The sequence below is a fragment of the Schistocerca gregaria genome, chromosome 10 (assembly GCF_023897955.1).
Source record: "Schistocerca gregaria isolate iqSchGreg1 chromosome 10, iqSchGreg1.2, whole genome shotgun sequence".
Lineage (NCBI taxonomy): Eukaryota > Metazoa > Arthropoda > Insecta > Orthoptera > Acrididae > Schistocerca > Schistocerca gregaria.
Window position 1 is genome coordinate 1195601 of NC_064929.1, and position 72089 is coordinate 1267689.

The following is a 72089-nucleotide window of genomic DNA, read 5'->3' on the forward strand; positions in this document are numbered from 1 at the left end:
TCTGTATTCTGTGGATCTTCAAAGTGTTGATGAAACACAGAAATTGCATCGGTATGCAATACAACAGTCACCATGCGCACTTTCCTCCATGGGAGTAATGTCGCAAACAGTCTACGATTTGATCGTTCCCTGGAAGACCAGTAGTAGTTTCCGATGCACATCTGGAGGCATTCTGTAATCTGTGGACTATCAGAGTCTTGATGAAACACAGAAATTGCATCGGGATTGAATACAACAGTCACCATGCGCACTTTCCTCCATGGGAGTAATGTCTCAACAGTTTACGCTTTGATCCTTCCCTGGAAGACCAGTATTAGTTTCCGATGCTCATATGGGGGCATTCTGTAATGTGTGGACTATCAGAGTGCTGATGAAACACAGAAATTGCTTCGGGATTGAATACAACAGACACCATGCGCACTTTCCTCCATGGGAGTAATGTCTCAAACAGTCTACGCTTTGATCGTTCCCTGCTTGATCAGTAGTAGTTTCCGATGCACATCTGGAGCCGTTCTGTAATGTGTGGACTTTCAAAGTGTTGATGAAACACAAAAATTGCCTCGGGATTAAATACAACAGTCACATGAGCACTTTCCGCCATGGGAGTAATGTGTCTAACAGTCTACGCTTTGATCGTTCCCTCGAAGACCTGTAGGTGTTTCCGATGCACATCTGGAGGCATTTGTAATCTGTGGACTATCAGAGTGTTGATGAAACACAGAAATTGCTTCGGGATTGAATACAACAGTCACCATGCGCAATTTCCTCCATGAGAGTAATCTGTCAAACAGTCTACGCTTTATCGTTCCCTGGAAGTTAATGTAATAGTTTCCGATGCACATCTGGAGGCATTTTGTAATCAGTGGACTATCAGAGTGTTGATGCAACACAGAAATTTCATGGGGATTGAATACAACAGTTACCATGTGCACTTTTCTCCATGGGAGTAATGTCTCAATCAGTTTACGCTTTGATCGTTACCTGGAAGACCAGTAGTAGTTTCTGATGCACATCTTTGGGCATTCTATAATGTGTGGACTATCAGAGTGTTGATGAAACACAGAAATCGCATCAGGATTGAATACAACAGTCACCATGCGCACTTTCCTCCATGGGAGTAATGTCTCAAACTGTTTACGCTTTGATCGTTCCCTGGAAGACCAGTAGTAGTTTCCGATGCACATCTGGAGGCATTCGGTAATCTGTGGACTATCAGAGTCTTGATGAGACACAGATATTGCATCGGGATTGAATACAACAGTCACCATGCGCACATTCCTCCATGGGTGTAATGTCTCAAACAGTCTACGGTTTGATCGTTCCCTGCAAGACCAGTAGTAGTTTCCGATGCACATCTGGAGGCATTCTGTAATCTGTGGACTATCAGAGTCTTGATGAAACACAGAAATTGCATCGGGATTGAATACAACAGTCACCATGCGCACTTTCCTCCATGGGAGTAATGTCTCAACAGTTTACGCTTTGATCCTTCCCTGGAAGACCAGTATTAGTTTCCGATGCTCATATGGGGGCATTCTGTAATGTGTGGACTATCAGAGTGCTGATGAAACACAGAAATTGCTTCGGGATTGAATACAACAGACACCATGCGCACTTTCCTCCATGGGAGTAATGTCTCAAACAGTCTACGCTTTGATCGTTCCCTGCTTGATCAGTAGTAGTTTCCGATGCACATCTGGAGCCGTTCTGTAATGTGTGGACTTTCAAAGTGTTGATGAAACACAAAAATTGCCTCGGGATTAAATACAACAGTCACATGAGCACTTTCCGCCATGGGAGTAATGTGTCTAACAGTCTACGCTTTGATCGTTCCCTCGAAGACCTGTAGGTGTTTCCGATGCACATCTGGAGGCATTTGTAATCTGTGGACTATCAGAGTGTTGATGAAACACAGAATTTGCATCGGGATTGAATACAACAGTCACCATGCGCACTTTCCTCCATGGGAGTAATATCTCAAACAGTCTACGATTTGATCGTTCCCTGGAAGACCAGCAGTAGTTTCCGATGCACATCTGGAGGCATTCTGTAATCTGTGGACTATCAGAGTCTTGATGAGACACAGAAATTGCATCGCGATTGAATACAACAGTCACCATTCGCACTTTCCTCCATGGGTGTAATGTCTCAAACAGTTTACGCTTTGATCGTTCCCTGAAAGACCAATAGTACTTTCCGATGCACATCTGGAGGCATTCTGTAATCTGTGGACTATCAGAGTGTTGATGAAACACAGAAATTGCATCGGGATTGAATCCTACAGACACCATGCCCACTCTCCTCCATCGGAGTTATGTCGCAAACAGTCGACGCTTTGATCGTTCCCTGGAAGACCAGTAGTAGTTTCCGATGCACATCTGGAGTCATTCTGTAATCTGTGGACCTTCAAAGTGTTGATGAAACACAGAAATTGCATCGGGATTGAATACAACAGTCACCATGCGCACTATCCTCCATATGAGTAATGTCACAAACAGTCTACGTTTTGATCGTTCCCTGGAAGACCAGTAGTAGCTTCCGATGCACATCTGGAGGCATTCTGTAATCTTTGGATTATCAGAGTGTTGATGAAACACAGAAATAGCATCGGGATTGAATACAACAGTCACCATGCGCACTTTCCTCCATGGGAGTAATGTCTCAAACAGTTTACGCTTTGATCGTTCCCTGGAAGACCAGTAGTGGTTTCCGATGCACATCTTCTGACATTCTGTATTGTGTGGACTATCAGAGTGTTGATGAAACACAGAAACTGCATCGAGATTGAATACAACAGTCACCATGAGCACGTTCCTCCATAGGAGTAATGTCTCAAACAGTCTTCGCTTTGATCGTTCCCTGGAAGACCAGAAGTAGTTTCCGATGCACTTCTGGAGGCATTCTGTAATCTGTGGATCTTCAAAGTGTTGATGAAACACAGAAATTATATCGGTATAGAATACAACAGTTACCATGTGCCCTTTCCTCCATGGGAGTGATGTCTCAAACTGTCTACGTTTTGATCGTTCCCTGGAAGACCAGTAGTAGTTTCCGATTCACATCTGAAGGCATTCTGAAACCTGTCGACCTTCAAAGTGTTGATGAAACACAGAAATTGCATCGGGATTGAATACAACAGCCACCTTGCGCACTTTCCTCCATGTGAGTAATGTCTCAAACAGTCTACGCTCTGATCGTTCCCTGGAAGACCAGTAATAGTTTCCGATGCAGATCTGGAGGCATTCTGTAATCTGTGGACCTTCAAAGTGTTGATGAAACGCAGGAATTGCATCGGTATGCAATACAACAGTCACCATGCGCACTTTCCTCCATGGGAGTAATGTCGCAAACAGTCTACGATTTGATCGTTCCCTCGAAGACCTGTAGGAGTTTCCGATGCACATTTGGAGGCATTTTGTAATCTGTGGACTATCAGAGTGTTGATGAAACACAGAATTTGCATCGGGATTGAATACAACTGTCACCATGCGCACTTTCCGCCATGGGAGTAATATCTCAAATAGTCTACGGTTTGATCGTTCCCTGGAAGACCAGTAGTAGTTTCCGATGCACATCTGGAGGCATTCTGTAATCTGTGGACCTTCAAAGTGTTGATGAAAAACAGAAAATGCCTCGGGATTGGATACAACAGTCATCATTCGGATTTTCCTCCATGGGAGTAATGTATCAAACTGTCTAAGTTTTGATCGTACCCTGGAACACCAGTAGTAGTTTCTGATGCACATCTGGAGGCATTCTGTAATCTGTGGACCTTCAAAGTGTTGATGAAACACAGAAAGTGCATCGGGATTGATTACAACAGTCACCATGAGCACTTTCCCCCACAGGAGTAATGTCTCAAACAGTCTACGCTTTGATCGTTCCCTGGAAGATCAGTAGTAGTTTCCGATGCACATCTGGAGGCTTTCTGTATTCTGTGGATCTTCAAAGTGTTGATGAAACACAGAAATTGCATCGGTATGCAATACAACAGTCACCATGCGCACTTTCCTCCATGGGAGTAATGTCGCAAACAGTCTACGATTTGATCGTTCCCTGGAAGACCAGTAGTAGTTTCCGATGCACATCTGGAGCCATTCTGCAATCTGTGAATAATCTGAGTGTTGATGAAACACAGAAATTGCATCGGGATTGAATACAACAGTCTCCATGCCCACTTTCCTCCATGGGAGTAATGTCTCAAACAGTCTACTCTTTGATCGTTCCCTGGAAGTCAATGTAATAGTTTCCGATGCACATCTGGAGGCATTCTGTAATCTGTGGACTATCAGAGTGTTGTTGAAACACAGAAACTGCAGCGAGATTGAATACAACAGTCACCATGAGGACTTTCCTCCATAGGAGTAATGTCTCGAACAGTCTTCGCTTTGATCGTTCCCTGGAAGACCAGAAGTAGTTTCCGATGCACTTCTGGAGGCATTCTGTAATCTGTGGATCTTCAAAGTGTTGATGAAAAACAGAAAATGCCTCGGGATTGGATACAACAGTCATCATTCGGATTTTCCTAGATGGGAGTAATGTATCAAACTGTCTAAGTTTTGATCATACCCTGGAACACCAGTAAAAGTTTCTGATGCACATCTGGAGGCATTCTGTAATCTGTGGATTTTCAAAGTGTTGATGAAACACAGAAAGTGCATCGGGATTGATTACAACAGTCACCATGCCCACTTTCCTCCATGGGGGTAATGTCGCAAACAGTCTACGATTTGATCGTTCCCTGGAAGACCAGTAGTAGTTTCCGATGCACATCTGGAGCCATTCTGTAATCTGTGGACTATCTGAGTGTTGATGAAACACAGAAATTGCATCGGGATTGAATACAACATTCTCCATGCCCACTTTCCTCCATGGGAGTGATGTCTCAAAGTGTCTACGTTTTGATCGTTCCCTGGAAGACCAGTAGTAGTTTCCGATTCACATCTGGAGGCATTCTGTAACCTGTCGACCTTCAAAGTGTTGATGAAACACAGAAATTGCATCGGGATTGAAAACAACAGCCACCTTGCGCACTTTCCTCCATGTGAGTAATGTCTCAAACGGTCTACGCTCTGATCGTTCCCTGGAATACCAGTAATAGTTTCCGATGCACATCTGGAGGCATTCTGTAATCTGTGGACCTTCAAAGTGTTGATGAAACACAGGAATTGCATCGCGATTGAATACAACAGTCACCATGCCCACTTTCCTACATGGGAGTAAAGTCTCAAACAGTCTATGCTTTGATCGTTCCCTCGAAGACCTGTAGGAGTTTCCGATGCACATCGGGAGGCATTTTGTAATCTATGGACTATCAGAGTGTTGATGAAACACAGAAATTGCATCGGGATTGAATACAACAGTCACCAGGCGCACTTTCCTTCATGGGAGTAATACCTGAAACAGTCTACGGTTTGATCGTTCCCTGGAAGACCAGTAGTAGTTTCCGATGCACATCTGGAGGCATTCTGTAATCTGTGGACCTTCAAAGTGTTGATGAAAAACAGAAAATGCCTCGGGATTGGATACAACAGTCATCATTCGGATTTTCCTCCATGGGAGTAATGTATCAAACTGTCTAAGTTTTGATCGTACCCTGGAACTCCAGTAGTAGTTTCTGATGCACATCTGGAAGCATTCTGTAATCTGTGGACTTTCAAAGTGTTGATGAATCACAGAAATTGCATCGGGGTGGAATACAACAGTCACCGTGCGCACTTTCCTCCGTGGGGTAATGTCTCAAACTGTCTACGCTTTGATCGTTCCCTGGAAGACCAGTAGTAGTTTCCGATGCACATCAGGAGGCATTCTGTAATCTGTGTACCTTCAAAGTGTTGATGAAACACAGAAATTGCATCGTGATTGAATACAACAGTCACCATGCGCACTTTCCTCCACGGTTGTAATGTCTCAAACAGTTTACGCTTTGATCGTTCCCTGGAAGACCAGTAGTAGATTCCGATGCACATCTGGAGGCATTCGGTTATCTGAGGACTATCAGAGTCTTGATGAGACACAGAAATTGCATCGGGATTGAATACAACAGTCACCACGCGCACATTCCTCCTAGGGTGTAATGTCTCAAACAGTCTACGCTTTGATCGTTCATTGCAAGACCAGTAGTAGTTTTCGATGCACATCTAGAGGCATTCTGTAATCTGTGGAGGTTCAAAGTGTTGATGAAACACAGGAATTGCATCGGGATTGAATACAACAGTCACCATGCGCACTTTCCTCCATGGGAGTAATGTCTCAATCAGTATACGCTTTGATCGTTTCCTGGAAGACCTGTAGTAGTTTCCGATGCACATATGGGGGCATTCTGTAATGTGTGGACAATCAGAGTGTTGATGAAACACAGAAATTGCCTCGGGATTGAATACAACAGTCACCATGCGCACTTTCCTCCAAGGGAGTAATGTCTCAAACTGTCTACGCTTTGATCGTTCCCTGGAAGACCAGTAGTAGTTTCCGATGCACATCTGGAGGCATTCTGTAATCTGTGGACTATCAGAGTGTTGATGAAACACAGAAACTGTATCGAGATTGAATACAACAGTCCCCATGAGCACTTTCCTCCATAGGAGTAATGTCTCAAACTGTCTACGCTTTGATCGTTCCCTGGAAGACCAGTAGTAGTTTCCGATGCACATCTGGAGGCATTCTGTAATCTGTGGATTTTCAAAGTGCTGATGAAACACAGAAATTATATCGGTATAGAATACAACAGTTACCATGCGCACTTTCCTCCATGGGAGTGATGTCTCAAAGTGTCTACGTTTTGATCGTTCCCTGGAAGACCAGTAGTAGTTTCCGATTCACATCTGGAGGCATTCTGTAACCTGTCGACCTTCAAAGTGTTGATGAAACACAGAAATTGCATCGGGATTGAAAACAACAGCCACCTTGCGCACTTTCCTCCATGTGAGTAATGTCTCAAACAGTCTACGCTCTGATCGTTCCCTGGAAGACCAGTAATAGATTCCGATGCACATCTGGAGGCATTCTGTAATCTGTGGACCTTCAAAGTGTTGATGAAACACAGGAATTGCATCGCGATTGAATACAACAGTCACCATGCCCACTTTCCTACATGGGAGTAATGTCTCAAACAGTCTACGCTTTGATCGTTCCCTCGAAGACCTGTAGGAGTTTCCGATGCACATCGGGAGGCATTTTGTAATCTGTGGACTATCAGAGTGTTGATGAAACACAGAAATTGCATCGGGATTGAATACAACAGTCACCAGGCGCACTTTCCTTCATGGGAGTAATACCTCAAACATTCTACGGTTTGATCGTTCCCTGGAAGACCAGTAGTAGTTTCCGATGCACATCTGGAGGCATTCTGTAATCTGTGGACCTTCAAAGTGTTGATGAAAAACAGAAAATGCCTCGGGTTTGGATACAACAGTCATCATTCGGATTTTCCTCCATGGGAGTAATGTATCAAACTGTCTAAGTTTTGATCGTACCCTGGAACACCAGTAGTAGTTTCTGATGCACATCAGGAGGCATTCTGTAATCTGTGGACTTTCAAAGTGTTGATGAATCACAGAAATTGCATCGGGGTGGAATACAACAGTCACCGTGCGCACTTTCCTCCGTGGGGTAATGTCTCAAACTGTCTACGCTTTGATCGTTCCCTGGAAGACCAGTAGTAGTTTCCGATGCACATCAGGAGGCATTCTGTAATCTGTGTACCTTCAAAGTGTTGATGAAACACAGAAATTGCATCGTGATTGAATACAACAGTCACCATGCGCACTTTCCTCCACGGTTGTAATGTCTCAAACAGTTTACGCTTTGATCGTTCCCTGGAAGACCAGTAGTAGATTCCGATGCACATCTGGAGGCATTCGGTTATCTGTGGACTATCAGAGTCTTGATGAGACACAGAAATTGCATCGGGATTGAATACAACTGTCACCACGCGCACATTCCTCCTGGGGTGTAATGTCTCAAACAGTCTACGCTTTGATCGTTCATTGCAAGACCAGTAGTAGTTTTCGATGCACATCTAGAGGCATTCTGTAATCTGTGGAGGTTCAAAGTGTTGATGAAACACAGGAATTGCATCGGGATTGAATACAACAGTCACCATGCGCACTTTCCTCCATGGGAGTAATGTCTCAATCAGTATACGCTTTGATCGTCTCCTGGAAGACCAGTAGTAGTTTCCGATGCACATATGGGGGCATTCTGTAATGTGTGGACAATCAGAGTGTTGATGAAACACAGATATTGCATTGGGATTGATTACAACAGTCACCATGCGCACTTTCCTCCATGGGAGTAATGTCTCAAACAGTCTCGCTTTGATCGTTCCCTGCTTGACCAGTAGTAGTTTCCGATGCACATCTGGAGGCGTTCTGTAATGTGTGGACTTTCAAAGTGTTGATGAAACACAGAAATTGCCTCGGGATTGAATACAACAGTCACCATGCGCTCTTTCCTCCAAGGGAGTAATGGCCCAAACTGTCTACGCTTTGATCGTTCCCTGGAAGACCAGTAGTAGTTTCCGATGCACACCTGGAGGCATTCTGTAATCTGTGGACTATCAGAGTGTTGATGAAAAACAGATATTGCATTGGGATTGAATACAACTGTCACCATGTGCACTTTCCTCCATGGTTGTAATGTCCAAACAGTTTACGCTTTGATCGTTCCCAGGAAGACCAGTAGTAGTTTCCGATGCACATCTGGAGGAATTCTGTAATCTGTGGACTATCAGAGTCTTGATGAGACACAGAAATTGCATCGGGATTGAATACAACAGACACCATGCGCACTTTCCTCCATGGGTGTAATGTTTAAAACAGTTTACGCTTTGATCGTTCCCTGGAAGACCAGTAGTAGTTTCCGATGCACATCTGGAGGCATTCTGTAATCTGTGGACTATCAGAGTGTTGATGAAACACAGAAATTACATCGGGATTGAATACTACAGTCACCATGCCCACTCTCCTCCATGGCAGTAATGTCGCAAACAATCGACGCTTTGATCGTTCCCTGGAATACCAGTAGTAGTTTCCGTTGCACATCTGGAGGCATTCGGTAATCTGTGGACCATCAGAGTCTTGATGAGACACAGAAACTGCATCGGGATTGAATACAACAGTCACCATGCGCACATTCCTCCATGGGTGTAATGTCTCAAACAGTTTACGCTTTGATCGTTCCCTGGAAGACCAGTAGTAGTCTCCGATGCACATCTGGAGGCATTCTGTAATCTGTGGACTATCAGAGTGTTGATGAAACACAGAAATTGCATCGCGATTGAATACAACTGTCACCATGCCCACTTTCCTCCACGGGAGTAATGTCGCAAACAGTCTAAACTTTCATCGTTCCCTGGAAGACCAGTAGTAGTTTCCGATGCACATTTGGAGGCATTCTGTAATCTGTGGACTATCAGAGTGTTGATGAAACACAGAAATTGCATCGGGATTGAATACAACAGTCACCATGCCCACTCTCCTCCATGGGAGTAATGTCGCAAACAATCGACGCTTTGATCGTTCCCTGGAATACCAGTAGTAGTTTCCGTTGCACATCAGGAGGCATTCGGTAATCTGTGGACCATCAGAGTCTTGATGAGACACAGAAACTGCATCGGGATTGAATACAACAGTCACCATGCGCACATTCCTCCATGGGTGTAATGTCTCAAACAGTTTACGCTTTGATCGTTCCCTGGAAGACCAGTAGTAGTCTCCGATGCACATCTGGAGGCATTCTGTAATCTGTGGACTATCAGAGTGTTGATGAAACACAGAAATTGCATCGCGATTGAATACAACAGTCACCATGCCCACTTTCCTCCACGGGAGTAATGTCGCAAACAGTCTAAACTTTCATCGTTCCCTGGAAGACCAGTAGTAGTTTCCGATGCACATCTAGAGGCATTCTGTAATCTGTGGACTATCAGAGTGTTGATGAAACACAGAAATTTCATCGGGATTGAATACAACTGTCTCCATGCCCACTTTCCTCCATGGGAGTAATGTGTCAAACAGTCTACTCTTTGTTCGTTCCCTGGAAGTCAATGTAATAGTTTCCGATGCACATCTGGAGGCATTCTGTAATCTGTGAATTATCTGAGTGTTGATGAAACACAGAAACAGCATCGGAATTGAATACAACAGTCACCATGCCAACTTTCCTCCATGGGAGTAATGTCGCAAACAGTCTACGATTTGATCTTTCCCTGGAAGACCAGTAGTAGTGTCCGATGCACATCTGGAGCCATTCTGTAATCTGTGGACTATCTGAGTGTTGATGAAACACAGAAATTGCATCGGGATTGAATACAACAGTCTCCATGCCCACTTTCCTCCATGGGAGTAATGTCTCAAACAGTCTACTCTTTGATCGTTCCTTGGAAGTCAATGTAATAGTTTCCGGTGCACATCTGGAGGCATTCTGTAATCTGTGAATTATCTGAGTGTTGATGAAACACAGAAACTGCATCGGGATTGAAAACAACAGTCACCATGAGCACTTTCCTCCACAGGAGTAATGTCTCAAACAGTTTACGCTTTGATCGTTCCCTGGAAGACCAGTAGTGGTTTCCGATGCACATCTTCTGACATTCTGTATTGTATGGACTATCAGAGTGTTGATGAAACACAGAAATTGCTTCGGGATTGAATACAACAGTCACCATGCGCAATTTCCTCCATGAGAGTAATCTCTCAAACAGTCTACGCTTTATCGTTCACTGGAAGTTAATGTAATAGTTTCCGATGCACATCTGGAGGCATTTTGTAATCTGTGGACTATCAGAGTGTTGATGAAACACAGAATTTGCATCGCGATTGAATACAACAGTCACCATGCGCACTTTCCACCATGGGAGTAATATCTCAAACAGTCTACGGTTTGATCGTTCCCTGGAAGACCAGTAGTAGTTTCCGATGCACATCTGGAGGCATTCTGTAATCTGTGGACCTTCAAAGTGTTGATGAAAAAAAGAAAATGCCTCGGGATTGGATACAACAGTCATCATTCGGATATTCCTCCATGGGAGTAATGTATCAAACTGTCTAAGTTTTGATCATACCCTGGAACACCAGTAGTAGTTTCTGATGCACATCTGGAGGCATTCTGTAATCTGTGGACCTTCAAAGTGTTGATGAAACACAGAAAGTGCATCGGGATTGATTACAACAGTCACCATGCCCACTTTCCTCCATGGGAGTAATGTCGCAAACAGTCTTCGCTTTGATCGTTCCCATGAAGACCAGAAGTAGTTTCCGATGCACTTCTGGAGGCATTCTGTAATCAGTGGATCTTCAAAGTGCTGATGAAACACAGAAATTATATCGGTATAGAATACAACAGTTACCATGCGCACTTTCCTCCATGGGAGTGATGTCTCAAAGTGTCTACGTTTTGATCGTTCCCTGGAAGACCAGTAGTAGTTTCCGATTCACATCTGGAGGTATTCTGTAACCTGTCGACCTTCAAAGTGTTGATGAAACACTGAAATTGCATCGGGAATGAATACAACAGCCACCTTGCGCACTTTCCTCCATGTGAGTAATGTCTCAAACAGTCTACGCTCTGAGCGTTCCCTGGAAGACCAGTAGTAGTTTCCGATGCACATCTGGAGGCATTCTGTAATCTGTGGACCTTCAAAGTGTTGATGAAACACAGGAATTGCATCGCGATTGAATACAACAGTTACCATGCCCACTTTCCTCCACAGGAGTAATGTCGCAAACAGTCTAAATTTTGATCGTTCCCTGGAAGACCAGTAGTAGTTTCCGATGCACATCTGGAGGCATTCTGTAATCTGTGGACTATCGGAGTGTTGATGAAACACAGAAATTGCATCGGGATTGAATACAACAGTCACCATGCGCACTTTCCTCCATTGGTGTAGTGTCTCAAACAGTTTACGCTTTGATCGTTCCCTGGAAGACCAGTAGTAGTTTCCGATGCACATCTGGAGGCATTCTGTAATCTGTGGATTATCAGAGTGTTGATGAAACACAGAAATTGCATCGGGATTGAATACAACAGTCTCCATTCCCACTTTCCTCCTTGGGAGTAATGTCTCAAACAGTCTACTCTTTGTTCGTTCCCTGGAAGTCAATGTAATAGTTTCCGATGCACATCTGGAGGCATTCTGTAATCTGTGAATTATCTGAGTGTTGATGAAACACAGAAACTGCATCGGGATTGAATACAACAGTCACCATGCCCACTTTCCTCCATGGGAGTAATGTCGCAAACAGTCTACGATTTGATCGTTACCTGGAAGACCAGTAGTAGTTTCCGATGCACATCTGGAGCCATTCTGTAATCTGTGGACTATCTGAGTGTTGATGAAACACAGAAATTGCATCGGGATTGAATACAAATGTCTCCATGCCCACTTTCCTCCATGGGAGTAATGTCTCAAACAGTCTACTCTTTGATCGTTCCCTGGAAGTCAATGTAATAGTATCCGATGCACATCTGGAGGCATTCTGTAATCTGTGAATTATCTGAGTGTTGATGAAACACAGAAACTGCATCGGGATTGAATACAACAGTCACCATGCCCACTTTCCTCCATGGGAGTAATGTCGCAAACAGTCTACGATTTGATCGTTCCCTGGAAGACCAGTAGTAGTTTCCGATGCACATCTGGAGGCATTCGATAATCTGTGGACTATCAGAGTCTTGATGAGACACAGAAATTACATCGGGATTGAATACAACAGTCACCATGCGCACATTATTCCATGGGTGTAATGTCTCAAACAGTTTACGCTTTGATCGTTCCCTGGAAGACCAGTAGTAGTTTCCGATGCACAACTGGAGGCATTCTGTAATCTGTGGACCTTCAAAGTGTTGATGAAAAAAAGAAAATGCCTCGGGATTGGATACAACAGTCGTCATTCGGATTATCATCCATGGGAGTAATGTATCAAACTGTCTAAGTTTTGATCATACCCTGGAACACCAGTAGTAGTTTCTGATGCACATCTGGAGGCATTCTGTAATCTGTGGACCTTCAAAGTGTTGATGAAACACAGAAAGTGCATCGGGATTGATTGCAACAGTCACCATGCGCACTTTCCTCCATTTGTGTAATGTCTCAAACAGTTTACGCTTTGATCGTTCCCTGGAAGACCAGTAGTAGCTTCCGATGCACATCTGGATGCATTCTGTAATCTGTGGACTATCAGAGTGTTGATGAAACACAGAAATTGCATCGGGATTGAATACAACAGTCTCCATGCCCACTTTCCTCCATGGGAGTAATGTCTCAAACAGTCTACTCTTTGTTCGTTCCCTGGAAGTCAATGTAATAGTTTCCGATGCACATCTGGATGCATTCTGTAATCTGTGGACTATCAGAGTGTTTATGAAACACAGAAATTGCATCGGGATTGAATACAACAGTCACCATGCTCACTTTCCTCCATTGGTGTAATGTCTCAAACAGTTTACGCTTTGATCGTTCCCTGGAAGACCAGTAGTAGTTTCCGATGCACATCTGGAGGCATTCTGTAATCTGTGGACTATCAGAGTGTTGATGAAACACAGAAACTGCATCGGGATTGAATACAACAGTCACCATGAGCACTTTCCTCCACAGGAGTAATGTCTCAAACAGTTTACGCTTTGATCGTTCCCTGGAAGACCAGTAGTGGTTTCCGATGCACATCTTCTGACACTCTGTATTGTATGGACTATCAGAGTGTTGATGAAACACAGATATTGCATCGGGATTGAATACAACAGTCACCATGCGCACTTTCCTCCATTGGTGTAATGTCTCAAACAGTTTACGCTTTGATCGTTCCCTGGAAGACCAGTAGTAGTTTCCGATGCACATCTGGAGGCATTCTGTAATCTGTGGACTATCAGAGTGTTGATGAAACACAGAAACTGCATCGGGATTGAATACAACAGTCACCATGAGCACTTTCCTCCATAGGAGTATTGTCTCAAACAGTTTACGCTTTGATCGTTCCCTGGAAGACCAGTAGTGGTTTCCGATGCACATCTTCTGACATTCTGTATTGTGTGGACTATCAGAGTGTTGATGAAACACAGAAATTGCTTCGGGATTGAATACAACAGTCACCATGCGCAATTTCCTCCATGAGAGTAATCTCTCAAAGAGTCTACGCTTTATCGTTCCCTGGAAGTTAATGTAATAGTTTCCGATGCACATCTGGAGGCATTCTGTAATCTGTGGACTATCAGAGTGTTGATGGAACACAGAAACTGCATCGAGATTGAATACAACAGTCACCATGAGCACTTTCCTCCATAGGAGTAATGTCTCAAACAGTCTTCGCTTTGATCGTTCCCTGGAAGACCAGAAGTAGTTTACGATGCACTTCTGGAGGCATTCTGTAATCTGTGGATCTTCAAAGTGCTGATGAAACACAGAAATTATATCGGTATAGAATACAACAGTTACCATGCGCACTTTCCTCCATGGGAGAGATGTCTCAAAGTGTCTACGTTTTGATCGTTCCCTGGAAGACCAGTAGTAGTTTCCGATTCACATCTGGTGGCATTCTGTAACCTGTCGACCTTCAAAGTGTTGATGAAACACAGAAAATGCATCGGGATTGAATTCAACAGCCACCTTGCGCACTTTCCTCCATGTGAGTAATGTCTCAAACAGTCTACGCTCTGAGCGTTCCCTGGAAGACCAGTAGTAGTTTCCGATGCACATCTGGAGGCATTCTGTAATCTGTGGACCTTCAAAGTGTTGATGAAACACAGGAATTGCATCGCGATTGAATACAACAGTCACCATACGCACTTTCCTACATGGGAGTAATGTCTCAAACAGTCTACGCTTTGATCGTTCCCTCGAAGACCTGTAGGAGTTTCCGATGCACATCTGGAGGCATTTTGTAATCTATGGACTATCAGAGTGTTGATGAAACACAGAAATTGCATCGGGATTGAATACAACAGTCACCATGCGCACTTTCCTCCATGGGAGTAATACCTCAAACAGTCTACGGTTTGATCGTTCCCTGGAAGACCAGTAGTAGTTTCCGTTGCACATCTGGAGGCATTCTGTAATCTGTGGACCTTCAAGGTGTCGATGAAAAACAGAAAATGCCTCGGGATTGGATACAACAGTCATCATTCGGATTTTCCTCCATGGGAGTAAAGTATCAAACTGTCTAAGTTTTGATCGTACCCTGGAGCACCAGTAGTAGTTTCTGATGCACATCTGGAGGCATTCTGTAATCTGTGGACTTTCAAAGTGTTGATGAATCACAGAAATTGCATCGGGGTGGAATACAACAGTCACCGTGCGCACTTTCCTCCATGGGAGTAATGTCTCAAACTGTCTACGCTTTGATCGTTCCCTGGAAGACCAATAGTAGTTTCCGATGCACATCAGGAGGCATTCTGTAATCTGTGTACCTTCAAAGTGTTGATGAAACACAGAAATTGCATCGTGGTTGAATACAACAGTCACCATGCGCACTTTCCTCCATTGTTGTAATGTCTCAAACAGTTTACGCTTTGATCGTTCCCTGGAAGACCAGTAGTAGTTTCCGATGCACATCTGGAGGCATTCGGTAATCTGTGGACTATCAGAGTCTTGATGAGACACAGAAATTGCATCGGGATTGAATACAACAGTCACCACGCGCACATTCCTCCTAGGTTGTAATGTCCCAAACAGTCTACTCTTTGATCGTTCATTGCAAGACCAGTAGTAGTTTCCGATGCACATACAGAGGCATTCTGTAATCTGTGGAGCTTCAAAGTGTTGATGAAACACAGAAATTGCATCGGGATTGAATACAACAGTCACCATGCGCACTTTCCTCCATGGGAGTAATGTCTCAATCAGTATACGCTTTGATCGTTTCCTGGAAGACCTGTAGTAGTTTCCGATGCACATATGGGGGCATTCTGTAATGTGTGGACAATCAGAGTGTTGATGAAACACAGATATTGCATTGGGATTGAATACAACAGTCACCATGCGCACTTTCCTCCATGGGAGTAATGTCTCAAACAGTCTACGCTTTGATCGTTCCCTGCTTGACCAGTAGTAGTTTCCGATGCACATCTGGAGGCGTTATGTAATGTGTGGACTTTCAAAGTGTTGATAAAACACAGAAATTGACTCGGGATTGAATACAACAGTCACCATGCGCACTTTCCTCCATGGGAGTAATGTCTCAAACTGTCTACGCTTTGATCGTTCCCTGGAAGACCAGTAGTAGTTTCCGATGCACATCTGGAGGCATTCTGTAATCTGTGGACTATCCGAGTGTTGATGAAACACAGATATTGCATTGGGATTGAATACAACAGTCACCATGCGCACTTTCCTCCATGGTTGTAATGTCCAAACAGTTTACGCTTTGATCGTACCCAGGAAGACCAGTAGTAGTTTCCGATGCACATCTGGAGGCATTCTGTAATCTGTGGACTATCAGAGTCTTGATGAGACACAGAAATTGCATCGGGATTGAATTCAACAAACACCATGCGCACTTTCCTCCATGGGTGTAATGTCTAAAACAGTTTACGCTTTGATCGTTCCCTGGAAGACCAGTAGTAGTTTCCGATGCACATCTGGAGGCATTCTGTAATCTGTGGACTATCAGAGTGTTGATGAAACACAGATATTACATCGGGATTGAATACTACAGTCACCATACCCACTCTCCTCCATGGGAGTAATGTCGCAAACAGTTGACGGTTTGATCGTTCCCTGGAAGACCAGTAGTAGTTTCCGATGCACATCTGGAGGCATTCTGTAATCTGTGGACCTTCAAAGTGTTGATGAAACACAGAAATTGCATCGGGATTGAATACAACAGTCACCATGCGCACTTTCCTCCATATGAGTAATGTCACAAACAGTCTACGTTTTGATCGTTCCCTGGAAGACCAGTAGTAGTTTCCGATGCACATCTGGTGGCATTCTGTAATCTTTGGACTATCAGAGTGTTGATGAAACACAGAAATAGCATCGGGATTGAATACAACAGTCACCATGCGCACTTTCCTCCATGACAGTAATGTCTCAATCAGTTTACGCTTTGGTCGTTCCCTGGAAGACCAGTAGTGGTTTTCGATGCACATCTTCTGACATTCTGTATTGTGTGGACTATCAGAGAGTTGATGAAACACAGAAATAGCATCGGGATTGAATACAACAGTCACCATGCGCACTTTCCTCCATGGGAGGAATGTCTCTACAGTTTACGCATTGATCATTCCCTGGAAGACCAGTAGTAGTTTCCGATGCACATCTGGAGGCATTCTGTAATCTGTGGACTATCAGAGTGTTGATGAAAGACAGATATAGCATTGGGATTGAATACAACAGTCACCATGCGCACTTTCCTCCATGGTTGTAGTGTCTCAAACAGTTTACGCTTTGATCGTTCCCTGGAAGACCAGTAGTAGTTTCCGATGCACATCTGGAGGCATTCGGTAACCTGTGGACTATCAGAGTCTTGATGAGACACAGAAATTGCATCGGGATTGAATACAACAGTCACCATGCGCACATTCCTCCATGGGTGTAATGTCTCAAACAGTTTACGCTTTGATCGTTCCCTGGAAGACCAGTAGTAGTTTCCGATGCACATCTGGAGGCATTCTGTAATCTGTGGACTATCAGAGAGTTGATGAAACACAGAAATTGCATCGGGATTGAATACAACAGTCACCATGCGCACATTCCTCCATTGGTGTAATGTCTCAAACAGTTTACGCTTTGATCGTTCCCTGGAAGACCAGTAGTAGTTTCCGATGCACATCTGGAGGCATTCTGTAATCTGTGGACTATCAGAGTGTTGATGAAACACAGATAAGGCATTGGGATTGAATACAACAGTCACCTTGCGCACTTTGATCCATGGTTGTAATGTCTCAAACAGTTTACGCTTTGATCTTTCCCTGGAAGACCAGAAGTAGTTTCCGATGCACATCTGGAGGCATTCTGTCATGTGTGGACTATCAGAGTCTTGATGAGACACAGAAATTGCATCGGGATTGAATACAACAGTCACCATGCGCACTTTCCTCCATGGGAGGAATGTCTCAACAGTTTACGCTTTGATCCTTCCCTGGAAGACCAGTAGTAGATTCCGATGCACATCTGGAGGCATTAGGTAATCTGTGGACTATCAGAGTCTTGATGAGACACAGAAATGGCATTGGGATTGAATACAACAGTCACCATGCGCACTTTCCTCCGTGGGAGTAATGTCTCAAACTGTCTACGCTTTGATCGTTCCCTGGAAGACCAGTAGTAGTTTCCGATGCACATCAGGAGGCATTCGGTAATCTGTGTACCTTCAAAGTGTTGATGAAACACAGAAATTGCATCGTGATTGAATACAACAGTCACCATGCGCACTTTCCTCCACGGTTGTAATGTCTCAAACAGTTTACGCTTTGATCGTTCCCTGGAAGACCAGTAGTAGTTTCCGATGCACATCTGGAGGCATTCGGTAATCTGTGGACTATCAGAGTCTTGATGAGACACAGAAATGGCATCGGGATTGAATACAACAGTCACCATGCGCACTTTCCTCCGTGGGAGTAATGTCTCAAACTGTCTACGCTTTGATCGTTCCCTGGAAGACCAGTAGTAGTTTCCGATGCACATCAGGAGGCATTCTGTAATCTGTGTACCTTCAAAGTGTTGATGAAACACAGAAATTGCATCGTGATTGAATACAACAGTCACTATGCGCACTTTCCTCCACGGCTGTAATGTCTCAAACAGTTTACGCTTTGATCGTTCCCTGGAAGACCAGTAGTAGTTTCCGATGCACATCTGGAGGCATTCGGTAATCTGTGGACTATCAGAGTCTTGATGAGACACAGAAATTGCATCGGGATTGAATACAACAGTCACCACGCGCACATTCCTCCTAGGGTGTAATGTCTCAAACAGTCTACGCTTTGATCGTTCATTGCAAGACCAGTAGTAGTTTCCGATGCACATCTAGAGGCATTCTGTAATCTGTGGAGCTTCAAAGTGTTGATGAAACACAGAGATTGCATCGGGATTGAATACAACAGTCACCATGCGTACTTTCCTCCATGGGAGTAATGTCTCAATCAGTATACGCTTTGATCGTTTCCTGGAAGACCTGTAGTAGTTTCCGATGCACATATGGGGGCATTCTGTAATGTGTGGACAATCAGAGTGTTGATGAAACTCAGATATTGCATTGGGATTGAATACAACAGTCACCATGCGCACTTTCCTCCATGGGAGTAATGTCTCAAACAGTCTACGCTTTGATCGTTCCCTGCTTGACCAGTAGTAGTTTCCGATGCACATCTGGAGGCGTTCTGTAATGTGTGGACTTTCAAAGTGTTGATGAAACACAGAAATTGCCTCGGGATTGAATACAACAGTCACCATGCGCACTTTCCTCCGTGGGAGTAATTTCTCAAACTGTCTACGCTTTGATCGTTCCCTGGAAGAACAGTAGTAGTTTCCGATGCACATCTGGAGGCATTCTGTAATCTGTGGACTATCAGAGTGTTGATGAAACACAGATATTGCATTGGGATTAAATACAACAGTCACCATGCGCAATTTCCTCCATGGTTGTAATGTCCAAACAGTTTACGCTATGATCGTTCCCAGGAAGACCAGTAGTAGTTTCCGATGCACATCTGGAGGCATTCTGCAATCTGTGGACTATCAGAGTCTTGATGAGACACAGAAATTGCATCGGGATTGAATACAACAGACACCATGCGCACTTTCCTCCATGGGTGTAATGTCTAACACAGTTTACGCTTTGATCGTTCCCTGGAAGACCAGTAGTAGTTTCCGATGCACATCTGGAGGCATTCTGTAATCTGTGGACTATCAGAGTGTTGATGAAACACAGAAATTACATCGGGATTGAATACTACAGTTATCATGCCCACTCTCCTCCATGGGAGTAATGTCGCCAACAGTCGACGCTTTGATCGTTCCCTGGAAGACCAGTAGTAGTTTCCGATGCACATCTGGAGGCATTCTGTAATCTGTGGACCTTCAAAGTGTTGATGAAACACAGAAATTGCATCGGGATTGAATACAACAGTCACCATGCGCACTTTCCTCCATATGAGTAATGTCACAAACAGTCTACGTTTTAATCGTTCACTGGAAGACAAGTAGTAGTTTCCGATGCACATCGGAGGCATTCTGTAATCTTTGGACTATCAGAGTGTTGATGAAACACAGAAATAGCATCGGGATTGAATACAACAGTCACCATGCGCACTTTCCTCCATGAGAGTAATGTCTCAATCAGTTTACGCTTTGGTCGTTCCCTGGAAGACCAGTAGTGGTTTCCGATGCACATCTTCTGACATTCTGTATTGTGTGGACTATCAGAGAGTTGATGAAACACAGAAATAGCATCGGGATTGAATACAACAGTCACCTTGCGCACTTTCCTCCATGGGAGGAATGTCTCAACAGTTTACGCTTTGATCCTTCCCTGGAAGACCAGTAGTAGTTTCCGATGCACATCTGGAGGCATTCTGTAATCTGTGGACTATCAGAGTGTTGATGAAACACAGATATTGCATTGGGATTGAATACAACAGTCACCATGCGCACTTTCCTCCATGGTTGTAGTGTCTCAAACAGTTTACGCTTTGATCGTTCCCTGGAAGACCAGTAGTAGTTTCCGATGCACATCTGGAGGCATTCGGTAATCTGTGGACTATCAGAGTCTTGATGAGACACAGAAATTGCATCGGGATTGAATACAACAGTCACCATGCGCACATTCCTCCATGGGTGTAATGTCTCAAACAGTTTACGCTTTGATCGTTCCCTGGAAGACCAGTAGTAGTCTCCGATGCACATCTGGAGGCATTCTGTAATCTGTGGACTATCAGAGTGTTGATGAAACACGGAAATTGCATCGCGATTAAATACAACGGTCACCATGCCCACTTTCCTCCACGGGAGTAATGTCGCAAACAGTCTAAACTTTGATCGTTCCCTGGAAGACCAGTAGTAGTTTCCGATGCACATCTGGAGGCATTCTGTAATCGGTGGTCTATCAGAGTGTTGATGAAAGACAGAAATTGCATCGGGATTGAATACAACAGTCACCATGCGCACTTTCCTCCATTGGTTTAATGTCTCAAACAGTTTACGCTTTGATCGTTCCCTGGAAGACCAGTAGTAGTTTCCGATGCACATCTGGAGGCATTCTGTAATCTGTGTACCTTCAAAGTGTTGATGAAACACAGAAATTGCATCGTGATTGAATACAACAGTCACCATGCGCACTTTCCTCCACGGTTGTAATCTCTCAAACAGTTTACGCTTTGATCGTTCCCTGGAAGACCAGTAGTAGTTTCCGATGCACATCTGGAGGCATTCGGTAATCTGTGGACTATCAGAGTCTTGATGAGACACAGAAATGGCATCGGGATTGAATACAACAGTCACCATGCGCACTTTCCTCCGTGGGAGTAATGTCTCAAACTGTCTACGCTTTGATCGTTCCCTGGAAGACCAGTAGTAGTTTCCGATGCACATCAGGAGGCATTCTGTAATCTGTGTACCTTCAAAGTGTTGATGAAACACAGAAATTGCATCGTGATTGAATACAACAGTCACCATGCGCACTTTCCTCCACGGTTGTAATGTCTCAAACAGTTTACGCTTTGATCGTTCCCTGGAAAACCAGTAGTAGTTTCCGATGCACATCTGGAGGCTTTCGGTAATCTGTGGACTATCAGAGTCTTGATGAGACACAGAAATTGCATCGGGATTGAATACAACAGTCACCACGCGCACATTCCTCCTAGGGTGTAATGTCTCAAACAGTCTACGCTTTGATCGTTCATTGCAAGACCAGTAGTAGTTTCCGATGCACATCTAGTGGCAATCTGTAATCTGTGGAGCTTCAAAGTGTAGATGAAACACAGAGATTGCATCGGGATTGAATACAACAGTCACCATGCGCACTTTCCTCCATGGGAGTAATGTCTCAAACAGTCTACGCTTTGATCGTTCCCTGCTTGACCAGTAGTAGTTTCCGATGCACATCTGGAGGCGTTCTGTAATGTGTGGACTTTAAAAGTGTTGATGAAAAACAGAAATTGCCTCGGGATTGAATACAACAGTCACCATGCGCACTTTCCTCCGTGGGAGTAATTTCTCAAACTGTCTACGCTTTGATCGTTCCCTGGAAGAACAGTAGTAGTTTCCGATGCACATCTGGAGGCATTCTGTAATCTGTGGACTATCAGAGTGTTGATGAAACACAGATATTGCATTGGGATTAAATACAACAGTCACCATGCGCAATTTCCTCCATGGTTGTAATGTCCAAACAGTTTACGCTTTGATCGTTCCCAGGAAGACCAGTAGTAGTTTCCGATGCACATCTGGAGGCATTCTGCAATCTGTGGACTATCAGAGTCTTGATGAGACACAGAAATTGCATATGGATTGAATACAACAGACACCATGCGCACTTTCCTCCATGGGTGTAATGTCTAACACAGTTTACGCTTTGATCGTTCCCTGGAAGACCAGTAGTAGTTTCCGATGCACATCTGGAGGCATTCTGTAATCTGTGGACTATCAGAGTGTTGATGAAACACAGAAATTACATCGGGATTGAATACTACAGTTATCATGCCCACTCTCCTCCATGGGAGTAATGTCGCAAACAGTCGACGCTTTGATCGTTCCCTGGAAGACCAGTAGTAGTTTCCGATGCACATCTGGAGGCATTCTGTAATCTGTGGACCTTCAAAGTGTTGATGAAAGACAGAAATTGCATCGGGATTGAATACAACAGTCACCATGCGCACTTTCCTCCATATGAGTAATGTCACAAACAGTCTACGTTTTAATCGTTACCTGGAAGACAAGTAGTAGTTTCCGATGCACATCTGGAGGCATTCTGTAATCTTTGGACTATCAGAGTGTTGATGAAACACAGAAATAGCATCGGGATTGAATACAACAGTCACCATGCGCACTTTCCTCCATGAGGGTAATGTCTCAATCAGTTTACGCTTTGGTCGTTCCCTGGAAGACCAGTAGTGGTTTCCGATGCACATCTTCTGACATTCTGTATTGTGTGGACTATCAGAGAGTTGATGAAACACAGAAATAGCATCGGGATTGAATACAACAGTCACCTTGCGCACTTTCCTCCATGGGAGGAATGTCTCAACCGTTTACGCTTTGATCCTTTCCTGGAAGACCAGTAGTAGTTTCCGATGCACATCTGGAGGCATTCTGTAATCTGTGGACTATCAGAGTGTTGATGAAACACAGATATTGCATTGGGATTGAATACAACAGTCACCATGCGCACTTTCCTCCGTGGTTGTAGTGTCTCAAACAGTTTACGCTTTGATCGTTCCCTGGAAGACCAGTAGTAGTTTCCGATGCACATCTGGAGGCATTCGGTAATCTGTGGACTATCAGAGTCTTGATGAGACACAGAAATTGCATCGGGATTGAATACAACAGTCACCATGCGCACATTCCTCCATGGGTGTAATGTCTCAAACAGTTTACGCTTTGATCGTTCCCTGGAAGACCAGTAGTAGTCTCCGATGCGCATCTGGAGGCATTCTGTAATCTGTGGACTATCAAAGTGTTGATGAAACACAGAAATTGCATCGCGATTAAATACAACAGTCACCATGCGCACTTTCCTCCACGGGAGTAATGTCGCAAACAGTCTAAACTTTGATCGTTCCCTGGAAGACCAGTAGTAGTTTCCGATGCACATCTGGAGGCATTCTGTAATCTGTAGACTATCAGAGTGTTGATGAAAGACAGAAATTGCATCGGGATTGAATACAACAGTCACCATGCGCACTTTCCTCCATTGGTGTAATGTCTCAAACAGTTTACGCTTTGATCGTTCCCTGGAAGACCAGTAGTAGTTTCCGATGCACATCTGGAGGCATTCTGTAATCTGTGGACTATCAGAGTGTTGATGAAACACATAAATTGCTTCGGGATTGAATACAACAGTCACCATGCGCAATTTCCTCCATGAGAGTAATCTCTCAAACAGTCTACGCTTTATCGTTCACTGGAAGTTAATGTAATAGTTTCCGATGCACATCTGGAGGCATTTTGTAATCTGTGGACTATCAGAGTGTTGATGAAACACAGAATTTGCATCGGGATTGAATACAACAGTCACCATGCGCACTTTCCTCCATGGGATTAATATCTCAAACAGTCTACGGTTTGATCGTTCCCTGGAAGACCAGTAGTAGTTTCCGATGCACATCTGGAGGCATTCTGTAATCTGTGGACCTTCAAAGTGTTGCTGAAAAACAGAAAATTCCTCGGGATTGGATACAACAGTCATCATTCGGATTTTCCTCCATGGGAGTTATGTATCAAACTGTCTAAGTTTTGATCATACCCTGGAACACCAGTAGTAGTTTCCGATGCACATCTGGAGCCATTCTGTAATCTGTGGACTATCAGAGTCTTGATGAGACACAGAAATTGCATCGAGATTGAATACAACAGTCACCACGCGCACATTCCTCCTAGGGTGTAATGTCTCAAACAGTCTACGCTTTGATCGTTCCCTGCTTGACCAGTAGTAGTTTCCGATGCACATCTGGAGGCGTTCTGTAATGTGTGGACTTTCAAAGTGCTGATGAAACACAGAAATTGCCTCGGGATTGAATACAACAGTCACCATGCGCACTTTCCTCCGTGGGTGTAATTTCTCAAACTGTCTACGCTTTGATCGTTCCCTGGAAGACCAGTAGTAGTTTCCGATGCACATCTGGAGGCATTCTGTAATCTGTGGACTATCAGAGTGTTGATGAAACACAGATATTGCATTGGGATTGAATACAACAGTCACCATGCGCACTTTCCTCCATGGTTGTAATGTCCAAACAGTTTACGCTTTGATCGTTCCCAGGAAGACCAGTAGTAGTTTCCCATGCACATCTGGAGGCATTCTGTAATCTGTGGACTATCAGAGTCTTGATGAGACACAGAAATAGCATCGGGATTGAATACAACAGACACCATGCGCACTTTCCTCCATGGGTGTAATGTCTAAAACAGTTTACGCTTTGATCGTTCCCTGGAAGACCAGTAGTAGTTTCCGATGCACATCTGGAGGCATTCTGTAATCTGTGGACTATCAGAGTGTTGATGAAACACAGAAATTACATCGGGATTGAATACTACAGTCACCATGCCCACTCTCCTCCATGGGAGTAATGTCGCAAACAGTCGACGCTTTGATCGTTCCCTGGAAGACCAGTAGTAGTTTCCGATGCACATCTGGAGGCATTCTGTAATCTGTGGACCTTCAAAGTGTTGATGAAACACAGAAATTGCATCGGGATTGAATACAACAGTCACCATGCGCACTTTCCTCCATATGAGTAATGTCACAAACAGTCTACGTTTTAATCGTTACCTGGAAGACAAGTAGTAGTTTCCGATGCACATCTGGAGGCATTCTGTAATCTGTGGACTATCAGAGTGTTGATGAAACACAGAAATAGCATCGGGATTGAATACAACAGTCACCATGCGCACTTTCCTCCATGAGAGTAATGTCTCAATCAGTTTACGCTTTGGTCGTTCCCTGGAAGACCAGTAGTGGTTTCCGATGCATATCTTCTGACATTCAGTATGGTGTGGACTATCAGAGAGTTGATGAAACACAGAAATAGCATCGGGATTGAATACAACAGTCACCTTGCGCACTTTCCTCCATGGGAGGAATGTCTCAACAGTTTACGCTTTGATCCTTCCCTGGAAGACCAGTAGTAGTTTCCGATGCACATCTGGAGGCATTCTGTAATCTGTGGACTATCAGAGTGTTGATGAAACACAGATATTGCATTGGGATTGAATACAACAGTCACCATGCGCACTTTCCTCCATGGTTGTAGTGTCTCAAACAGTTTACGCTTTGATCGTTCCCTGGAAGACCAGTAGTAGTTTCCGATGCACATCTGGAGGCATTCGGTAATCTGTGGACTATCAGAGTCTTGATGAGACACAGAAATTGCATCGGGATTGAATACAACAGTCACCATGCGCACATTCCTCCATGGGTGTAATGTCTCAAACAGTTTACGCTTTGATCGTTCCCTGGAAGACCAGTAGTAGTCTCCGATGCACATCTGGAGGCATTCTGTAATATGTGGACTATCAGAGTGTTGATGAAACACAGAAATTGCATCGCGATTAAATACAACAGTCACCATGCCCACTTACCTCCACGGGAGTAATGTCGCAAACAGTCTAAACTTTGATCGTTCCCTGGAAGACCAGTAGTAGTTTCCGATGCACATCTGGAGGCATTCTGTAATCTGTGGACTATCAGAGTGTTGATGAAACACAGAAATTGCATCGGGATTGAATACAACAGTCACCATGATCACTTTCCTCCATTGGTGTAATGTCTCAAACAGTTTACGCTTTGATCGTTCCCTGGAAGACCAGTAGTAGATTCCGATGCACATCTGGAGGCATTCTGTAATCTGTTGACTATCAGAGTGTTGATGAAACACAGAAATTGCTTCGGGATTGAATACAACGGTCACCATGCGCAATTTCCTCCATGAGAGTAATCTCTCAAACAGTCTACGCTTTATCGTTCACTGGAAGTTAATGTAATAGTTTCCGATGCACATCTGGAGGCATTTTGTAATCTGTGGACTATCAGAGTGTTGATGAAACACAGAATTTGCATCGGGATTGAATACAACAGTCACCATGCGCACTTTCCTCCATGGGATTAATATCTCAAACAGTCTACGGTTTGATCGTTCCCTGGAAGACCCGTAGTAGTTTCCGATGCACATCTGGAGGCATTCTGTAATCTGTGGACCTTCAAAGTGTTGATGAAAAACAGAAAATGCCTCGGGATTGGATACAACAGTCATCATTCGGATTTTCCTCCATGGGAGTAATGTATCAAACTGTCTAAGTTTTGATCATACCTTGGAACACCAGTAGTAGTTTCTGATGCACATCTGGAAGCATTCTGTAATCTGTGGACCTTCAAAGTGTTGATGAAACACAGAAAGTGCATCGAGACTGATTACAACAGTCACCATGCACACTTTCCTCCATGGGAGTAATGTCGCAAACAGTCTACGATTTGATCGTTCCCTGGAAGACCAGTAGTAGTTTCCGATGCACATCTGGAGCCATTCTGTAATCTGTGGACAATCTGAGTGTTGATGAAACACAGAAATTGCATCGGGATTGAATACAACAGTCTCCATGCCCACTTTCCTCCATAAAGAGTAATGTCTCAAACAGTCTACTCTTTGTTCGTTCCCTGGAAGTCAATGTAATAGTTTCCGATGCACATCTGGAGGCATTCTGTAATCTGTGAATTATCTGAGTGTTGATGAAACACAGAAACTGCATCGGGATTGAATACAACAGTCACCATGAGCACTTTCCTCCATGGAGTAATGTCTCAAACAGTTTACGCTTTGATCGTTCCCTGGAAGACCAGTAGTGGTTTCCGATGCACATCTTCTGACATTCTGTATTGTGTGGACTATCAGAGTGTTGATGAAACACAGAAATTGCTTCGGGATTGAATACAACAGTCACCATGCGCAATTTCCTCCATGAGAGTAATCTCTCAAACAGTCTACGCTTTATCGTTCCCTGGAAGTTAAAGTAATAGTTTCCGATGCACATCTGGAGGCATTCTGTAATCTGTGGACTATCAGAGTGTTGATGAAACACAGAAACTGCATCGAGATTGAATACAACAGTCACCATGAGCACTTTCCTTCATAGGAGTAATGTCTCAAACAGTCTTCGCTTTGATCGTTCCCTGGAAGACCAGAAGTAGTTTCCGATGCACTTCTGGAGGCATTCTGTAATCTGTGGATCTTCAAAGTGCTGATGAAACACAGAAATTATATCGGTATAGAATACAACAGTTACCATGCGCACTTTCCTCCATGGGAGTGATGTCTCAAAGTGTCTACGTTTTGATCGTTCCCTGGAAGACCAGTAGTAGTTTCCGATTCACATCTGGAGGCATTCTGTAACCTGTCGACCTTCAAAGTGTTGATGAAACACAGAAATTGCATCGGGAATGAATACAACAGCCACCTTGCGCACTTTCCTCCATGTGAGTAATGTCTCAAACAGTCTACGCTCTGAGCGTTCCCTGGAAGACCAGTAGTAGTTTCCGATGCACATCTGGAGGCATTCTGTAATCTGTGGAATTTCAAAGTGTTGATGAAACACAGGAATTGCATCGCGATTGAATACAACAGTCACCATGCCCACTTCCCTCCACGGGAGTAATGTCGCAAACAGTCTAAACTTTGATCGTTCCCTGGAAGACCAGTAGTAGTTCCCGATGCACATCTGGAGGAATTCGGTAATCTGTGGACTATCAGTGTCTTGATGAGACACAGAAATTGCATCGGGATTGAATACAACAGTCACCATGCGCACATTCCTCCATGGGTGTAATGTCTCAAACAGTTTACGCTTTGATCGTTTCCTTCAAGACCAGTAGTAGTCTCCGATGCACATCTGGAGGCATTCTGTAATCTGTGGACTATCAGAGTGTTGATGAAACACAGAAATTGCATCGCGATTGAATACAACAGTCACCATGCCCACTTTCCTCCACGGGAGTAATGTCGCAAACAGTCTAAACTTTGATCGTTCCCTGGAAGACCAGTAGTAGTTTCCGATGCACATCTGGAGGCATTCTGTAATCTGTGGACTATCAGAGTGTTGATGAAACACAGAAATTGCATCGGGATTGAATACAACAGTCACCATGCGCACTTTCCTCCATTGGTGTAATGTCTCAAACAGTTTACGCTTTGATCGTTCCCTGGAAGACCCATAGTAGTTTCCGATGCACATCTGGAGGCATTCTGTAATCTGTGGACTATCAGAGTGTTGATGAAACACAGAAATTGCATCGGGATTGAATACAACAGTCTCCATGCCCACTTTCCTCCACAGGAGTAATGTCTCAAACAGTTTACGCTTTAATAGTTCCCTGGAAGACCATTAGTGGTTTCCGATGCACATCTTCTGACACTCTGTATTGTATGGACTATCAGAGTGTTGATGAAACACAGAAATTGCTTCGGGATTGAATACAACAGTCACCATGCGCAATTTCCTCCATGAGAGTAATCTCTCAAACAGTCTACGCTTTATCGTTCACTGGAAGTTAATGTAATAGTTTACGATGCACATCTGGAGGATTTTGTAATCTGTGGACTATCAGAGTGTTGATGAAACACAGAACTAGCATCGGGATTGAATACAACAGTCACCATGCGCACTTTCCTCTATGGGAGTAATATCTCAAACAGTCTACGGTTTGATCGTTCCCTGGAAGACCAGTAGTAGCTTCCGATGCACATCTGGAGGCATTCTGTAATCTGTGGACCTTCAAAGTGTTGATGAAAAACAGAAAATGCCTCGGGATTGGATACAACAGTCGTCATTCGGATTTTCCTCCATGGGAGTAATGTATCAAACTGTCTAAGTTTTCATCATACCCTGGAACACCAGTAGTAGTTTCTGATGCACATCTGGAGGCATTCTGTAATCTGTGGACCTTCAAAGATTTGATGAAACACAGAAAGTGCATCGGGATTTATTACAACAGTCACCATGCCCACTTTCCTCCATGGGAGTAATGTCGCAAACAGTCTACGATTTGATCGTTCCCTGGAAGACCAGTAGTAGTTTCCGATGCACATCTGGAGCCATTCTGTAATCTGTGGACTATCTGAGTGTTGATGAAACACAGAAACTGCATCGGGATTGAATACAACAGTCACCATGAGCACTTTCCTCCATAGGAGTAATGTCTCAAACAGTTTACGCTTTGATCGTTCCCTGGAAGACCAGTAGTGGTTTCCGATGCACATCTTCTGACATTCTGTATTGTGTGGACTATCAGAGTGTTGATGAAACACAGAAATTGCTTCGGGATTGAATACAACAGTCACCATGCGCAATTTCTCCATGAGAGTAATCTCTGAAACAGTCTACGATTTATCGTTCCCTGGAAGTTAATGTAATAGTTTCCGATGCACATCTGGAGGCATTCTGTAATCTGTGGACTATCAGAGTGTTGATGAAACACAGAAACTGCATCGAGATTGAATACAACTGTCACCATGAGCACTTTCCTCCATAGGAGTAATGTCTCAAACAGTCTTCGCTTTGATCGTTCCCTGGAAGACCAGTAGTAGTTTCCGATTCACATCTGGAGGCATTCTGTAACCTGTCGACCTTCAAAGTGTTGATGAAACACAGAAATTGCATCGGGATTGAATTCAACAGCCACCTTGCGCACTTTCCTCCATGTGAGTAATGTCTCAAACAGTCTACGCTCTGAGCGTTCCCTGGAAGACCAGTAGTAGTTTCCGATGCACATCTGGAGGCATTCTGTAATCTGTGGACCTTCAAAGTGTTGATGAAACATAGGAATTGCATCGCGATTGAATACAACAGTCACCATGCGCACTTTCCAACATGGGAGTAATGTCTCAAACAGTCTACGCTTTGATCGTTCCCTCGAAGACCTGTATTAGTTTCCGATGCACATCTGGAGGCATTTTGTAATCTATGGACTATCAGAGTGTTGATGAAACACAGAAATTGCATCGGGATTGAATACAACAGTCACCATGCGCACTTTCCTCCATGGGAGTAATACCTCAAACAGTCTACGGTTTGATCGTTCCCTGGAAGACCAGTAGTAGTTTCCGATGCCCATCTGGAGGCATTCTGTAATCTGTGGACCTTCAAGGTGTTGATGAAAAACAGAAAATGCCTCGGGATTGGATACAACAGTCATCATTCGGATTTTCCTCCATGGGAGTAATGTATCAAACTGTCTAAGTTTTGATCGTACCCTGGAACACCAGTAGTAGTTTCTGATGCACATCTGGAGGCATTCTGTAATCTGTGGACTTTCAAAGTGTTGATGAATCACAGAAATTGCACCGGGGTGGAATACAACAGTCACCGTGCGCACTTTCCTCCGTGGGAGTCATGTCTCAAACTGTCTACGCTTTGATCGATCCCTGGAAGACCAGTAGTAGTTTCCGATGCACATCAGGAGGCATTTTGTAATCTGTGTACCTTCAAAGTGTTGATGAAACACAGAAATTGCATCGTGATTGAATACAACAGTCACCATGCGCACTTTCCTCCATGGTTGTAATGTCTCAAACAGTTTACGCTTTGATCGTTCCCTGGAAGACCAGTAGTAGTTTCCGATGCACATCTGGAGGCATTCGGTAATCTGTGGACTATAAGAGTCTTGATGAGACACAGAAATTGCATCGGGATTGAATACAACAGTCACCACGCGCACATTCCTCCTAGGTTGTAATGTCTCAATCAGTCTACGCTTTGATCGTTCATTGCAAGACCAGTAGTAGTTTCCGATGTACATCTAAAGGCATTCTGTAATCTGTGGAGCTTCAAAGTGTTGATGAAACACAGAAATTGCATCAGGAATGAATACAACAGTCACCATGCGCACTTTCCTCCATGGGAGTAATGTCTCAATCAGTATACGCTTTGATCGTTTCCTGGAAGACCTGTAGTAGTTTCCGATGCACATATGGGGGCATTCTGTAATGTGTGGACAATCAGAGTGTTGATGAAACACAGATATTGCATTGGGATTGAATACAACAGTCACCATGCGCACTTTCCTCCATGGGAGTAATGTCTCAAACAGTCTACGCTTTGATCGTTCCCTGCTTGACCAGTAGAAGTTTCCGATGCACATCTGGAGGCGTTCTGTAATGTGTGGACTTTCAAAGTGTTGATAAAACACAGAAATTGCCTCGGGATTGAATACAACAGTCACCATGCGCACTTTCCTCCATGGGAGTAATGTCTCAAACTGTCTACGCTTTGATCGTTCCCTAGAAGACCAGTAGTAGTTTCTGATGCACATCTGGAGGCATTCTGTAATCTGTGGACTATCAGAGTGTTGATGAAACACAGATATTGCATTGGGATTGAATACAACAGTCACCATGCGCACTTTCCTCCATGGTTGTAATGTCCAAACAGTTTACGCTTTGATCGTTCCCAGGAAGACCAGTAGTAGTTTCCGATGCACATCTGGAGGCATTGTGTAATCTGTGGACTATCAGAGTCTTGATGAGACACAGAAATTGCATCGGGATTGAATACAACAGACACCATGCGCACTTTCCTCCATGGGTGTAATGTCTAAAACAGTTTACGCTTTGATCGTTCCCTGGAAGACCAGTAGTAGTTTCCGATGCACATCTGGAGGCATTCTGTAATCTGTGGACTATCAGAGTGTTGATGAAACACAGAAATTACATCGTGATTGAATACTACAGTCACCATGCCCACTCTCCTCCATGGGAGTAATGTCGCAAACAGTCGACGGTTTGATCGTTCCCTGGAAGACCAGTAGTAGTTTCCGATGCACATCTGGAGCCATTCTGTAATCTGTGGACTATCTGAGTGTTGATGAAACACAGAAATTGCATCGGGATTGAATACAACAGTCACAATGCGCACTTTCTTCCATGGGAGTAATGTCTCAAACTGTCTACGCTTTGATCGTTCCCAGGAAGACCAGTAGTAGTTTCCGATGCACATCTGGAGGCATTCTGTAATCTGTGGACTATCAGAGTCTTGATGAGACACAGAAATTGCATCGGGATTGAATACAACAGACACCATGCGCACTTTCCTCCATGGGTGTAATGTCTAAAACAGTTTACGGATTGATCGTTCCCTGGAAGACCAGTAGTAGTTTCCGATGCACATCTGGAGGCATTCTGTAATCTGTGGACTATCAGAGTGTTGATGAAACACAGAACTAGCATCGGGATTGAATACAACAGTCACCATGCGCACTTTCCTCCATGGGAGTAATATCTCAAACAGTCTACGGTTTCATCATACCCTGGAACACCAGTAGTAGTTTCTGATGCACGTCTGGAGGCATTCTGTAATCTGTGGACCTTCAAAGTGTTGATGAAACACAGAAAGTGCATCGGGATTGATTACAACAGTCACCATGCCCACCTTCCTCCATGGGAGTAATGTCGCAAACAGTCTACGATTTGATCGTTCCCTGGAAGACCAGTAGTGGTTTCCGATGCACATCTTCTGACACTCTGTATTGTATGGACTATCAGAGTGTTGATGAAACACAGAAATTGCTTCGGGATTGAATACAACAGTCACCATGCTCAATTTCCTCCATGAGAGTAATCTCTCAAACAGTCTACGCGTTATCGTTCACTGGAAGTTAATGTAATAGTTTACGATGCACATCTGGAGGATTTTGTAATCTGTGGACTATCAGAGTGTTGATGAAACACAGAACTAGCATCGGGATTGAATACAACAGTCACCATGCGCACTTTCCTCAATGGGAGTAATATCTCAAACAGTCTACGGTTTGATCGTTCCCTGGAAGACCAGTAGTAGTTTCCGATGCACATCTGGAGCCATTCTGTAATCTGTGGACTATCTGAGTGTTGATGAAACACAGAAACTGCATCGAGATTGAATACAACAGTCACCATGAGCACTTTCCTCCATAGGAGAAATGTCTCAAAGTGTCTACGTTTTGATCGTTCCCTGGAAGACCAGTAGTAGTTTCCGATTCACATCTGGAGGCATTCTGTAACCTGTCGACCTTCAAAGTGTTAGTGAAACACTGAAATTGCATCGGGATTGAATTCAACAGCCACCTTGCGCACTTTCCTCCATGTGAGTAATGTCTCAAACAGTCTACGCTCTGAGCGTTCCCTGGAAGACCAGTAGTAGTTTCCGATGCACATCTGGAGGCATTCTGTAATCTGTGGACCTTCAAAGTGTTGATGAAACATAGGAATTGCATCGCGATTGAATACAACAGTCACCATGCGCACTTTCCAACATGGGAGTAATGTCTCAAACAGTCTACGCTTTGATCGTTCCCTCGAAGACCTGTATTAGTTTCCGATGCACATCTGGAGGCATTTTGTAATCTATGGACTATCAGAGTGTTGATGAAACACAGAAATTGCATCGGGATTGAATACAACAGTCACCATGCGCACTTTCCTCCATGGGAGTAATACCTCAAACAGTCTACGGTTTGATCGTTCCCTGGAAGACCAGTAGTAGTTTCCGATGCACATCTGGAGGCATTCTGTAATCTGTGGACCTTCAAGGTGTTGATGAAAAACAGAAAATGCCTCGGGATTGGATACAACAGTCATCATTCGGATTTTCCTCCATGGGAGTAATGTATCAAACTGTCTAAGTTTTGATCGTACCCTGGAACACCAGTAGTAGTTTCTGATGCACATCTGGAGGCATTCTGTAATCTGTGGACTTTCAAAGTGTTGATGAATCACAGAAATTGCATCGGGGTGGAATAAAACAGTCACCGTGCGCACTTTCCTCCGTGGGAGTAATGTCTCAAACTGTCTACGCTTTGATCGTTCCCTGGAAGACCAGTAGTAGTTTCCGATGCACATCAGGAGGCATTCTGTAATCTGTGTACCTTCAAAGTGTTGATGAAACACAGAAATTGCATCGTGATTGAATACAACAGTCACCATGCGCACTTTCCTCCATGGTTGTAATGTCTCAAACAGTTTACGCTTTGATCGTTCCCTGGAAGACCAGTGGTAGTTTCCGATGCACATCTGGAGGCATTCGGTAATCTGTGGACTATCAGAGTCTTGATGAGACACAGAAATTGCATCGGGATTGAATACAACAGTCACCACGCGCACATTCCTCCTAGGTTGTAATGTCTCAAACAGTCTACGCTTTGATCGTTCATTGCAAGACCAGTAGTAGTTTCCGATGTACATCTAGAGGCATTCTGTAATCTGTGGAGCTTCAAAGTGTTGATGAAACACAGAAATTGCATCGGGATTGAATACAACAGTCACCATGCGCACTTTCCTCCATGGGAGTAATGTCTCAATCAGTATACGCTTTGATCGTTTCCTGGAAGACCTGTAGTAGTTTCCGATGCACATATGGGGGCATTCTGTAAAGTGTGGACAATCAGAGTGTTGATGAAACACAGATATTGCATTGGGATTGAATACAACAGTCACCATGCGCACTTTCCTCCATGGGAGTAATGTCTCAAACAGTCTACGCTTTGATCGTTCCCTGCTTGACCAGTAGTAGTTTCCGATGCACATCTGGAGGCGTTCTGTAATGTGTGGACTTTCAAAGTGTTGATAAAACACAGAAATTGCCTCGGGATTGAATACAACAGTCACCATGCGCACTTTCCTCCATGGGAGTAATGTCTCAAACTGTCTACGCTTTGATCGTTCCCTGAAAGACCAGTAGTAGTTTCCGATGCACATCTGGAGGCATTCTGTAATCTGTGGACTATCAGAGTGTTGATGAAACACAGATATTGCATTGGGATTGAATACAACAGTCACCATGCGCACTTTCCTCCATGGTTGTAATGTCCAAACAGTTTACGCTTTGATCGCTCCCAGGAAGACCAGTAGTAGTTTCCGATGCACATCTGGAGGCATTCTGTAATCTGTGGACTATCAGAGTCTTGATGAGACACAGAAATTGCATCGGGATTGAATACAACAGACACCATGCGCACTTTCCTCCATGGGTGTAATGTCTAAAACAGTTTACGCTTTGATCGTTCCCTGGAAGACCAGTAGTAGTTTCCGATGCACATCTGGAGGCATTCTGTAATCTGTGGACTATCAGAGTGTTGATGAAACACAGAAATTACATCGTGATTGAATACTACAGTCACCATGCCCACTCTCCTCCATGGGAGTAATGTCGCAAACAGTCGACGGTTTGATCGTTCCCTGGAAGACCAGTAGTAGTTTCCGATGCACATCTGGAGGCATTCTGTAATCTGTGGACCTTCAAAGTGTTGATGAAACACAGAAATTGCATCGGGATTGAATACAACAGTCACCATGCGCACTTTCCTCCATATGAGTAATGTCACAAACAGTCTACGTTTTGATCGTTCCCTGGAAGACCAGTAGTGGTTTCCGATGCACATCTGGAGGCATTCTGTAATCTTTGGACTATCAGAGTGTTGATGAAACACAGAAATAGCATCGGGATTGAATACAACAGTCACCATGCGCACTTTCCTCCATGAGAGTAATGTCTCAATCAGTTTACCCTTTGGTCGTTCCCTGGAAGACCAGTAGTGGTTTCCGATGCACATCTTCTGACATTCTGTATTGTGTGGACTATCAGAGAGTTGATGAAACACAGAAATAGCGTCGGGATTGAATACAACAGTCACCATGCGCACTTTCCTCCATGGGAGGAATGTCTCAACAGTTTACGCTTTGATCGTTCCCTGGAAGACCAGTAGTAGTTTCCGATGCACATCTGGAGGCATTCTGTAATCTGTGGACTATCAGAGTGTTGATGAAACACAGATATTGCATTGGGATTGAATACAACAGTCACCTTGCGCACTTTCCTCCATGGTTGTAGTGTCTCAAACAGTTTACGCTTTGATCGTTCCCTGGAAGACCAGTAGTAGTCTCCGATGCACATCTGGAGGCATTCTGTAATCTGTGGACTATCAGAGTGTTGATGAAACACAGAAATTGCATCGCGATTGAATACAACAGTCACCATGCCCACTTTCTTCCACGGGAGTAATGTCGCAAACAGTCTAAACTTTGATCGTTCCCTGGAAGACTAGTAGTAGTTTCCGATGCACATCTGGAGGCATTCTGTAATCTGTGGACTATCAGAGTGTTGATGAAACACAGAAATTGCATCGGGATTGAACACTACAGTCACCATGCCCACTCTCCTCCATGGGAGTAATGTCGAAAACAGTCGACGCTTTGATCGTTCCCTGGAAGACCAGTAGTAGTTTCCGATGCACATCTGGTGGCATTCTGTAATCTGTGGACCTTCAAAGTGTTGATGAAACACTGAAATTGCATCGGGATTGAATACAACAGTCACCATGCCCACTTTCCTCCATGGGAGTAATGTCTCAAACAGTTTACGCTTTGATCGTTCCCTGGAAGACCAGTAGTGGTTTCCGATGCACATCTTCTGACACTCTGTATTGTATGGACTATCAGAGTGTTGATGAAACACAGAAATTGCTTCGGGATTGAATACAACAGTCACCATGCTCAATTTCCTCCATGAGAGTAATCTCTCAAACAGTCTACGCTTTATCGTTCACTGGAAGTTAATGTAATAGTTTACGATGCACATCTGGAGTATTTTGTAATCTGTGGACTATCAGAGTGTTGATGAAACACAGAACTAGCATCGGGATTGAATACAACAGTCACCATGCGCACTTTCCTCCATGGGAGTAATATCTCAAACAGTCTACGGTTTGATCGTTCCCTGGAAGACCAGTAGTAGTTTCCGATGCACATCTGGAGGCATTCTGTAATCTGTGGACCTTCAAAGTGTTGATGAAAAACAGAAAATGCCTCGGGATTGGATACAACAGTCATCATTCGGATTTTCCTCCATGGGAGTAATGTATCAAACTGTCTAAGTTTTCATCATACCCTGGAACACCAGTAGTAGTTTCTGATGCACATCTGGAGGCATTCTGTAATCTGTGGACCTTCAAAGTGTTGATGAAACACAGAAAGTGCATCGGGATTGATTACAACAGTCACCATGCCCACTTTCCTCCATGGGAGTAATGTCGCAAACAGTCTACGATTTGATCGTTCCCTGGAAGACCAGTAGTAGTTTCCGATGCACATCTGGAGCCATTCTGTAATCTGTGGACTATCTGAGTGTTGATGAAACACAGAAACTGCATCGAGATTGAATACAACAGTCACCATGAGCACTTTCCTCCATAGGAGAAATGTCTCAAAGTGTCTACGTTTTGATCGTTCCCTGGAAGACCAGTAGTAGTTTCCGATTCACATCTGGAGGCATTCTGTAACCTGTCGACCTTCAAAGTGTTGATGAAACACAGAAATTGCATCGGGATTGAATTCAACAGCCACCTTGCGCACTTTCCTCCATGTGAGTAATGTCTCAAACAGTCTACGCTCTGAGCGTTCCCTGGAAGACCAGTAGTAGTTTCCGATGCACATCTGGAGGCATTCTGTAATCTGTGGACCTTCAAAGTGTTGATGAAACATAGGAATTGCATCGCGATTGAATACAACAGTCACCATGCGCACTTTCCAACATGGGAGTAATGTCTCAAACAGTCTACGCTTTGATCGTTCCCTCGAAGACCTGTATTAGTTTCCGATGCACATCTGGAGGCATTTTGTAATCTATGGACTATCAGAGTGTTGATGAAACACAGAAATTGCATCGGGATTGAATACAACAGTCACCATGCGCACTTTCCTCCATGGGAGTAATACCTCAAACAGTCTACGGTTTGATCGTTCCCTGGAAGACCAGTAGTAGTTTCCGATGCACATCTGGAGGCATTCTGTAATCTGTGGACCTTCAAGGTGTTGATGAAAAACAGAAAATGCCTCGGGATTGGATACAACAGTCATCATTCGGATTTTCCTCCATGGGAGTAATGTATCAAACTGTCTAAGTTTTGATCGTACCCTGGAACACCAGTAGTAGTTTCTGATGCACATCTGGAGGCATTCTGTAATCTGTGGACTTTCAAAGTGTTGATGAACCACAGAAATTTCATCGGGGTGGAATACAACAGTCACCGTGCGCACTTTCCTCCGTGGGAGTAATGTCTCAAACTGTCTACGCTTTGATCGTTCCCTGGAAGACCAGTAGTAGTTTCCGATGCACATCTGGAGGCATTCGGTAATCTGTGGACTATCAGAGTCTTGATGAGACACAGAAATTGCATCGGGATTGAATACAACAGTCACCACGCGCACATTCCTCCTAAGTTGTAATGTCTCAAACAGTCTACGCTTTGATCGTTCATTGCAAGACCAGTAGTAGTTTCCGATGTACATCTAGAGGCATTCTGTAATCTGTGGAGCTTCAAAGTGTTGATGAAACACAGAAATTGCATCGGGATTGAATACAACAGTCACCATGCGCACTTTCCTCCATGGGAGTAATGTCTCAATCAGTATACGCTTTGATCGTTTCCTGGAAGACCTGTAGTAGTTTCCGATGCACATATGGGGGCATTCTGTAATGTGTGGACAATCAGAGTGTTGATGAAACACAGATATTGCATTGGGATTGAATACAACAGTCACCATGCGCACTTTCCTCCATGGGAGTAATGTCTCAAACAGTCTGCGCTTTGATCGTTCCCTGCTTGACCAGTAGTAGTTTCCGATGCACATCTGGAGGCGTTCTGTAATGTGTGGACTTTCAAAGTGTTGATAAAACACAGAAATTGCCTCGGGATTGAATACAACAGTCACCATGCGCACTTTCCTCCATGGGAGTAATGTCTCAAACTGTCTACGCTTTGATCGTTCCCTGGAAGACCAGTAGTAGTTTCCGATGCACATCTGGATGCATTCTGTAATCTGTGGACTATCAGAGTGTTGATGAAACACAGATATTGCATTGGGATTGAGTACAACAGTCACCATGCGCACTTTCCTCCATGGTTGTAATGTCCAAACAGTTTACGCTTTGATCGTTCGCAGGAAGACCAGTAGTCGTTTCCGATGCACATCTGGAGGCATTCTGTAATCTGTGGACTATCAGAGTCTTGATGAGACACAGAAATTGCATCGGGATAGAATACAACAGACACCATGCGCACTTTCCTCCATGGGTGTAATGTCTAAAACAGTTTACGCTTTGATCGTTCCCTGGAAGACCAGTAGTAGTTTCCGATGCACATCTGGAGGCATTCTGTAATCTGTGGACTATCAGAGTGTTGATGAAACACAGAAATTACATCGTGATTGAATACTACAGTCACCATGCCCACTCTCCTCCATGGGAGTAATGTCGCAAACAGTCGACGGTTTGATCGTTCCCTGGAAGACCAGTAGTTGTTTCCGATGCACATCTGGAGGCATTCTGTAATCTGTGGACCTTCAAAGTGTTGATGAAACACAGAAAGTGCATCGGGATTGATTACAACAGTCACCATGCCCACTTTCCTCCATGGGAGTAATGTCGCAAACAGTCTACGATTTGATCGTTCCCTGGAAGACCAGTAGTAGTTTCCGATGCACATCTGGAGCCATTCTGTAATCTGTGGACTATCTGAGTGTTGATGAAACACAGAAATTGCATCGGCATTGAATACAACAGTCTCCATGCCCACTTTCCTCCATGGGAGTAATGTCTCAAACAGTCTACTCTTTGTTCGTTCCCTGGAAGTCAATGTAATAGTTTCCGATGCACATCTGGAGGCATTCTGTAATCTGTGAATTATCTGAGTGTTGATGAAACACAGAAACTGCATCGGGATTGAATACAACAGTCACCATGAGCACTTTCCTCCACAGGAGTAATGTCTCAAACAGTTTACGCTTTGATCGTTCCCTGGAAGACCAGTAGTAGTTTCCGATGCACATCTGGAGGCATTCTGTAATCTGTGAACTATCAGAGTGTTGATGAAACACAGAAATTGCATCGGCATTGAATACAACAGTCTCCATGCCCACTTTCCTCCATGGGAGTAATGTCTCAAACAGTCTACTCTTTGTTCGTTCCCTGGAAGTCAATGTAATAGTTTCCGATGCACATCTGGAGGCATTCTGTAATCTGTGGACTATCAGAGTGTTGATGATACACAGAAATTGCATCGGGATTGAATACAACAGTCACCATGCGCACATTCCTCCATTGGTGTAATGTCTCAACAGTTTACGCTTTGATCGTTCCCTGGAAGACCAGTAGTAGTTTCCGATGCACATCTCGAGGCATTCTGTAATCTGTGGACTATCAGAGTGTTGATGAAACACAGAAATTGCATCGGGATTGAATACAACAGTCTCCATGCCCACTTTCCTCCACGGGAGTAATGTCTCAAACAGTCTACTCCTTGTTCGTTCCCTGGAAGTCAATGTAATAGTTTCCGATGCACATCTGGAGGCATTCTGTAATCTGTGAATTATCTGAGTGTTGATGAAACACAGAAACTGCATCGGGATTGAATACAACAGTCACCATGAGCACTTTCCTCCACAGGAGTAATGTCTCAAACAGTTTACGCTTTAATCGTTCCCTGGAAGACCAGTAGTGGTTTCCGATGCACATCTTCTGACACTCTGTATTGTATGGACTATCAGAGTGTTGATAAAACACAGAAATTGCTTCGGGATTGAATACAACAGTCACCATGCGCAATTTCCTCCATGAGAGTAATCTCTCAAACAGTCTACGCTTTATCGTTCACTGGAAGTTAATGTAATAGTTTACGAAGCACATCTGGAGGATTTTGTAATCTGTGGACTATCAGAGTGTTGATGAAACACAGAACTAGCATCGGGATTGAATACAACAGTCACCATGCGCACTTTCCTCCATGGGAGTAATATCTCAAACAGTCTACGGTTTGATCGTTCCCTGGAAGACCAGTAGTAGTTTCCGATGCACATCTGGAGGCATTCTGTAATCTGTGGACCTTCAAAGTGTTGATGAAAAACAGAAAATGCCTCGGGATTGGATACAACAGTCATCATTCGGATTTTCCTCCATGGGAGTAATGTATCAAACTGTCTAAGTTTTCATCATACCCTGGAACACCAGTAGTAGTTTCTGATGCACATCTGGAGGCATTCTGTAATCTGTGGACCTTCAAAGTGTTGATGAAACACAGAAGGTGCATCGGGATTGATTACAACAGTCACCATGCCCACTTTCCTCCATGGGAGTAATGTCGCAAACAGTCTACGATTTGATCGTTCCCTGGAAGACCAGTAGTAGTTTCCGATGCACATCTGGAGGCATTTTGTAATCTATGGACTATCAGAGTGTTGATGAAACACAGAAATTGCATCGGGATTGAATACAACAGTCACCATGCGCACTTTCCTCCATGGGAGTAATACCTCAAACAGTCTACGGTTTGATCGTGCCCTGGAAGACCAGTAGTAGTTTCCGATGCACATCTGGAGGCATTCTGTAATCAGTGGACCTTCAAGGTGTTGATGAAAAACAGAAAATGCCTCGGGATTGGATACAACAGTCATCATTCGGATTTTCCTCCATGGGAGTAATGTATCAAACTGTCTAAGTTTTGATCGTACCCTGGAACACCAGTAGTAGTTTCTGATGCACATCTGGAGGCATTCTGTAATCTGTGGACTTTCAAAGTGTTGATGAATCACAGAAATTGCATCGGGGTGGAATACAACAGTCACCGTGCGCACTTTCCTCCGTGGGAGTAATGTCTCAAACTGTCTACGCTTTGATCGTTCCCTGGAAGACCAGTAGTAGTTTCCGATGCACATCAGGAGGCATTCTGTAATCTGTGTACCTTCAAAGTGTTGATGAAACACAGAAATTGCATCGTGATTGAATACAACAGTCACCATGCGCACTTTCCTCCATGGTTGTAATGTCTCAAACAGTTTACGCTTTGATCGTTCCCGGGAAGACCAGTAGTAGTTTCCGATGCACATCTGGAGGCATTCGGTAATCTGTGGACTATCAGAGTCTTGATGAGACACAGAAATTGCATCGGGATTGAATACAACAGTCACCACGCGCACATTACTCCTAGGTTGTAATGTCTCAAACAGTCTACGCTTTGATCGTTCATTGCAAGACCAGTAGTAGTTTCCGATGTACATCTAGAGGCATTCTGTAATCTGTGGAGCTTCAAAGTGTTGATGAAACACAGAAATTGCATCGGGATTGAATACAATAGTCACCATGCGCACTTTCCTCCATGGGAGTAATGTCTCAATCAGTATACGCTTTGATCGTTTCCTGGAAGACCTATAGTAGTTTCCGATGCACATATGGGGGCATTCTGTAATGTGTGGACAATCAGAGTGTTGATGAAACACAGATATTGCATTGGGATTGAATACAACAGTCACCATGCGCACTTTCCTCCATGGGAGTAATGTCTCAAACAGTCTACGCTTTGATCGTTCCCTGCTTGACCAGTAGTAGTTTCCGATGCACATCTGGAGGCGTTCTGTAATGTGTGGACTTTCAAAGTGTTGATAAAACACAGAAATTGTCTCGGGATTGAATACAACAGTCACCATGCGCACTTTCCTCCATGGGAGTAATGTCTCAAACTGTCTACGCTTTGATCGTTCCCTGGAAGACCAGTAGTATTTTCCGAAGCACATCTGGATGCATTCTGTAATCTGTGGACTATCAGAGTGTTGATGAAACACAGATATTGCATTGGGATTGAATACAACAGTCACCATGCGCACTTTCCTCCATGGTTGTAATGTCCAAACAGTTTACGCTTTGATCGTTCCCAGGAAGACCAGTAGTCGTTTCCGATGCACATCTGGAGCCATTCTGTAATCTGTGGACTATCTGAGTGTTGATGAAACACAGAAATTGCATCGGCATTGAATACAACAGTCTCCATGCCCACTTTCCTCCATGGGAGTAATGTCTCAAACAGTCTACTCTTTGTTCGTTCCCTGGAAGTCAATGTAATAGTTTCCGATGCACATCTGGAGGCATTCTGTAATCTGTGAATTATCTGAGTGTTGATGAAACACAGAAACTGCATCGGGATTGAATACAACAGTCACCATGAGCACTTTCCTCCATAGGAGTAATGTCTCAAACAGTTTACGCTTTGATCGTTCCCTGGAAGACCAGTAGTCGTTTCCGATGCACATCTGGAGCCATTCTGTAATCTGTGGACTATCTGAGTGTTGATGAAACACAGAAATTGCATCGGCATTGAATACAACAGTCTCCATGCCCACTTTCCTCCATGGGAGTAATGTCTCAAACAGTCTACTCTTTGTTCGTTCCCTGGAAGTCAATGTAATAGTTTCCGATGCACATCTGGAGGCATTCTGTAATCTGTGAATTATCTGAGTGTTGATGAAACACAGAAACTGCATCGGGATTGAATACAACAGTCACCATGAGCACTTTCCTCCATAGGAGTAATGTCTCAAACAGTTTACGCTTTGATCGTTCCCTGGAAGACCAGTAGTAGTTTCCGATGCACATCTGGAGGCATTCTGTAATCTGTGGACTATCAGAGTGTTGATGAAACACAGAAATTGCATCGGGATTGAATACAACAGTCTCCATGCCCACTTTCCTCCATGGGAGTAATGTCTCAAACAGTCTACTCTTTGTTCGTTCCCTGGAAGTCAACGTAATAGTTTCCGATGCACATCTGGAGGCATTCTGTAATGTGTGGACTATCAGAGTGTTGATGATACACAGAAATTGCATCGGGATTGAATACAACAGTCACCATGCGCACATTCCTCCATTGGTGTAATGTCTCAACAGTTTACGCTTTGATCGTTCCCTGGAAGACCAGTAGTAGTTTCCGATGCACATCTGGAGGCATTCTGTAATCTGTGGACTATCAGAGTGTTGATGAAACACAGAAATTGCATCGGGATTGAATACAACAGTCTCCATGCCCACTTTCGTCCATGGGAGTAATGTCTCAAACAGTCTACTCCTTGTTCGTTCCCTGGAAGTCAATGTAATAGTTTCCGATGCACATCTGGAGGCATTCTGTAATCTGTGAATTATCTGAGTGTTGATGAAACACAGAAACTGCATCGGGATTGAATACAACAGTCACCATGAGCACTTTCCTCCACAGGAGTAATGTCTCAAACAGTTTACGCTTTAATCGTTCCCTGGAAGACCAGTAGTGGTTTCCGATGCACATCTTCTGACACTCTGTATTGTATGGACTATCAGAGTGTTGATAAAACACAGAAATTGCTTCGGGATTGAATACAACAGTCACCATGCGCAATTTCCTCCATGAGAGTAATCTCTCAAACAGTCTACGCTTTATCGTTCACTGGAAGTTAATGTAATAGTTTACGAAGCACATCTGGAGGATTTTGTAATCTGTGGACTATCAGAGTGTTGATGAAACACAGAACTAGCATCGGGATTGAATACAACAGTCACCATGCGCACTTTCCTCCATGAGAGTAATATCTCAAACAGCCTACGGTTTGATCGTTCCCTGGAAGACCAGTAGTAGTTTCCGATGCACATCTGGAGGCATTCTGTAATCTGTGGACCTTCAAAGTGTTGATGAAAAACAGAAAATGCCTCGGGATTGGATACAACAGTCATCATTCGGATTTTCCTCCATGGGAGTAATGTATCAAACTGTCTAAGTTTTCATCATACCCTGGAACACCAGTAGTAGTTTCTGATGCACATCTGGAGGCATTCTGTAATCTGTTGACCTTCAAAGTGTTGATGAAACACAGAAAGTGCATCGGGATTGATTACAACAGTCACCATGCCCACTTTCCTCCATGGGAGTAATGTCGCAAACAGTCTACGATTTGATCGTTCCCTGGAAGACCAGTAGTAGTTTCCGATGCACATCTGGAGCCATTCTGTAATCTGTGGACTATCTGAGTGTTGATGAAACACAGAAATTGCATCGGGATTGAATACAACAGTCTCCATGCCCACTTTCCTCCATGGGAGTAATGTCTCAAACAGTCTACTCTTTGTTCGTTCCCTGGAAGTCAATGTAATAGTTTCCGATGCACATCTGGAGGCATTCTGTAATCTGTGAATTATCTGAGTGTTGATGAAACACAGAAACTGCATCGGGATTGAATACAACAGTCACCATGAGCACTTTCCTCCATAGGAGTAATGTCTCAAACAGTTTACGCTTTGATCGTTCCCTGGAAGACCAGTAGTGGTTTCCGATGCACATCTTCTGACATTCTGTATTGTGTGGACTATCAGAGTGTTGATGAAACACAGAAATTGCTTCGGGATTGAATACAACAGTCACCATGCGCAATTTCTCCATGAGAGTAATCTCTCAAACAGTCTACGCTTTATCGTTCCCTGGAAGTTAATGTAATAGTTTCCGATGCACATCTGGAGGCATTCTGTAATCTGTGGACTATCAGAGTGTTGATGAAACACAGAAACTGCATCGAGATTGAATACAACAGTCACCATGAGCACTTTCCTCCATAGGAGTAATGTCTCAAAGTGTCTACGTTTTGATCGTTCCCTGGAAGACCAGTAGTAGTTTCCGATTCACATCTGGAGGCATTCTGTAACCTGTCGACCTTCAAAGTGTTGATGAAACACAGAAATTGCATCGGGATTGAATTCAACAGCCACCTTGCGCACTTTCCCCCATGTGAGTAATGTCTCAAACAGTCTACGCTCTGAGCGTTCCCTGGAAGACCAGTAGTAGTTTCCGATGCACATCTGGAGGCATTCTGTAATCTGTGGACCTTCAAAGTGTTGATGAAACATAGGAATTGCATCGCGATTGAATACAACAGTCACCATGCGCACCTTCCAACATGGGAGTAATGTCTCAAACAGTCTACGCTTTGATCGTTCCCTCGAAGACCTGTATTAGTTTCCGATGCACATCTGGAGGCATTCTGTAATCAGTGGACCTTCAAGGTGTTGATGAAAAACAGAAAATGCCTCGGGATTGGATACAACAGTCATCATTCGGATTTTCCTCCATGGGAGTAATGTATCAAACTGTCTAAGTTTTGATCGTACCCTGGAACACCAGTAGTAGTTTCTGATGCACATCTGGAGGCATTCTGTAATCTGTGGACTTTCAAAGTGTTGATGAATCACAGAAATTGCATCGGGGTGGAATACAACAGTCACCGTGCGCACTTTCCTCCGTGGGAGTAATGTCTCAAACTGTCTACGCTTTGATCGTTCCCTGGAAGACCAGTAGTAGTTTCCGATGCACATCAGGAGGCATTCTGTAATCTGTGTACCTTCAAAGTGTTGATGAAACACAGAAATTGCATCGTGATTGAATACAACAGTCACCATGCGCACTTTCCTCCATGGTTGTAATGTCTCAAACAGTTTACGCTTTGATCGTTCCCGGGAAGACCAGTAGTAGTTTCCGATGCACATCTGGAGGCATTCGGTAATCTGTGGACTATCAGAGTCTTGATGAGACACAGAAATTGCATCGGGATTGAATACAACAGTCACCACGCGCACATTCCTCCTAGGTTGTAATGTCTCAAACAGTCTACGCTTTGATCGTTCATTGCAAGACCAGTAGTAGTTTCCGATGTACATCTAGAGGCATTCTGTAATCTGTGGAGCTTCAAAGTGTTGATGAAACACAGAAATTGCATCGGGATTGAATACAATAGTCACCATGCGCACTTTCCTCCATGGGAGTAATGTCTCAATCAGTATACGCTTTGATCGTTTCCTGGAAGACCTGTAGTAGTTTCCGATGCACATATGGGGGCATTCTGTAATGTGTGGACAATCAGAGTGTTGATGAAACACAGATATTGCATTGGGATTGAATACAAAAGTCACCATGCGCACTTTCCTCCATGGGAGTAATGTCTCAAACAGTCTACGCTTTGATCGTTCCCTGCTTGACCAGTAGTAGTTTCCGATGCACATCTGGAGGCGTTCTGTAATGTGTGGACTTTCAAAGTGTTGATAAAACACAGAAATTGCCTCGGGATTGAATACAACAGTCACCATGCGCACTTTCCTCCATGGGAGTAATGTCTCAAACTGTCTACGCTTTGATCGTTCCCTGGAAGACCAGTAGTATTTTCCGAAGCACATCTGGATGCATTCTGTAATCTGTGGACTATCAGAGTGTTGATGAAACACAGATATTGCATTGGGATTGAATACAACAGTCACCATGCGCACTTTCCTCCATGGTTGTAATGTCCAAACAGTTTACGCTTTGATCGTTCCCAGGAAGACCAGTAGTCGTTTCCGATGCACATCTGGAGCCATTCTGTAATCTGTGGACTATCTGAGTGTTGATGAAACACAGAAATTGCATCGGCATTGAATACAACAGTCTCCATGCCCACTTTCCTCCATGGGAGTAATGTCTCAAACAGTCTACTCTTTGTTCGTTCCCTGGAAGTCAATGTAATAGTTTCCGATGCACATCTGGAGGCATTCTGTAATCTGTGAATTATCTGAGTGTTGATGAAACACAGAAACTGCATCGGGATTGAATACAACAGTCACCATGAGCACTTTCCTCCATAGGAGTAATGTCTCAAACAGTTTACGCTTTGATCGTTCCCTGGAAGACCAGTAGTAGTTTCCGATGCACATCTGGAGGCATTCTGTAATCTGTGGACTATCAGAGTGTTGATGAAACACAGAAATTGCATCGGGATTGAATACAACAGTCTCCATGCCCACTTTCCTCCATGGGAGTAATGTCTCAAACAGTCTACTCCTTGTTCGTTCCCTGGAAGTCAATGTAATAGTTTCCGATGCACATCTGGAGGCATTCTGTAATGTGTGGACTATCAGAGTGTTGATGATACACAGAAATTGCATCGGGATTGAATACAACAGTCACCATGCGCACATTCCTCCATTGGTGTAATGTCTCAACAGTTTACGCTTTGATCGTTCCCTGGAAGACCAGTAGTAGTTTCCGATGCACATCTGGAGGCATTCTGTAATCTGTGGACTATCAGAGTGTTGATGAAACACAGAAATTGCATCGGGATTGAATACAACAGTCTCCATGCCCACTTTCCTCCATGGGAGTAATGTCTCAAACAGTCTACTCCTTGTTCGTTCCCTGGAAGTCAATGTAATAGTTTCCGATGCACATCTGGAGGCATTCTGTAATCTGTGAATTATCTGAGTGTTGATGAAACACAGAAACTGCATCGGGATTGAATACAACAGTCACCATGAGCACTTTCCTCCACAGGAGTAATGTCTCAAACAGTTTACGCTTTAATCGTTCCCTGGAAGACCAGTAGTGGTTTCCGATGCACATCTTCTGACACTCTGTATTGTATGGACTATCAGAGTGTTGATAAAACACAGAAATTGCTTCGGGATTGAATACAACAGTCACCATGCGCAATTTCCTCCATGAGAGTAATCTCTCAAACAGTCTACGCTTTATCGTTCACTGGAAGTTAATGTAATAGTTTACGAAGCACATCTGGAGGATTTTGTAATCTGTGGACTATCAGAGTGTTGATGAAACACAGAACTAGCATCGGGATTGAATACAACAGTCACCATGCGCACTTTCCTCCATGAGAGTAATATCTCAAACAGCCTACGGTTTGATCGTTCCCTGGAAGACCAGTAGTAGTTTCCGATGCACATCTGGAGGCATTCTGTAATCTGTGGACCTTCAAAGTGTTGATGAAAAACAGAAAATGCCTCGGGATTGGATACAACAGTCATCATTCGGATTTTCCTCCATGGGAGTAATGTATCAAACTGTCTAAGTTTTCATCATACCCTGGAACACCAGTAGTAGTTTCTGATGCACATCTGGAGGCATTCTGTAATCTGTTGACCTTCAAAGTGTTGATGAAACACAGAAAGTGCATCGGGATTGATTACAACAGTCACCATGCCCACTTTCCTCCATGGGAGTAATGTCGCAAACAGTCTACGATTTGATCGTTCCCTGGAAGACCAGTAGTAGTTTCCGATGCACATCTGGAGCCATTCTGTAATCTGTGGACTATCTGAGTGTTGATGAAACACAGAAATTGCATCGGGATTGAATACAACAGTCTCCATGCCCACTTTCATCCATGGGAGTAATGTCTCAAACAGTCTACTCTTTGTTCGTTCCCTGGAAGTCAATGTAATAGTTTCCGATGCACATCTGGAGGCATTCTGTAATCTGTGAATTATCTGAGTGTTGATGAAACACAGAAACTGCATCGGGATTGAATACAACAGTCACCATGAGCACTTTCCTCCATAGGAGTAATGTCTCAAACAGTTTACGCTTTGATCGTTCCCTGGAAGACCAGTAGTGGTTTCCGATGCACATCTTCTGACATTCTGTATTGTGTGGACTATCAGAGTGTTGATGAAACACAGAAATTGCTTCGGGATTGAATACAACAGTCACCATGCGCAATTTCTCCATGAGAGTAATCTCTCAAACAGTCTACGCTTTATCGTTCCCTGGAAGTTAATGTAATAGTTTCCGATGCACATCTGGAGGCATTCTGTAATCTGTGGACTATCAGAGTGTTGATGAAACACAGAAACTGCATCGAGATTGAATACAACAGTCACCATGAGCACTTTCCTCCATAGGAGTAATGTCTCAAAGTGTCTACGTTTTGATCGTTCCCTGGAAGACCAGTAGTAGTTTCCGATTCACATCTGGAGGCATTCTGTAACCTGTCGACCTTCAAAGTGTTGATGAAACACAGAAATTGCATCGGGATTGAATTCAACAGCCACCTTGCGCACTTTCCCCCATGTGAGTAATGTCTCAAACAGTCTACGCTCTGAGCGTTCCCTGGAAGACCAGTAGTAGTTTCCGATGCACATCTGGAGGCATTCTGTAATCTGTGGACCTTCAAAGTGTTGATGAAACATAGGAATTGCATCGCGATTGAATACAACAGTCACCATGCGCACCTTCCAACATGGGAGTAATGTCTCAAACAGTCTACGCTTTGATCGTTCCCTCGAAGACCTGTATTAGTTTCCGATGCACATCTGGAGGCATTTTGTAATCTATGGACTATCAGAGTGTTGATGAAACACAGAAATTGCATCGGGATTGAATACAAAAGTCACCATGCGCACATTCCTCCATTGGTGTAATGTCTCAACAGTTTACGCTTTGATCGTTCCCTGGAAGACCAGTAGTAGTTTCCGATGCACATCTTCTGACACTCTGTATTGTATGGACTATCAGAGTGTTGATAAAACACAGAAATTGCTTCGGGATTGAATACAACAGTCACCATGCGCAATTTCCTCCATGAGAGTAATCTCTCAAACAGTCTACGCTTTATCGTTCACTGGAAGTTAATGTAATAGTTTACGAAGCACATCTGGAGGATTTTGTAATCTGTGGACTATCAGAGTGTTGATGAAACACAGAACTAGCATCGGGATTGAATACAACAGTCACCATGCGCACTTTCCTCCATGGGAGTAATATTTCAAACAGTCTACGGTTTGATCGTTCCCTGGAAGACCAGTAGTAGTTTCCGATGCACATCTGGAGGCATTCTGTAATCTGTGGACCTTCAAAGTGTTGATGAAAAACAGAAAATGCCTCGGGATTGGATACAACAGTCATCATTCGGATTTTCCTCCATGGGAGTAATGTATCAAACTGTCTAAGTTTTCATCATACCCTGGAACACCAGTAGTAGTTTCTGATGCACATCTGGAGGCATTCTGTAATCTGTGGACCTTCAAAGTGTTGATGAAACACAGAAAGTGCATCGGGATTGATTACAACAGTCACCATGCCCACTTTCCTCCATGGGAGTAATGTCGCAAACAGTCTACGATTTGATCGTTCCCTGGAAGACCTGTAGTAGTTTCCGATGCACATCTGGAGGCATTTTGTAATCTATGGACTATCAGAGTGTTGATGAAACACAGAAATTGCATCGGGATTGAATACAACCGTCACCATGCGCACTTTCCTCCATGGGAGTAATACCTCAAACAGTCTACGGTTTGATCGTTCCCTGGAAGACCAGTAGTAGTTTCCGATGCACATCTGGAGGCATTCTGTAATCAGTGGACCTTCAAGGTGTTGATGAAAAACAGAAAATGCCTCGGGATTGGATACAACAGTCATCATTCGGATTTTCCTCCATGGGAGTAATGTATCAAACTGTCTAAGTTTTGATCGTACCCTAGAACACCAGTAGTAGTTTCTGATGCACATCTGGAGGCATTCTGTAATCTGTGGACTTTCAAAGTGTTGATGAATCACAGAAATTGCATCGGGGTGGAATACAACAGTCACCGTGCGCACTTTCCTCCGTGGGAGTAATGTCTCAAACTGTCTACGCTTTGATCGTTCCCTGGAAGACCAGTAGTAGTTTCCGATGCACATCAGGAGGCATTCTGTAATCTGTGTACCTTCAAAGTGTTGATGAAACACAGAAATTGCATCGTGATTGAATACAACAGTCACCATGCGCACTTTCCTCCATGGTTGTAATGTCTCAAACAGTTTACGCTTTGATCGTTCCCGGGAAGACCAGTAGTAGTTTCCGATGCACATCTGGAGGCATTCGGTAATCTGTGGACTATCAGAGTCTTGATGAGACACAGAAATTGCATCGGGATTGAATACAACAGTCACCACGCGCACATTCCTCCTAGGTTGTAATGTCTCAAACAGTCTACGCTTTGATCGTTCATTGCAAGACCAGTAGTAGTTTCCGATGTACATCTAGAGGCATTCTGTAATATGTGGAGCTTCAAAGTGTTGATGAAACACAGAAATTGCATCGGGATTGAATACAATAGTCACCATGCGCACTTTCCTCCATGGGAGTAATGTCTCAATCAGTATACGCTTTGATCGTTTCCTGGAAGACCTGTAGTAGTTTCCGATGCACATATGGGGGCATTCTGTAATGTGTGGACAATCAGAGTGTTGATGAAACACAGATATTGCATTGGGATTGAATACAACAGTCACCATGCGCTCTTTCCTCCATGGGAGTAATGTCTCAAACAGTCTACGCTTTGATCGTTCCCTGCTTGACCAGTAGTAGTTTCCGATGCACATCTGGAGGCGTTCTGTAATGTGTGGACTTTCAAAGTGTTGATAAAACACAGAAATTGCCTCGGGATTGAATACAACAGTCACCATGCGCACTTTCCTCCATGGGAGTAATGTCTCAAACTGTCTACGCTTTGATCGTCCCCTGGAAGACCAGTAGTAGTTTCCGAAGCACATCTGGATGCATTCTGTAATCTGTGGACTATCAGAGTGTTGATGAAACACAGATATTGCATTGGGATTGAATACAACAGTCACCATGCGCACTTTCCTCCATGGTTGTAATGTCCAAACAGTTTACGCTTTGATCGTTCCCAGGAAGACCAGTAGTCGTTTCCGATGCACATCTGGAGCCATTCTGTAATCTGTGGACTATCTGAGTGTTGATGAAACACAGAAATTGCATCGGCATTGAATACAACAGTCTCCATGCCCACTTTCCTCCATGGGAGTAATGTCTCAAACAGTCTACTCTTTGTTCGTTCCCTGGAAGTCAATGTAATAGTTTCCGATGCACATCTGGAGGCATTCTGTAATCTGTGAATTATCTGAGTGTTGATGAAACACAGAAACTGCATCGGGATTGAATACAACAGTCACCATGAGCACTTTCCTCCATAGGAGTAATGTCTCAAACAGTTTACGCTTTGATCGTTCCCTGGAAGACCAGTAGTAGTTTCCGATGCACATCTGGAGGCATTCTGTAATCTGTGGACTATCAGAGTGTTGATGAAACACAGAAATTGCATCGGGATTGAATACAACAGTCTCCATGCCCACTTTCCTCCATGGGAGTAATGTCTCAAACAGTCTACTCTTTGTTCGTTCCCTGGAAGTCAATGTAATAGTTTCCGATGCACATCTGGAGGCATTCTGTAATGTGTGGACTATCAGAGTGTTGATGATACACAGAAATTGCATCGGGATTGAATACAACAGTCACCATGCGCACATTCCTCCATTGGTGTAATGTCTCAACAGTTTACGCTTTGATCGTTCCCTGGAAGACCAGTAGTAGTTTCCGATGCACATCTGGAGGCATTCTGTAATCTGTGGACTATCAGAGTGTTGATGAAACACAGAAATTGAATCGGGATTGAATACAACAGTCTCCATGCCCACTTTCCTCCATGGGAGTAATGTCTCAAACAGTCTACTCCTTGTTCGTTCCCTGGAAGTCAATGTAATAGTTTCCGATGCACATCTGGAGGCATTCTGTAATCTGTGAATTATCTGAGTGTTGATGAAACACAGAACCTGCATCGGGATTGAATACAACAGTCACCATGAGCACTTTCCTCCACAGGAGTAATGTCTCAAACAGTTTACGCTTTAATCGTTCCCTGGAAGACCAGTAGTGGTTTCCGATGCACATCTTCTGACACTCTGTATTGTATGGACTATCAGAGTGTTGATAAAACACAGAAATTGCTTCGGGATTGAATACAACAGTCACCATGCGCAATTTCCTCCATGAGAGTAATCTCTCAAACAGTCTACGCTTTATCGTTCACTGGAAGTTAATGTAATAGTTTACGAAGCACATCTGGAGGATTTTGTAATCTGTGGACTATCAGAGTGTTGATGAAACACAGAACTAGCATCGGGATTGAATACAACAGTCACCATGCGCACTTTCCTCCATGAGAGTAATATCTCAAACAGCCTACGGTTTGATCGTTCCCTGGAAGACCAGTAGTAGTTTCCGATGCACATCTGGAGGCATTCTGTAATCTGTGGACCTTCAAAGTGTTGATGAAAAACAGAAAATGCCTCGGGATTGGATACAACAGTCATCATTCGGATTTTCCTCCATGGGAGTAATGTATCAAACTGTCTAAGTTTTCATCATACCCTGGAACACCAGTAGTAGTTTCTGATGCACATCTGGAGGCATTCTGTAATCTGTGGACCTTCAAAGTGTTGATGAAACACAGAAAGTGCATCGGGATTGATTACAACAGTCACCATGCCCACTTTCCTCCATGGGAGTAATGTCGCAAACAGTCTACGATTTGATCGTTCCCTGGAAGACCAGTAGTAGTTTCCGATGCACATCTGGAGCCATTCTGTAATCTGTGGACTATCTGAGTGTTGATGAAACACAGAAATTGCATCGGGATTGAATACAACAGTCTCCATGCCCACTTTCCTCCATGGGAGTAATGTCTCAAACAGTCTACTCTTTGTTCGTTCCCTGGAAGTCAATGTAATAGTTTCCGATGCACATCTGGAGGCATTCTGTAATCTGTGAATTATCTGAGTGTTGATGAAACACAGAAACTGCATCGGGATTGAATACAACAGTCACCATGAGCACTTTCCTCCATAGGAGTAATGTCTCAAACAGTTTACGCTTTGATCGTTCCCTGGAAGACCAGTAGTGGTTTCCGATGCACATCTTCTGACATTCTGTATTGTGTGGACTATCAGAGTGTTGATGAAACACAGAAATTGCTTCGGGATTGAATACAACAGTCACCATGCGCAATTTCTCCATGAGAGTAATCTCTCAAACAGTCTACGCTTTATCGTTCCCTGGAAGTTAATGTAATAGTTTCCGATGCACATCTGGAGGCATTCTGTAATCTGTGGACTATCAGAGTGTTGATGAAACACAGAAACTGCATCGAGATTGAATACAACAGTCACCATGAGCACTTTCCTCCATAGGAGTAATGTCTCAAAGTGTCTACGTTTTGATCGTTCCCTGGAAGACCAGTAGTAGTTTCCGATTCACATCTGGAGGCATTCTGTAACCTGTCGACCTTCAAAGTGTTGATGAAACACAGAAATTGCATCGGGATTGAATTCAACAGCCACCTTGCGCACTTTCCCCCATGTGAGTAATGTCTCAAACAGTCTACGCTCTGAGCGTTCCCTGGAAGACCAGTAGTAGTTTCCGATGCACATCTGGAGGCATTCTGTAATCTGTGGACCTTCAAAGTGTTGATGAAACATAGGAATTGCATCGCGATTGAATACAACAGTCACCATGCGCACCTTCCAACATGGGAGTAATGTCTCAAACAGTCTACGCTTTGATCGTTCCCTCGAAGACCTGTATTAGTTTCCGATGCACATCTGGAGGCATTTTGTAATCTATGGACTATCAGAGTGTTGATGAAACACAGAAATTGCATCGGGATTGAATACAACAGTCACCATGCGCACTTTCCTCCATGGGAGTAATACCTCAAACAGTCTACGGTTTGATCGTTCCCTGGAAGACCAGTAGTAGTTTCCGATGCACATCTGGAGGCATTCTGTAATCTGTGGACCTTCAAGGTGTTGATGAAAAACAGAAAATGCCTCGGGATTGGATACAACAGTCATCATTCGGATTTTCCTCCATGGGAGTAATGTATCAAACTGTCTAAGTTTTGATCGTACCCTGGAACACCAGTAGTAGTTTCTGATGCACATCTGGAGGCATTCTGTAATCTGTGGACTTTCAAAGTGTTCATGAATCACAGAAATTGCATCGGGGTGGAATACAACAGTCACCGTGCGCACTTTCCTCCGTGGGAGTAATGTCTCAAACTGTCTACGCTTTGATCGTTCCCTGGAAGACCAGTAGTAGTTTCCGACGCACATCAGGAGGCATTCTGTAATCTGTGTACCTTCAAAGTGTTGATGAAACACAGAAATTGCATCGTGATTGAATACAACAGTCACCATGCGCACTTTCCTCCATGGTTGTAATGTCTCAAACAGTTTACGCTTTGATCGTTCCCTGGAAGACCAGTAGTAGTTTCCGATGCACATCAGGAGGCATTCGGTAATCTGTGGACTATCAGAGTCTTGATGAGACACAGAAATTGCATCGGGATTGAATACAACAGTCACCACGCGCACATTCCTCCTAGGTTGTAATGTCTCAAACAGTCTACGCTTTGATCGTTCATTGCAAGACTAGTAGTAGTTTCCGATGTACATCTAGAGGCATTCTGTAATCTGTGGAGCTTCAAAGTGTTGATGAAACACAGAAATTGCATCGGGATTGAATACAACAGTCACCATGCGCACTTTCCTCCATGGGAGTAATGTCTCAATCAGTATACGCTTTGATCGTTTCCTGGAAGACCTGTAGTAGTTTCCGATGCACATATGGGGGCATTCTGTAATGTGTGGACAATCAGAGTGTTGATGAAACACAGATATTGCATTGGGATTGAAACAACAGTCACCATGCGCACTTTCCTCCATGGGAGTAATGTCTCAAACAGTCTATGCTTTGATCGTTCCCTGCTTGACCAGTAGTAGTTTCCGATGCACATCTGGAGGCGTTCTGTAATGTGTGGACTTTCAAAGTGTTGATAAAACTCTGAAATTGCCTCGGGATTGAATACAACAGTCACCATGCGCACTTTCCTCCATGGGAGTAATGTCTCAAACTGTCTACGCTTTGATCGTTCCCTGGAAGACCAGTAGTAGTTTCCGATGCACATCTGGAGGCATTCTGTAATCTGTGGACTATCAGAGTGTTGATGAAACACAGATATTGCATTGGGATTGAATACAACAGTCACCATGCGCACTTTCCTCCATGGTTGTAATGTGCAAACAGTTTACGCTTTGATCGCTCCCAGGAAGACCAGTAGTAGTTTCCGATGCACATCTGGAGGCATTCTGTAATCTGTGGACTATCAGAGTCTTGATGAGACACAGAAATTGCATCGGGATTGAATACAACAGTCACCATGCCCACTTTCTTCCACGGAAGTAATGTCGCAAACAGTCTAAACTTTGATCGTTCCCTGGAAGACTAGTAGTAGTTTCCGATGCACATCTGGAGGCATTCTGTAATCTGTGGACTATCAGAGTGTTGATGAAACACAGAAATTGCATCGGGATTGAACACTACAGTCACCATGCCCACTCTCCTCCATGGGAGTAATGTCGCAAACAGTCGACGCTTTGATCGTTCCCTGGAAGACCAGTAGTAGTTTCCGATGCACATCTGGTGGCATTCTGTAATCTGTGGACCTTCAAAGTGTTGATGAAACACAGAAATTGCATCGGGATTGAATACAACAGTCACCTTGCGCACTTTCCTCCATGGGAGTAATGTCTCAAACAGTTTACGCTTTGATCGTTCCCTGGAAGACCAGTAGTGGTTTCCGATGCACATCTTCTGACACTCTGTATTGTATGGACTATCAGAGTGTTGATGAAACACAGAAATTGCTTCGGGATTGAATACAACGGTCACCATGCTCAATTTCCTCCATGAGAGTAATCTCTCAAACAGTCTACGCTTTATCGTTCACTGGAAGTTAATGTAATAGTTTACGATGCACATCTGGAGGATTTTGTAATCTGTGGACTATCAGAGTGTTGATGAAACACAGAACTAGCATCGGGATTGAATACAACAGTCACCATGCGAACTTTCCTCCATGGGTGTAATATCTCAAACAGTCTACGGTTTGATCGTTCCCTGGAAGACCAGTAGTAGTTTCCGATGCACATCTGGAGGCATTCTGTAATCTGTGGACCTTCAAAGTGTTGATGAAAAACAGAAAATGCCTCGGGATTGGATACAACAGTCATCATTCGGATTTTCCTCCATGGCAGTAATGTATCAAACTGTCTAAGTTTTCATCATACCCTGGAACACCAGTAGTAGTTTCTGATGCACATCTGGAGGCATTCTGTAATCTGTGGACCTTCAAAGTGTTGATGAAACACAGAAAGTGCATCGGGATTGATTACAACAGTCACCATGCCCACTTTCCTCCATGGGAGTAATGTCGCAAACAGTCTACGATTTGATCGTTCCCTGGAAGACCAGTAGTAGTTTCCGATGCACATCTGGAGCCATTCTGTAATCTGTGGACTATCTGAGTGTTGATGAAACACAGAAACTGCATCGAGATTGAATACAACAGTCACCATGAGCACTTTCCTCCATAGGAGAAATGTCTCAAAGTGTCTACGTTTTGATCGTTCCCTGGAAGACCAGTAGTAGTTTCCGATTCACATCTGGAGGCATTCTGTAACCTGTCGACCTTCAAAGTGTTGATGAAACACAGAAATTGCATCGGGATTGAATTCAACAGCCACCTTGCGCACTTTCCTCCATGTGAGTAATGTCTCAAACAGTCTACGCTCTGAGCGTTCCCTGGAAGACCAGTAGTAGTTTCCGATGCACATCTGGAGGCATTCTGTAATCTGTGGACCTTCAAAGTGTTGATGAAACATAGGAATTGCATCGCGATTGAATACAACAGTCACCATGCGCACCTTCCAACATGGGAGTAATGTCTCAAACAGTCTACGCTTTGATCGTTCCCTCGAAGACCTGTATTAGTTTCCGATGCACATCTGGAGGCATTTTGTAATCTATGGACTATCAGAGTGTTGATGAAACACAGAAATTGCATCGGGATTGAATACAACAGTCACCATGCGCACTTTCCTCCATGGGAGTAATACCTCAAACAGTCTACGGTTTGATCGTTCCCTGGAAGACCAGTAGTAGTTTCCGATGGACATCTGGAGGCATTCTGTAATCTGTGGACCTTCAAGGTGTTGATGAAAAACAGAAAATGCCTCGGGATTGGATACAACAGTCATCATTCGGATTTTCCTCCATGGGTGTAATGTATCAAACTGTCTAAGTTCTGATCGTACCCTGGAACACCAGTAGTAGTTTCTGATGCACATCTGGAGGCATTCTGTAATCTGTGGGCTTTCAAAGTGTTGATGAATCACAGAAATTGCATCGGGGTGGAATACAACAGTCACCGTGCGCACTTTCCTCCGTGGGAGTAATGTCTCAAACTGTCTACGCTATGATCGTTCCCTGGAAGACCAGTAGTAGTTTCCGATGCACATCAGGAGGCATTCTGTAATCTGTGTACCTTCAAAGTGTTGATGAAACACAGAAATTGCATCGTGATTGAATACAACAGTCACCATGCGCACTTTCCTCCATGGTTGTAATGTCTCAAACAGTTTACGCTTTGATCGTTCCCGGGAAGACCAGTAGTAGTTTCCGATGCACATCTGGAGGCATTCGGTAATCTGTGGACTATCAGAGTCTTGATGAGACACAGAAATTGCATCGGGATTGAATACAACAGTCACCACGCGCACATTCCTCCTAGGTTGTAATGTCTCAAACAGTCTACGCTTTGATCGTTCATTGCAAGACCAGTAGTAGTTTCCGATGTACATCTAGAGGCGTTCTGTAATGTGTGGACTTTCAAAGTGTTGATAAAACACAGAAATTGCCTCGGGATTGAATACAACAGTCACCATGCGCACTTTCCTCCATGGGAGTAATGTCTCAAACTGTCTACGCTTTGATCGTTTCCTGGAAGACCTGTAGTAGTTTCCGATGCACATATGGGGGCATTCTGTAATGTGTGGACAATCAGAGTGTTGATGAAACACAGATATTGCATTGGGATTGAATACAACAGTCACCATTCGCACTTTCCTCCATGGGAGTAATGTCTCAAACAGTCTACGCTTTGATCGTTCCCTGCTTGACCAGTAGTAGTTTCCGATGCACATCTGGAGGCGTTCTGTAATGTGTGGACTTTCAAAGTGTTGATAAAACACAGAAATTGCCTCGGGATTGAATACAACAGTCACCATGCGCACTTTCCTCCATGGGAGTAATGTCTCAAACTGTCTACGCTTTGATCGTTCCCTGGAAGACCAGTAGTAGTTTCCGATGCACATCTGGAGGCATTCTGTAATCTGTGGACTATCAGAGTGTTGATGAAACACAGATATTGCATTGGGATTGAATACAACAGTCACCATGCGCACTTTCCTCCATGGTTGTAATGTCCAAACAGTTTACGCTTTGATCGTTCCCAGGAAGACCAGTAGTCGTTTTCGATGCACATCTGGAGGCATTCTGTAATCTGTGGACTATCAGAGTCTTGATGAGACACAGAAATTGCATCGGGATAGAATACAGCAGACACCATGCGCACTTTCCTCCATGGGTGTAATGTCTAAAACAGTTTACGCTTTGATCGTTCCCTGGAAGACCAGTAGTAGTTTCCGATGCACATCTGGAGGCATTCTGTAATCTGTGGACTATCAGAGTGTTGATGAAACACAGAAATTACATCGTGATTGAATACTACAGTCACCATGCCCACTCTCCTCCATGGGAGTAATGTCGCAAACAGTCGACGGTTTGATCGTTCCCTGGAAGACCAGTAGTTGTTTCCGATGCACATCTGGAGGCATTCTGTAATCTGTGGACCTTCAAAGTGTTGATGAAACACAGAAAGTGCATCGGGATTAATTACAACAGTCACCATGCCCACTTTCCTCCATGGGAGTAATGTCGCAAACAGTCTACGATTTGATCGTTCCCTGGAAGACCAGTAGTAGTTTCCGATGCACATCTGGAGGCATTCTGTAATCTGTGGACTATCAGAGTGTTGATGAAACACAGATATTGCATTGGGATTGAATACAACAGTCACCATGCGCACTTTCCTCCATGGTTGTAGTGTCTCAAACAGTTTACGCTTTGATCGTTCCCTGGAAGACCAGTAGTAGTTTCCGATGCACATCTGGAGGCATTCGGTAATCTGTGGACTATCAGAGTCTTGATGAGACACAGAAATTGCATCGGGATTGAATACAACAGTCACCATGCGCACATTCCTCCATGGGTGTAATGTCTCAAACAGTTTACGCTTTGATCGTTCCCTGGAAGACCAGTAGTAGTTTCCGATGCACATCTGGAGGCATTCTGTAATCTGTGGACTATCAGAGTGTTGATGAAACACAGAAATTGCATCGGGATTGAATACAACAGTCTCCATGCCCACTTTCTCCATGGGAGTGATGTCTCAAACAGTCTACTCTTTGTTCGTTCCCTGGAAGTCAATGTAATAGTTTCCGATGCACATCTGGAGGCATTCTGTAATCTGTGGACTATCAGAGTGTTGATGATACACAGAAATTGCATCGGGATTGAATACAACAGTCACCATGCGCACTTTCCTCCATTGGTGTAATGTCTCAAACAGTTTACGCTTTGATCGTTCCCTGGAAGACCAGTAGTAGTTTCCGATGCACATCTGGAGGCATTCTGTAATCTGTGGACTATCAGAGTGTTGATGAAACACAGAAATTGCATCGGGATTGAATACAACAGTCACCATGCGCAATTTCCTCCATGAGAGTAATCTCTCAAACAGTCTACGCTTTTTCGTTCACTGGAAGTTAATGTAATAGTTTACGAAGCACATCTGGAGGATTTTGTAATCTGTGGACTATCAGAGTGTTGATGAAACACAGAACTAGCATCGGGATTGAATACAACAGTCACCATGCGCACTTTCCTCCATGGGAGTAATATCTAAAACAGTCTACGGTTTGATTGTTCCCTGGAAGACCAGTAGTAGTTTCCGATGCACATCTGGAGGCATTCTGTAATCTGTGGACCTTCAAAGTGTTGATGAAAAACAGAAAATGCCTCGGGATTGGATACAACAGTCATCATTCGGATTTTCCTCCATGGGAGTAATGTATCAAACTGTCTAAGTTTTCATTATACCCTGGAACACCAGTAGTAGTTTCTGATGCACATCTGGAGGCATTCTGTAATCTGTGGACCTTCAAAGTGTTGATGAAACACAGAAAGTGCATCGGGATTGATTACAACAGTCACCATGCCCACTTTCCTCCATGGGAGTAATGTCGCAAACAGTCTACGATTTGATCGTTCCCTGGAAGACCAGTAGTAGTTTCCGATGCACATCTGGAGCCATTCTGTAATCTGTGGACTATCTGAGTGTTGATGAAACACAGAAATTGCATCGGGATTGAATACAACAGTCTCCATGCCCACTTTCCTCCACGGGAGTAATGTCTCAAACAGTCTACTCTTTGTTCGTTCCCTGGAAGTCAATGTAATAGTTTCCGATGCACATCTGGAGGCATTCTGTAATCTGTGAATTATCTGAGTGTTGATGAAACACAGAAACTGCATCGGGATTGAATACAGCAGTCACCATGAGCACTTTCCTCCATAGGAGTAATGTCTCAAACAGTTTACGCTTTGATCGTTCCCTGGAAGACCAGTAGTGGTTTCCGATGCACATCTTCTGACATTCTGTATTGTGTGGACTATCAGAGTGTTGATGAAACACAGAAATTGCTTCGGGATTGAATACAACAGTCACCATGCGCAATTTCTCCATGAGAGTAATCTCTCAAACAGTCTACGCTTTATCGTTCCCTGGAAGTTAATGTAATAGTTTCCGATGCACATCTGGAGGCATTCTGTAATCTGTGGACTATCAGAGTGTTGATGAAACACAGAAACTGCATCGAGTTTCAATACAACAGTCACCATGAGCACTTTCCTCCATAGGAGTAATGTCTCAAAGTTTCTACGCTTTGATCGTTCCCTGGAAGACCAGTAGTAGTTTCCGATTCACATCTGGAGGCATTCTGTAACCTGTCGACCTTCAAAGTGTTGATGAAACACAGAAATTGCATCGGGATTGAATTCAACAGCCACCTTGCGCACTTTCCTCCATGTGAGTAATGTCTCAAACAGTCTACGCTTTGATCGTTCCCTCGAAGACCTGTATTAGTTTCCGATGCACATCTGGAGGCATTTTGTAATCTATGGACTATCAGAGTGTTGATGAAACACAGAAATTGCATCGGGATTGAATACAGCAGTCACCATGCGCACTTTCCTCCATGGGAGTAATACCTCAAACAGTCTACGGTTTGATCGTTCCCTGGAAGACCAGTAGTAGTTTCCGATGCACATCTGGAGGCATTCTGTAATCTGTGGACCTTCAAGGTGTTGATGAAAAACAGAAAATGCCTCGGGATTGGATACAACAGTCATCATTCGGATTTTCCTCCATGGGAGTAATGTATCAAACTGTCTAAGTTTTGATCGTACCCTGGAACACCAGTAGTAGTTTCTGATGCACATCTGGAGGCATTCTGTAATCTGTGGACTTTCAAAGTGTTGATGAAACACAGAAATTGCATCGTGATTGAATACAACAGTCACCATGCGCACTTTCCCCCATGGTTGTAATGTCTCAAACAGTTTACGCTTTGATCGTTCCCTGGAAGACCAGTAGTAGTTTCCGATGCACATCTGGAGGCATTCGGTAATCTGTGGACTATCAGAGTCTTGATGAGACACAGAAATTGCATCGGGATTGAATACAACAGTCACCATGCGCACTTTCCTCCATGGGAGTAATGTCTCAATCAGTATACGCTTTGATCGTTTCCTGGAAGACCTGTAGTAGTTTCCGATGCACATCTGGAGGCATTCTGTAATCTGTGGACGATCAGAGTGTTGATGAAACACAGATATTGCATTGGGATTGAATACAACAGTCACCATGCGCACTTTCCTCCATGGTTGTAATGTGCAAACAGTTTACGCTTTGATCGCTCCCAGGAAGACCAGTAGTAGTTTCCGATGCACATCTGGAGGCATTCTGTAATCTGTGGACTATCAGAGTCTTGATGAGACACAGAAATTGCATCGGGATTGAATACAACAGACACCATGCGCACTTTCCTCCATGGGTGTAATGTCTAAAACAGTTTACGCTTTGATCGTTCCCTGGAAGACCAGTAGTAGTTTCCGATGCACATCTGGAGGCATTCTGTAATCTGTGGACTATCAGAGTGTTGATGAAACACAGAAATTACATCGTGATTGAATACTACAGTCACCATGCCCACTCTCCTCCATGGGAGTAATTTCGCAAACAGTCGACGGTTTGATCGTTCCCTGGAAGACCAGTAGTAGTTTCCGATGCACATCTGGAGGCATTCTGTAATCTGTGGACCTTCAAAGTGTTGATGAAACACAGAAATTGCATCGGGATTGAATACAACAGTCACCATGCGCACTTTCCTCCATATGAGTAATGTCACAAACAGTCTACGTTTTGATCGTTCCCTGGAAGACCAGTAGTGGTTTCCGATGCACATCTGGAGGCATTCTGTAATCTTTGGACTATCAGAGTGTTGATGAAACACAGAAATAGCATCGGGATTGAATACAACAGTCACCATGCGCACTTTCCTCCATGAGAGTAATGTCTCAATCAGTTTACGCTTTGGTCGTTCCCTGGAAGACCAGTAGTGGTTTCCGATGCACATCTTCTGACATTCTGTATTGTGTGGACTATCAGAGAGTTGATGAAACACAGAAATAGCGTCGGGATTGAATACAACAGTCACCATGCGCACTTTCCTCCATGGGAGGAATGTCTCAACAGTTTACGCTTTGATCGTACCCTGGAAGACCAGTAGTAGTTTCCGATGCACATCTGGAGGCATTCTGTAATCTGTGGACTATCAGAATGTTGATGAAACACAGATATTGCATTGGGATTGAATACAACAGTCACCCTGCGCACTTTCCTCCATGGTTGTAGTGTCTCAAACAGTTTACGCTTTGATCGTTCCCTGGAAGACCAGTAGTAGTCTCCGATGCACATCTGGAGGCATTCTGTAATCTGTGGACTATCAGAGTGTTGATGAAACACAGAAATTGCATCGCGATTGAATACAACAGTCACTATGCCCACTTTCTTCCACGGGAGTAATGTCGCAAACAGTCTAAACTTTGATCGTTCCCTGGAAGACTAGTAGTAGTTTCCGATGCACATCTGGAGGCATTCTGTAATCTGTGGACTATCAGAGTGTTGATGAAACACAGAAATTGCATCGGGATTGAACACTACAGTCACCATGCCCACTCTCCTCCATGGGAGTAATGTCGCAAACAGTCGACGCTTTGATCGTTCCCTGGAAGACGAGTAGTAGTTTCCGATGCACATCTGGTGGCATTCTGTAATCTGTGGACCTTCAAAGTGTTGATGAAACACAGAAATTGCATCGGGATTGAATACAACAGTCACCTTGCGCACTTTCCTCCATATGAGTAATGTCACAAACAGTCTACGTTTTGATCGTTCCCTGGAAGACCAGTAGTAGTTTCCGATGCACATCTGGAGGCATTCTGTAATCTGTGGACTATCAGAGTGTTGATGAAACACAGAAATAGCATCGGGATTGAATACAACAGTCACCATGCCCACTTTCCTCCATGGGAGTAATGTCTCAAACAGTTTACGCTTTGATCGTTCCCTGGAAGAACAGTAGTGGTTTCCGATGCACATCTTCTGACATTCTGTATTGTGTGGACTATCAGAGTGTTGATGAAACACAGAAATTGCTTCGGGATTGAATACAACAGTCACCATGCGCAATTTCTCCATGAGAGTAATCTCTCAAACAGTCTACGCTTTATCGTTCCCTGGAAGTTAATGTAATAGTTTCCGATGCACATCTGGAGGCATTCTGTAATCTGTGGACTATCAGAGTGTTGATGAAACACAGAAACTGCATCGAGATTGAATACAACAGTCACCATGAGCACTTTCCTCCATAGGAGTAATGTCTCAAAGTGTCTACGTTTTGATCGTTCCCTGGAAGACCAGTAGTAGTTTCCGATTCACATCTGGAGGCATTCTGTAACCTGTCGACCTTCAAAGTGTTGATGAAACACAGAAATTGCATCGGGATTGAATTCAACAGCCACCTTGCGCTCTTTCCTCCATGTGAGTAATGTCTCAAACAGTCTACGCTCTGAGCGTTCCCTGGAAGACCAGTAGTAGTTTCCGATGCACATCTGGAGGCATTCTGTAATCTGTGGACCTTCAAAGTGTTGATGAAACATAGGAATTGCATCGCGATTGAATACAACAGTCACCATGCGCACTTTCCAACATGGGAGTAATGTCTCAAACAGTCTAAGCTTTGATCGTTCCCTCGAAGACCTGTATTAGTTTCCGATGCACATCTGGAGGCATTTTGTAATCTATGGACTATCAGAGTGTTCATGAAACACAGAAATTGCATCGGGATTGAATACAACAGTCACCATGCGCACTTTCCTCCATGGGAGTAATACCTCAAACATTCTACGGTTTGATCGTTCCCTGGAAGACCAGTAGTAGTTTCCGATGCACATCTGGAGGCATTCTGTAATCTGTGGACCTTCAAGGTGTTGATGAAAAACAGAAAATGCCTCGGGATTGGATACAACAGTCATCATTCGGATTTTCCTCCATGGGAGTAATGTATCAAACTGTCTAAGTTTTGATCGTACCCTGGAACACCAGTAGTAGTTTCTGATGCACATCTGGAGGCATTCTGTAATCTGTGGACTTTCAAAGTGTTGATGAATCACAGAAATTGCATCGGGGTGGAATACAACAGTCACCGTGCGCATTTTCCTCCGTGGGAGTAATGTCTCAAACTGTCTACGCTTTGATCGTTCCCTGGAAGACCAGTAGTAGTTTCCGATGCACATCTGGAGGCATTCTGTAATCTGTGTACCTTCAAAGTGTTGATGAAACACAGAAATTGCATCGTGATTGAATACAACAGTCACCATGCGCACTTTCCTCCATGGTTGTAATGTCTCAAACAGTTTACGCTTTGATCGTTCCCGGGAAGACCAGTAGTAGTTTCCGATGCACATCTGGAGGCATTCGGTAATCTGTGGACTATCAGAGTCTTGATGAGACACAGAAATTGCATCGGGATTGAATACAACAGTCACCACGCGCACATTCCTCCTAGGTTGTAATGTCTCAAACAGTCTACGCTTTGATCGTTCATTGCAAGACCAGTAGTAGTTTCCGATGTACATCTAGAGGCATTCTGTAATCTGTGGAGCTTCAAAGTGTTGATGAAACACAGAAATTGCATCGGGATTGAATACAACAGTCACCATGCGCACTTTCCTCCATGGGAGTAATGTCTCAATCAGTATACGCTTTGATCGTTTCCTGGAAGACCTGTAGTAGTTTCCGATGCACATATGGGGGCATTCTGTAATGTGTGGACAATCAGAGTGTTGATGAAACACAGATATTGCATTGGGATTGAATACAACAGTCACCATGCGCACTTTCCTCCATGGGAGTAATGTCTCAAACAGTCTACGCTTTGATCGTTCCCTGCTTGACCAGTAGTAGTTTCCGATGCACATCTGGAGGCGTTCTGTAATGTGTGGACTTTCAAAGTGTTGATAAAACACAGAAATTGCCTCGGGATTGAATACAACAGTCACCATGCGCACTTTCCTCCATGGGAGTAATGTCTCAAACTGTCTACGCTTTGATCGTTCCCTGGAAGACCGGTAGTAGTTTCCGATGCACATCTGGAGGCATTCTGTAATCTGTGGACTATCAGAGTGTTGATGAAACACAGATATTGCATTGGGATTGAATACAACAGTCACCATGCGCACTTTCCTCCATGGTTGTAATGTCCAAACAGTTTACGCTTTGATCGTTCCCAGGAAGACCAGTAGTAGTTTCCGATGCACATCTGGAGGCATTCTGCAATCTGTGGACTATCAGAATCTTGATGAGACACAGAAATTGCATCGGGATTGAATACAACAGACACCATATGCACTTTCCTCCATGGGTGTAATGTCTAAAACAGTTTACGCTTTGATCGTTCCCTGGAAGACCAGTAGTAGTTTCCGATGCACATCTGGAGGCATTCTGTAATCTGTGGACTATCAGAGTGTTGATGAAACACAGAAATTACATCGTGATTGAATACTACAGTCACCATGCCCACTCTCCTCCATGGGAGTAATGTCGCAAACAGTCGACGGTTTGATCGTTCCCTGGAAGACCAGTAGTAGTTTCCGATGCACATCTGGAGGCATTCTGTAATCTGTGGACCTTCAAAGTGTTGATGAAACACAGAAATTGCATCGGGATTGAATACAACAGTCATCATGCGCACTTTCCTCCATATGAGTAATGTCACAAACAGTCTACGTTTTGATCGTTCCCTGGAAGACCAGTAGTGGTTTCCGATGCACATCTGGAGGCATTCTGTAATCTTTGGACTATCAGAGTGTTGATGAAACACAGAAATAGCATCGGGATTGAATACAACAGCCACCATGCGCACTTTCCTCCATGAGAGTAATGTCTCAATCAGTTTACGCTTTGGTCGTTCCCTGGAAGACCATAGTGGTTTCCGATGCACATCTTCTGACATTCTGTATTGTGTGGACTATCAGAGAGTTGATGAAACACAGAAATAGCGTCGGGATTGAATACAACAGTCACCATGCGCACTTTCCTCCATGGGAGGAATGTCTCAACAGTTTACGCTTTGATCGTTCCCTGGAAGACCAGTAGTAGTTTCCGATGCACATCTGGAGGCATTCTGTAATCTGTGGACTATCAGAGTGTTGATGAAACACAGATATTGCATTGGGATTGAATACAACAGTCACCATGCGCACTTTCCTCCATGGTTGTAGTGTCTCAAACAGTTTACGCTTTGATCGTTCCCTGGAAGACCAGTAGTAGTCTCCGATGCACATCTGGAGGCATTCTGTAATCTGTGGACTATCAGAGTGTTGATGAAACACAGAAATTGCATCGCGATTGAATACAACAGTCACCATGCCCACTTTCTTCCACGGGAGTAATGTCGCAAACAGTCTAAACTTTGATCGTTCCCTGGAAGTCTAGTAGTAGTTTCCGATGCACATCTGGAGGCATTCTGTAATCTGTGGACTATCAGAGTGTTGATGAAACACAGAAATTGCATCGGGATTGAACACTACAGTCACCATGCCCACTCTCCTCCATGGGAGTAATGTCGCAAACAGTCGACGCTTTGATCGTTCCCTGGAAGACCAGTAGTAGTTTCCGATGCACATCTGGTGGCATTCTGTAATCTGTGGACCTTCAAAGTGTTGATGAAACACAGAAATTGCATCGGGATTGAATACAACAGTCACCTTGCGCACTTTCCTCCATATGAGTAATGTCACAAACAGTCTACGTTTTGATCGTTCCCTGGAAGACCAGTAGTAGTTTCCGATGCACATCTGGAGGCATTCTGTAATCTGTGGACTATCAGAGTGTTGATGAAACACAGAAATAGCATCGGGATTGAATACAACAGTCACCATGCCCACTTTCCTCCATGGGAGTAATGTCTCAAACAGTTTACGCTTTGATCGTTCCCTGGAAGACCAGTAGTGGTTTCCGATGCACATCTTCTGACATTCTGTATTGTGTGGACTATCAGAGTGTTGATGAAACACAGAAATAGGATCGGGATTGAATACAAATGTCGCCATGCGCACTTTCCTCCATGGGAGTAATATCTCAACAGTTTACGCTTTGATCCTTCCCTGGAAGACCAGTAGTAGTTTTCGATGCACATCTGGAGGCATTCTGTAATCTGTGGACTATCAGAGTGTTGATGAAACACAGATATTGCATTGGGATTGAATACATTAGTCACCATGCGCACTTTCCTCCATGGTTGTAATGTCTCAAACAGTTTACGCTTTGATCGTTCCCTGGAAGACCAGTAGTAGTTTCCGATGCACATCTGGAGTCATTCGGTAATCTGTGGACTATCAGAGTCTTGATGAGACACAGAAATTGCATCGGGATTGAATACAACAGTCACCATGCGCACATTCCTCCATATGTGTAATGTCTCCAACAGTTTACGCTTGATCGTTCCCTGGAAGACCAGTAGTAGTTTCCGATGCACATCTGGAGGCATTCAGTAATCTGTGGACCTTCAATGTGTTGATGAAACACAGAAATTGCATCGGGATTGAATACAACTGTCACCATGCGCACTTTCCTCCATATGAGTAATGTCACAAACAGTCTACGTTTTGATCGTTCCCTGGAAGCCCAGTAGTAGTTTCCGATGCACATCTGGAGGCATTCTGTAATCTGTGGACTATCAGAGTGTTGATGAAACACAGAAATTGCATCGGGATTGAATACAACAGTCACCATGCTCACTTTCCTCCATGGGAGTAATGTCTCAAACAGTTTACGTTTTGATCGTTCCCTGGAAGACCAGTAGTAGTTTCCGATGCACATCTTCTGACATTCTGAAATGTGTGGACTACCAGAGTGTTGATGAAAGACAGAAATTGCATCAGGATTGAATACAACAGTCACCATGCGCACTTTCCGCTATGCGAGTAATGTCTCAAAAGGTTTACGCTTTGATCGTTCCCTGGAAGACCAGTAGTAGTTTCCGATGCACATCTGTGGGCATTCTGTAATGTGTGGACTATCAGAGTGTTGTTGAAACACAGAAATTGCATCGGTGTTGAATACAACAGTCACCATGCGCACTTTCCTCCATGGGAGTAATGTCTCAAACAGTCTACGCTTTGATCGTTCATTGCAAGACCAGTAGTAGTTTCCGATGCACATCTGGAGGCATTCTGTAATCTGTGGACCTACAAAGTGTTGATGAAACACAAAAATTGCATCGGGATTGAATACAACAGTCACCATGCGCACTTTCCTCCATGGGAGTAATGTCTCAATCAGTCTACGCTTTGATCGTTCATTGCAAGACCAGTAGTAGTTTCCGATGCACATCTGGAGGCATTCTGTAATCTGTGGACCTACAAAGTGTTGATGAAACACAAAAATTGCATCGGGATTGAATACAACAGTCACCATGCGCACTTTCCTCCATGGGAGTAATGTCTCAATCAGTATACGCTTTGATCGTTTCCTGGAAGACCTGTAGTAGTTTCCGATGCACATATGGTGGCATTCTGTAATGTGTGGACAATCAGAGTGTTGATGAAACACAGATTGGGATTGAATACAACAGTCACCATGCGCACTTTCCTCCATGGGAGTAATGTCTCAAACAGTCTACGCTTTGATCGTTCCCTGCTTGACCAGTAGTAGTTTCCGATGCACATCTGGAGGCGTTCTGTAATGTGTGGACTTTCAAAGTGTTGATAAAACACAGAAATTGCCTCGGGATTGAATACAACAGTCACCATGCGCACTTTCCTCCATGGGAGTAATGTCTCAAACTGTCTACACTTTGATCGTTCCCTGGAAGACCGGTAGTAGTTTCCGATGCACATCTGGAGGCATTCTGTAATCTGTGGACTATCAGAGTGTTGATGAAACACAGATATTGCATTGGGATTGAATACAACAGTCACCATGCGCACTTTCCTCCATGGTTGTAATGTCCAAACAGTTTACGCTTTGATCGTTCCCAGGAAGACCAGTAGTAGTTTCCGATGCACATCTGGAGGCATTCTGCAATCTGTGGACTATCAGAATCTTGATGAGACACAGAAATTTCATCGGGATTGAATACAACAGACACCATTCGCACTTTCCTCCATGGGTGTAATGTCTAAAACAGTTTACGCTTTGATCGTTCCCTGGAAGACCAGTAGTAGTTTCCGATGCACATCTGGAGGCATTCTGTAATCTGTGGACTATCAGAGTGTTGATGAAACACAGAAATTACATCGTGATTGAATACTACAGTCACCATGCCCACTCTCCTCCATGGGAGTAATGTCGCAAACAGTCGACGCTTTGATCGTTCCCTGGAAGACCA